The 72,089-nt window shown below is 36.2% G+C and overlaps 2 protein-coding genes across 2 annotated transcripts; both read right to left on the bottom strand.

Annotated features, from left to right (window-relative positions):
- Positions 1-19,095: 19,095 nt before the first annotated feature.
- On the bottom strand, positions 19,096-22,056 carry LOC133287748 (pre-mRNA cleavage factor Im 25 kDa subunit 2-like). Its single transcript, XM_061485416.1, has 7 exons — positions 21,873-22,056; positions 21,224-21,269; positions 20,674-20,767; positions 20,293-20,366; positions 19,714-19,800; positions 19,517-19,627; positions 19,096-19,221 (listed from the first exon to the last, which is right to left on the bottom strand). The coding sequence occupies exons 1-7, from the start codon at positions 21,995-21,997 to the stop codon at positions 19,144-19,146; spliced, it is 615 nt and encodes a 204-aa protein (XP_061341400.1). The 5' UTR covers positions 21,998-22,056; the 3' UTR covers positions 19,096-19,143.
- Positions 22,057-24,829: 2,773 nt separating this feature from the next.
- Positions 24,830-45,959, bottom strand: LOC133287750 (putative pentatricopeptide repeat-containing protein At1g12700, mitochondrial). Its single transcript, XM_061485418.1, has 4 exons — positions 44,292-45,959; positions 41,861-41,956; positions 40,654-40,768; positions 24,830-24,863 (listed from the first exon to the last, which is right to left on the bottom strand). Exon 1 carries the CDS (start codon positions 45,957-45,959, stop codon positions 44,304-44,306), a length of 1,656 nt encoding a protein of 551 aa, XP_061341402.1. The 3' UTR covers positions 24,830-24,863; positions 40,654-40,768; positions 41,861-41,956; positions 44,292-44,303.
- Positions 45,960-72,089: the final 26,130 nt, after the last annotated feature.

Genomic DNA, 72,089 nt, shown 5'->3' with positions numbered 1-72,089 from the left:
TTATTGGCCTAATCAATCCAAAGGCCTCGAATGGGCACCGTTTCATCCTGGTAGCAATAGATTATTTTACCAAGTGGATAGAAGCCTCATCATATGCCAACATTTCACAAAAGGTGTTTGTCAAGTTTCTCAAAAGGGATATTATTTGCAGATATGGAGTTCCAGAAAGAATAATCACAGATAATGCTCCTAATCTTAACGGCACAGAAGTACAAAAGTTATGTGGACATTTCAAGATCAAGCATCACAACTCAGCTCCTTATAGACCTCAGATGAATGGTGCAGTTGAAGCAGCCAATAAGAATATCAAAAAGATCATTGCCAAGATGGTTGTGAGTTATAAAGATTGGCATGAGATGTTACCCTATGCTTTACATGCGTATCGTACTAACATACGTACGAGCACTGGAGAAACACCTTTCTCCTTGGTATATGGAATGGAGGCCGTCTCTCCGATAGAAGTTGAAATTCCTTCATTGAGGGTTTTGATGGAGGCAGAATTGGAAGAGTCTGAGTGGGTGAAAGCACGATATGAACAACTGAACATGATTGAAGAGAAAAGATTGACAGCTCTTTGTCACGGGCAGCTATATCAGAGCAGAATGGCTAAAGCCTTTAAAAAGAAAGTCCGGCCAAGGGAATTTCGATCAGGTGATCTGGTCTTAAAGAAAATCTTTCCTAATCAAGAGGATGCTAGAGGAAAATGGGCTCCAAATTATGATGGCCCTTATGTGGTCAAACATGCTTTTTCTGGGGGAGCGTTAATTCTACAAGATATGGAAGGGCAGGAGTTACGAAGACCAATAAATACTGACGCAGTCAAAAGATTCTATGCCTAACAACAACAAAAAGGAAAAAAGAAAAAAAGAAAAATAGAGAAGCATGTTAGATTGAAAACCCGAAAGGGCGATCTAAGCAAAAATCGAGGCAGATAAAAAGAAATCTGTTAAGCTGATGGCTCAACAAGGTCACCTAAGCAAAAGTTATGGCAAACAAAAAACAGTTAGGTTGAAAACCTGCAGGGGCAACTTGGACATTAAGGACCCAAACTTAAACCGCCCAAGATTTTTGGAGAAAGTAACACACACTGGGGCAAGATTCAGAGAGGCAACAAAGGATCGTACTGTGGAAGGGACCGTGACTTCATTGGTGAGACTGCTAGAAAGCTGAAGGGAATCAATTCAATGAATGACAAGGGACTGATACTGGGGCAATTTTTCCATGAGATCTCAAAATTCCTTTCATCCTTTTCCATCTTCTTTTCGTGCCTAATATCTCCTCTCACAAAGGTTTCATGTACAATCAACTTTCATATCAATGGATTGGCTTTACTTATCTCATCATTTTTATTTCTCTTTCCTTCTTCCACTCATGAATGCATATTTATTTATCAAGTTTATGTCTCGAGTAACGTAATTTAAGTTTAACAATGTGACTAAAAATCGCTTATAGCAATTCTTCAATTATTGGTTTTGATCGTGGAACTCAATAATTTTGAACACAAGTCATAATGGAGTGGTATAATCATGTTGTTGGAAAAGGCAAGAAGATCAAAGAGGCGAAAGGGGTGGGACAAATGAGTTCACAAGAAGTTACAAGATACGGTGACAATCTCATGAATGAAGGTTTGATTGGTTTCAACTTTTCTGGGTTGCTGTCAGTTTGGATCTTTTTTTTTTAAAAAATAAAAAAAATAAAAAAAATAAAAAAAATATATATATATATATATATAAATATAAAAAAAGGAAAGGTCTCTAAATTTTTCTTCTCATAATTTCTTGATCATTGTGATTTTTTTTGCTGCAACTTTTTCTGCATATTAAAAATTCCTGGGCTACATTGCAGTTTAACTTTCGAGCTCAGAAACCTTGCATTTTAAACTTCAGAACTCAAAGGCTCATCAAAATTTAGTTTTTCAGCCGAAAAACACAATTTACATTTTTTGTCCATTTGTGAAGCCATATCCAGTCGTTTCCAAATGTTATTTTGTCTTTAAATCCATATCCAGTCGGTTAAGATTTCTCTTTCTATTTGTATACCCATATCCAGTTGGTTGCGAATGTTTATCTTTAAACCCATATCCAGTCGGTTAAGATTTCTCTTTCTGTTTGTATACCCATATCCAGTTGGTTATAAAAGTCTCTTTATTTTCTTCTTGTCAACCCATATCCAGTTGGTTGCAGAAGTCTCTTTATTTTATCTTTGTGAACCCATATCCAGTTGGTTGCAAACATTTAATTTTTGTTCGTTTGTGAACTCATATTCAGTTGGTTCTAGACCTTTACTTTTCTTTCCTTTTGTCAACCCATATCCAGTTGGTTATAAAAGTCTCTCTATTTTCCTTTTGTCAATCCATATCCAGTTGATTGCAGAAGTTTCTTTACTTTATCTTTGTGAACCCATATCCAGTTGGTTGCAAACATTTAATTTTTGTCCGTTTGTGAACTCATATTCAGTTGGTTCTAGACCTTTACTTTTCTTTCCTTTTGTCAACCCATATCCAGTTGGTTATAAAAGTCTCTCTATTTTCCTTTTGTCAATCCATATCCAGTTGATTGCAGAAGTTTCTTTATTTTATCTTTGTGAACCCATATCCAGTTTGTTGCAAACATTTAATTTTCTGTCCGTTTGTGAACTCATATCCAGATGGTTATAGACCTTTACTTTTCTTTCCTTTTGTCAACCCTTATCCAGTTGGTTGTAAAAGTCTCTCTATTTTCCTTTTGTCAATCCATACCCAGTTTATTGCAGAAGTTTTTTTTTATTTTCTTGTTGTCGACCTATATCCAGTTGGTTGCAGATTTTTTGCTCTGTCCGTTTGTGAACCCAAATCCAGTTGGTTACAAACATTCTCTTTTCCATTTGAGATCCTATATCCAGTTGGTTTCAAATATTTCTTTTCCACTCAATTTGTCAACCCATATCAAGTTGGTTACAAAGCTTTTCTTTTCTAGTTGTGAGTCCTTACCTAGTTGGTTCCATATTTCCTTTTTCATATCGGGATGAATACAAGCATTTAATCTTCCGGCTTCATGTCTTCTATTTTCGAGCTCAGAGGCTCGCTGTATTTAATTTTTAGATTGCACCTCACCCGTATATGTTTTCTGTTGTTCTTGGACAAAATTAGGATTCATGTCTTTATTGTTTCTTACAACAATAATATGCCAACTGTGATTTGTCATATTATTTAGTAAGAAACAAATAAAGAGGGGCAACTGTGAACACCCAATTTTGTCCCAAATATTTAAAAATGACAAAAAAAAATCTAAACTTTAAACATTTATTTTCTTAAAAAAAAAGATTTAAAAAAAAGGGAAATTAAAATAGAAAATATTTCTTTTTATAATTTGTAATTAGCTGTTATTAAAAAAAAAGAAAAAAAAAGAAAAAAAAAGCAAATTCTGCACAGGACGCATGCAAAGTAGAAGTAGACAAAGGGTAAAAAAAAAAACAAAAGGACGGTTGAGGAAGAGTGTAGCATGCTGAAAATGACTTTGTCCCCCACTGTTGAAGAAAAAAACAAAGGAGTTTAATGCTACCAAACAAAGGTATACCAAAGAGAGACAAACATTTGAAACCTACAGAAAGCACCTTGAAGAACAAATACCAAAGAGGATGGGTCAATGCTATCTCTCTGCACAAAGGAATAGCAGCATGCCTGACCAATGGGATGGAGTAGAGGAGAATCAAACGTTAGGCAAACACAAAAAAACCATGTTGATGAGGGACTATATAAACAAAGGGGAGCTTCAGCGAAAAAGAAGAGGGGTAAATAGAAAAGAACAAGGAGGACTTCACTGCACGGTGGTCACCAACAGTGAACCATTCACCATTGTTGTAAAACCTCCACACCATAGCCTCCATCGCACCTCTGCTGCCAAGAGTTGCATAAGTCTTGCCATCACCGTAACCGAGAAGAGTCACTGCAAGTGGTCGTCAGCCATCACAAAAGACCTTATAGCCTTTACCACCGCCAAACTTCACTTTGTCTTTGTTAACAATCGACTGCATACCACCAAGGCTCAACCTTTCTGTCAGACTCCTCCATATCACAAACTAGAGACATCCCTCCATTCGCAGTGGTCTCAAACTCAGGTTCTTCAATCCGTTTGTCTTTCTTTTTTTTATCCTCGCACCCATATGAATATCATCTTCCTGTATCCTTTTACTGTTTGATCTGTTTACCAGTGCCCAAAAAAAAAACAAAAACAAATCATTCTTTTATTCGAAATATGTATGCATTTGTCGGTTGGTTTTTACGTTTCTACTTTCAATGTTTGGTAACCGACAGCCCTTCTTTCATTAGTTTGTAATAGCACGAATGGGGTATTGTGGTTTTGCTTAGTTTAGTTATTTTTATTATTATTTTTTATTTTAGCAATACATGTTAGTACCGTTTTTTTATTCAATGCTATAGTTTCTGTAGGTGACCTGCTCTTTCAGTGACTTAGGCTCACCGGTCATGATTTTTCAAGTTTACTTTATAGATATGGCTAAGGCATAGATATAATAGTGATAATATAAAAAGTAAACCTACTATGCCATTTAAAAAGTAAAAAAAATAAATAAAATAAAATTAGATTCAGTTTTCAAAAGTTAGGCGTCGTTTCTTTGTCATATACAATAAAAGACGAAAAACTAGAAAACCGAAGAAACGTAATAAAGAATAACACATTTATTATCTCTAGTTTCTTATCTCATTATCAATTGCAAATGTTGCATATGACGTGAACATAAGAAAATCCTCCTTGAAATAAAATCGCAATGATGAATTGAAACTTAAACGTTTTTACATTATCATGACAAAAAAATAAAAAAGATAGAAATGTGATGTTTATGGATTTTCTTTTAAACAGAAAAATAATATTAATCAGTTCAGATTACTTGGGGTATATGGGTTTCACAATTAATCAAATATCAAATAAAATGGAATTAGCTGAGCCGTGACGGTTTGTTAACTCCACATATTTTATTTTGACTCATTTTAGCCGTGACGGCTTGGTGATTCGAAATTCATTAAAATTATCATATATTGTTTTTTATATTAATTTAACCTTAAGATCATTAAAAGGGGGTAATTTAGCCGCGATGGCTTGTCGATCCTATGCGTTCGTTCATGATCATTTTAACCGTGACGGTTTGGTGATTCAGAGTTTATTCAAATTCATCACAAAATTCGTTTTAATGAAAATAATCGCATAAAATTTATTTTTTTAGAAAAAAAGGGGTAATTTAGCCGTGACGGCTTGTCAACCCTGAGTGTGATCGGAATTATTTTAGCTGTGACAGCTTGGTAATCCGAAATTTCTAAATTTAAAATCAAAAATAATCAACGTGCAAACATGTTTTTTTAAGAACGACGTAGCTTTGAATTCCTCACTGCACCTGAGGATACGTCGGAGCGGAACTCTTTCCGTCAAGCTAAAATAAAATTATATATTTTAGTCTTCATTCTTTTTAAATATTCGTATAAGGGATAAAATAAATATTTTTAAAAGCTATTAATAATTCGCACAATTGATTTAAGGTAACCGTTTTTAAACGGATGTGTCAGGGGTGTAGTGGAATTAAGTTTCCACCCTTCCCTGCGCATAATTAGACTCCCGAACCTTTGATCTATAATTTTAAAGACCAGTTTGCAATAAAAGGTTTTCCAATTTTTCCAAAGTAAATAAAATTGGTGGCGACTCCATTTATTTTAATTCTTTAAATTTCGGGTCGTTACAATTATCCAACATTAATTGTGTCATTATTAGTTATATTAATTGTGCTATGTATATTAATGTTGTTGTTATTTAATATTTAATATTTAATATATAAATATTTATGGATTATAGAATAATTAAATAATGTTTGATATTTATTTATTTCTCAGTAATTAGTATTTATTTTTTATATATTATATAATGTTGTAACTGTAATATTTGACTTTTTTTGTAAATAAATCCATGGAACAACACGACCCGCACCAGAGTTTCATCGACCCGGGTCCATCCGACTGTTCTCTCCTGACTTTGCGGGAGAAACACATTTTCACCCATGTGTGGAACACATCCGATGACCCATCGGTACGTGATCGTGTCCTTAATGTCAGACACGCTGCGACACACGATCACCTGGATATACCAGAGGATATCCAGCCGTACCTTAGGCAGGCTGGGTTTTATCACGTTTCCCATCTGCGCAACCATGAGGTTAGTGTATTATTATTGTATAACATTCACATTACATGTTGGATGTTTTATAAATTTTGATAAAATATAACTTTTTTGGAAACAGATTGATCACTCACTCATATCGGCCCTTGTTGAGAGATGGCGGCCGGAGACGCGCACATTTCATATGCCGATGGGTGAGGTGACGATCACGTTGGAGGATGTACACCATCTGTTGGGGTTGCCCACGGATGGAGAGGTTATATGTGGCCGCGCTGGAGGCCATCCCTTCTCGCAACTTATTACAGATTTGTTAGGAGTTCAGCCCGGGTGGCAGCGAGACTTTTATAAGAACCAGCTTTTGCTTACATTTCTCCGCGAATGATTTCTACATTACGCAGACCATGCTGGCACTAAAGCTGGCCGCATGAGATACCCCCGTGCTTTGATCATGCGCATATTGGGGGAGGGATATTATTCGTTGAGACTGAATCCAGCTTCGTGTCGGCCCGATATCTATTATTTCTTGATGATTTCCAGCGAACGGGGACGTTTTCTTGGGGTTCCGCCGCACCGGCTACCTTGTACGGGGAGTTGTGCAAGGTCACATAGCTGAGACGATCAGATATGGGGGATGTGCTATGTTATTACAGTTGTGGGCATGGACGCGTTTCCTTACGATCTCACCTGGGCTCCTCGAGATCACTAACGCCGACGCTATATACGGAGCTAGGCCTCTGCCTTTTTCCATTGATATTTTTCTTGCAATCTGTATATTGTGTTAGTTTTAAAACTGCATATTGTGGCTGTTATTTTAATCAGTAATAATATTTGCCTAATTATTTTGCAGATTTAATATCTATATGTCGAGACGGTTCGTTTAGTCCCACATCAGACGCTATCGTCACCACGTTGACTTTATGCCCAGCCACAGGATACAGTGGAGGTCTAACCATGGATTCACTGCACATCGATGTTCGGCCGAGGAGTCGTGCAGATGGTTAGCTGTATGTCCACTCAAACACTACCAGATTGTCGTGTACCAGCAGCCAGATAGAGTGTTGCGGCAGTTTGGATTTAGGCAGCCGATCCTAAGTGATCCATTACCATATTCGGAGCTGCTGACTGTCACCCTCACTAGTAAGGGTGACGTAGACTAGAATGACCAACATGGTCTATATATAGCGCAGTGCCATTCGAGGGATGCCCTCGTTTTTTAGGGTGTACAGCCGGACGCATCGGATGGACATCTGTCTGTCAACAGCACTTACATCCAGTGGTATTTTCTGCATACTCGTAGATGGATGACGCAAAGATCAACGATTCATCCCCATGTGGTATGTATCTGGGTAGCTCATCATTATCGTTTTGAAATCTAATTTGTTGACATATTGAAATAACAAATTTTACTGTTTTTCTGCAACACAGAGTGATCGTATGGAGACTGTTGTCTATATGTCATCCGGCGAGGCGAGGGGATCATTCACTTACCGTCAGATATACGACGAGGCGCTTCAGGCTCTGTCTTCCTTCGCTGAGTTCGGTGGACTGACAAACCCAGGAGAGCCTGCACCTCCGCCGGCAGTCGTGTAGACAGTACAACCGCCCCGTCCTGAGCGTCGTAACCAGCGTGCACACCACGAGAGGTTGCCTCTACATCATCAGACTCCTCCTATTGCTGATCGGCCTATTCTTAAGCAGTCTCTTTCGCCGTACTAGTGGCCTCCATAGTATGTCCCTCGCACAGGCGGTACTGGTTAGCCAGGTGGCCCATCTTCGCAGTATGGGTACCCTTGGTATTCAGCACCCTCGCAGCTGTTTCCTGGATATCAACCACATTTTAGTCAACCGTTCCCAGGGCAGAGCAGTGGATCTTCTTTTCGCAGGCAAATCCTCCAGCGCATAAGCATAGCCAGTATCCAGGCCAGTCTAGTTCGCAGCCTGATCACGGTCTGGATGAGTTTACAGAGGATTACAGACCACAGTTTGATTCACCTACCGTCATGGCCACACCGCAGGAATATTCGACGGACTTCCTTTAGTCACCCATATCTGTTCCTACAGGAGTTATATCACATAAGGATATTGCGGAGGTAATGGACAGTGTTGACGATGGCAACGATGACCTAGTGGTTGAGGCAGGAGACAGAGGAGACAGCATCATATGTAACCCTGATAGAGAGGCTAGGGAGCGGTGTTTCTTGTCACCGTATGAGCATGACCAGGCACGTTGTGCCAAGTATCATGGGAGGAGGAGACAACAGTGATTTATTATTTGGTCGTAGGACTTTTTGTTAGACCAGTGGTATTTTCACTGTATATATATTGACAGTTATGTTTGGGCTACTCGGTGTATGTTTATGCATGTCACTATTTTCCCATTTATTATTGTTGCGAGTATTTGATGTTGTTTACGAACGAGATATGGCGGTAGTTTAAGGAGATGAATACGAAATATCGAGACAGTAATAACACGAACATTTCACCAGTTTACAAACAAGTTACAACCCGCATAGGCAAAAGAGTTATTCAAACACTGCTTCAAATAAGGTTTTCACACGATAACGAAATCAAATAAAAACACGCATAATTAAATACATTATGAAAAACAAGTAACAACACGCATATTATTGACATAAGGTTCCAAACAACAAGTTATATCACACGATAACAAAAGCGCTTATGAGCCTTGCTATCGAGATGGACAATGACGTCTGTCATGGCCAACAACTCTAACCACATCTTGTTCTAGTAGTCGAGCCTTCACGCTGATCCATCTCGTTACGGATGTAGGTACTTCGTGGCCTGCCTTTTTTACGTCTCAGTGACACCTCCGAGAGTATGATTCGCCCTTGGCTGGGTGGTATAAAATCTTCATCACTAATTGGGTACCATTGTCTAGAATATACCTGACATTGATATGATGTAGTATATGCTGGATCAATGTACTGTAAGGGGTCATAGTTAACTGATTTGCATGTTGCAATCACATGACTACATGGGTACCTAAAAGCAGTAAACTCACCACACTGGCATGCCCGATTAGCTAAAGAAACCCACCATTTCTTTCCCCCTCAGTGAGTTCTTTGATTATAAGACTCTTAAACTTCAAACTGTGTTTTCTGTCTGACGTACGAGGTAACCCAGTGTGTTGCAGCCTTTTGTTGGCAATCAACATGTTTTACCCAGAAAACTTTGGCGAAACGATTACCTCTGTCCATCTCTTCCCGAGCCTCCTGGCCATGCGTTAAAAAGTATTGATTTATCCTAGCATAACGCAAACCAAAGACGTGATAGGTAGGTTTCTGGCACCTTTAAGGACCTTGTTCACACACTCTGACAACTTTGTAGTCATGTGGCCAAATCGTCTTCCTCCAGCATCATACGCAATACTCCACTTCTCCTTCGAAATACGATCAATCCATGCTACAATTTTTGGGCTTGTTTCTTTAAAATTTTCCAAACCAGCATCAAAATCTAATCGCGAAGTTGTATAGCCTTATCATTAAAAAAATATAAATGACATTAGTAACATGTTAAAATTGAGACGAACAAGAAACATATATTGCACAAAAACCATTCCTAACGTCTTTAACTGCTTCTTCAACATGACATTCTTAAACTTATGATTGAAATTACTCGAGAGATGTCGAAGGTAAAACACATGGTAAGCTTTCGGTGGTTACCACCTTAGCTCATCGTTATTGACAGCAGTCAAGATGCCAATATGTCGATATGAAACAAGACATATTCCGTCTTTCTGAGTGACATGGATTCGCAACATAGCCAAAAACCAAGACCAGTTATCAATATTTTCTCTAGAAACAACAGCGAATGCAATAGGCAAAACATAATTGTTACCATCAACGGCTGTAGCAATCAATAGTGTTCCGTGATATTTCCCATATAAATGTGACCCATCGACTTGGAGCATAGGCTTGCAAAAATTAAAAGCAACACAACACTACTTGAATGTCCAAAATACCCTTTTAAACACCTTGTGCTAACCATCGAGACGATCGCCAATCCTATGATCATTCACGTCGAGCTTATAAGCAGACCCTGGAGAAAACAACAATATATAATCTAACCATCTCGGAAGAAATGCGTACGACTCATCCTAATCCCCAAAAACCCTGACAATAGCCTTTTGCTTTGTTTTCCATGCCTTTCTGTATGAGATATGAAATCCTAGACTTGATGCAATCCTTTCCTGGATTAGACCAATTTTAACACTTGGCTCTTCCCGTATCATTTCTGCGTATTGTGAAAGAAGAACACATTAGCCATTACACAGTATTTATCTTATAAACACAAAGGCTAGTTGACTTACCGATGATCAATGAACAAATGAAATTTGAGTCAAGTTGTTTGTGATCTTAAGAAAGTGAATGACTAACACATGTGTGGGTGTTGTTCCATATGCCTATAAACCATTCAGTACCGCCTTTTTTTAGATATGCCCTCATCCTCCATGGACAACCGTCATGTTGTTGACAAACAATTATCAGCCTTTTCGTATCACTTTTTTCTACGATAGTTGTGTGATGTTCAGCCATATGTTTTATTGCCATCTGTACATCTTGCTTGCTTTCAAACACCTGGTCCTTATACAGCTCTTGACCCATCTGTCAGTTTGATATTTGTGCCCTTTGCATTTCGTCACACTCTTGATCTAGGTGTGCCCAATTAATATTCGTGTAATGGCTTATTTGTGACCAAAACAGTATAGTATCCTCCCCTGTATAAGCCCAACACATGTCATTACTAATACCATTTTAATTAAATTAAAAACCACCATACAAACCACTAACCTGCCACTGGTGGTGGGTCATACGTTCCAACAATGCCCGGTGATGGAATCGGTTGACACAATGCATTGGACGACTCCCTTTTGAAATCACCGTCAATGTCTGTATCCGATGAGTCACTGTAAGGAACAAGACCTTCATCAACCTCTTCCTCGAAACTATCAATACGCCACGAGGGATTATACATGTCATGGGCAGGAATCACATTTGAAGGCATTGTTAGTGGGGGTGATGGTGGTGAGGGTGGTGACACATGCATATCTTCCGCACTATCTAGCGGCTCTCGGTTAATGTCTATGTTGTAACTGGTAGGGACGGAGTTTTGAGTGCTTGCCTCTCCACCAGTGTTTAGTTCAGCATACAACTCGATGTATGACGACTGTCCATGCTGTCGAAATGCGTCAACTACTAACGAGATATCTTCATCCTCCACAACCTCCACAGCAACCCACTGCACCGGGTTACCAGAGGCGCATCTAGCAATCAGTTGAGAGAGGGACTGACCACGTTGTAATCTCAACTTCTTGTATATTATTTTCTTCAGGTCATTATATTTGCAATGGGCGCTGATGCGGAACATCTTCGTATCTCCTTCAAACACTAGACCGTTCGGTCCAAAATATCTCCTCCCATTGTAATATAAAATGACAATTATATCATTTGTACTCTCACTCATTTCATCGTGAAATTAGACAGAATTAGGAAAAAAAAATTGGTTTCTTTGAAAAACAATCGCACCCGGAGAACACATTACAAGTGGGAAGAGGGGGTGGGCTTAAATAGCACAAAGTTCGCTATAAAGGCCAACAAACTGTAACTGTCGGCAGATAGTTCGCTGTCCCATGCAGTGAACTAGCAGGGAGCTGTCACGTGTCATCAAGTTCGCTGCATGGTACAACGAACTTGGTCAGATGTTGCCACTTGTCACCAAGTTCGCTAATCCTCTTAGCACCCTCTGGGGGTGGTGCCACATGACACATAGTTCGCCATGCCCCTCAGCGAACTATGTGCATGTGAGACACCTGTCACACCTAGTTCGCTGCCTGTGGCAACGGACTTGTCGAGCGTGTCAGCATTAATTGCTACAAAGTTTGCTACTGACACCAGCGATCTTGGTGTCCACTAGGAATGTGACATATGATCAACACACCGAGTTTGCTATAGTGTCCAAGGAACTTGCTCATATGGCAGATTGGGAAATAACATTATTGACGTGATATTTAAATAAATAAGATGGAAAATAATGACACTTTAATCATTGTTCCTAAGTTATAACCCTCTATTACTGAAAAGATTTTCAATGTCCAGCTGAGAGAACAAACGGTGGGGCCACTGTGGAGGAGGACGATCTTCCCAGTGACAACTGCAGTTGTAATGAAATCAGTGACAACTGCTTTGAAATGTGGAGGTTAGGTAACCGACGAGGTAAGAAAACACAATAGCAATGATGATGACGGTGATATTTTTTTATCCAAAAAAAAATGATGATGGCGGTGACAGTTAAATAATGATTTGGAAAGGGTGGAGACAGTAAGAAAAAAATATGTTAAAGTGTAAAAAAGGTAGAAATAATGTTAAAAAAAAATACAACAAACTGACAAAAAATGCGAACTCTAGTTCATTTTTATTGGAAGTTTGCTAACAGCCAAAATAAATAAATAAATATTTTTATTGAATAAAAATATTATAACAACTTTGTCCTATCCATGACAATGATACGATGCTATATTCCTTAAATCCTATGGTTTTGCATATCAAAGTCGGTGTTAAATATAAAAGTATAGCTTTATTACAAATATTTATGCTACCCCAACACACAGGACGTGTCTTTCATGATAATGTTAATTTGGACTCGTTATTGGGGAAAATGACATATCAAACAATATGCAAGATTGATAGTGACAATATACCAAAAAAAAGGGTACCCAATCGAACAGTGATATATGTATTGCAAAATTGATTATTAATTAGGAAATATTATTCATAATTCAAGTCGTTGCTTGTTTACCAATAAAACTCATTAAAACATATGGTTTGGTATAGTACAAGAATCTACAAACATTATTAATTAGTACATATATCTCTTAATGAACTTAGGTTATTGGAGTTTGAAACTTAGACCAAAATAGTTGTTTCTCTTTTCTACCACAATCATTGTCTTCTCGTACAATAATGGTTAATTTTCTGAGTTCTTCTTTTGTTGGGTACGTCATGCTTCTCTGACTATATTGATATCGGTGGATTAAAAATTTCCACACTAAAAGTTTCTTTTTTAGAATTTTTTTAAATAAAAAGTTGTATTAACAAGCTATTAAAAAAACTTTTTCCGTATTCATAAAATATAATCCAAATATTCACTAATTAAATATATATTAACATGTGTGATAGCATATTAGTTTTATAAAATTGAATTTATGTTCAATTTTAACTCTCTGGTAAATAGTGATATTAATGGTGAATAATATTATATAACTTTAATTTTGCTTAAACTTTTTATATATGATATATTATCATCCACATAAAATTAGATGATCCATGAAATTAATTGCTAAAACTGAAATCATATCAGATTATCTGTAACAAATTAAAAGTATTGGTGAGTTAGTTTTAAAATTAAAATTACATTAGGACTATTTGTGAGTGGATTAATTGTCAAAATTAAATTAATTATTTCTCCAAATAAATGCATCAGGTAGATGAATCTTTAAGAAATGTGTATTAGAAACCTAAACCAAACATATTTTTATTGCATAAACCCAAATAAAAAATTGTACTTAAATTTGCAATCAAATGAATGGACATTTTCGATACATTTCTTTTTTATTAGTTTGTTTGAGAATACAACTTTTTTCAAATTAAAGCAAAGCACACAAAAGGAAGAACCCTAACGTGGCAGTTCCTGTTGAAAAAAATCTTCTTGTTATGGTATTCCCTTCAATTATTAATTTGTTTCTTTTTCAGATGAATGACATTGCACCATCAAACAACTAACAGTTGAATCAAACCTTTTTGCTTAGGTATGGCTTTTAAGTTATGGACATTATACTATTTAATTAAAGGGAAATCATTTTTTCATGTGACAGGAGATAACTTTTTTATGTTGTGAGATATCGAAATTTGTGTAATCTTTTTTGTTTTTTTGTTTTTTTGTTTTTTTTTTAACAAGTGGTGGACCCCACCACTTGTTGTGTCTATGGCACGAGAGATGGAACCTCATGTGACATTAGAAAAGAGAAACCTTTAATTAAATCAGTATCCTTACTTTAACACTCACATAAATCTCGTGCACGGAAGCTTCGAATTAAGTCAACAGTCAACTCCTCTATTATGAATATATAATCATTATCAAGAGATTGACACAAAGACTTTGTGTGGTTTTTATTTTGCTATGTCAGTTTCATATGCCAAACTCGTACACTAATTTCTATATTCAAATCACGGAATTTTTTTTTTGGAAGGTATATTCTTTGGTTCTTGTATTTAACTATAGATAATAATTATGAGTTTATTGTTTCTCCATTAACATGAAATAAGATTATCTCTATCAATTTCAAAACTAAATGTAGGTTGGAGGAATTAATGAATGATGTTTTAGGAATTTCATTTATTTCTTTTTATACGAATTTTACTATGAACACGCTTCATTAATTTCCCTTAACACAAAACAACGTAGTTTTAGGATTGATGAAGATAATTTTATCTCATATTAATGGAGAAACCATAAACCCAATAATTATATGCTTAACTACCGACCAAAATGATAAACATTGTTTAAGTTGGTTGCATTTGAACTTAATTCCAGGCTGGAAGAGATTGCACATTTCAGCTTAACCTTGAGGGTTGCTCCAATGTCAATAGCCAATTCAAACCTTTCACCCAAAACAAAAAATAAAATAAAAAATCAGACAAATTATCATCAAATTAATAAGTTGTTTGTTTTTTCAAGATTCATTTAATTAGATATGTTAAAATGGATCAATTAATCGCATTAGCCTTTTGCTTATATGGGCCAGGGCCCAGGGCTAAAAATTTCATGGGCCAAAACTCCCTAAATATGAAAAATCCCAATGAACAAAAAGTTCTTAGAGTTAAGGCTAACCCATGGGCCGTCCAAATTTGTAGTATTTTTTTTTCTTTTTTTTCTTTAAATGTTATTATACATTGTCTTTACACAAATTGATATAGAAAAGAGAGTTATGGATTATTTTATGGAACTCAATATATTGTATTTTGATCTATCTACTTTCATCTTAAAACAATAATGTGAAATCATACAATAAAAATGGTTCATAAAATAAAATTATCACTCACATAATTTTTAAAAAATACATGTTTCAAATAAATAAAATAATTAAATTAATGAATTTTAAATATGAATTTCTCTATCATATTTTATGTTTAACATTTTTAACTAAATATTATTTATAAAATATTTTGGATAATTTTTCAAACAAAATAAATTAATTAATTTATACATACACTAAATATTTATTAATTAAATGAAAAACCCATACTCATAACATTTTATTTAATCAACTCATTCAGTGTAAGATAACTAGTTATACTTTAAAGTACATCTCATATAAAACTTTATCTACATATAATAATGTTTGTCAATTGAATTATGTGAATTTTTTAATTATTATTATTTTAAATAAACCTCAGAGTAAATTAATACTAAATTGCTTTTTTAAAATATACATATATTGATCAATTAATAGAGGAGATTTTAGTTTTAAATTTGCTGTCATTTGATTTTCTTTAACAACTTGTGTTGTTTTATTAAAATTCAATTGACATATTTACCACAAAAAAAAAAAAATTAATTGACGTCGTGGAGATTAAAATTAGGTGAAATTAATTAAACTTGAATATATATTTTTCCATTATAGTGAAATTATTTCAAATTATTATTCAAGAAAAAAAAAATGAAGATTTAAATTTGTGCAATATTCTAGACATAAACTCTGTGATCCATATAGCTCCTGACATATATACATTTCCTTTTATAGGTGACTTATAATTTATGTGGGTGCGTTATTTTTTTCAATTCTATAATAATATAATCAGACTAAGTATGCATGCTTATTTCAAGAGTAATTACATTTTTAGTCTTTAATGTATATATCTCATAATTTTTCGTATACTATATTAAAAAATCAGCTTGTTTTGTTAGTGAAACACTATTAATCCAATTTTTATACAATTAATCAAGTGTGTGTTTGAAATAATTTATTTTAATAAATTAATTTTTATCAATTATATATATATTTTTATATATTGTGTAGAATTATATATATTTATCATTATTTTTATTTGTGATTTATTTTATATCCATAAATATTTATAAGTTATATATTATTTTTTATAAACTTTTTATTTATTTTATTTTATTTTTTCACCGTATGTGCTCTACCTCTTAATTTTCATTTTTTGGTATTACGACCATACACTAAGATGTTAACAACATTCCTTAAAGTTGAAGATGCAATAAAAATTTTGTATACGCAGTGCTTTTTTAATCTATTTTACAAGCTTTTTAAAGGTGTTTTATACAAGTTTGTATATACATAAACTATATAGCTTCATTTTTAAGAATATGAAGCCTTAAGACTCTTTCGTAGCCAAAAAAAATTAATTTATTGTTTTTTCAATAAAAAATTATGAAAATATAATCGTTTTGAAATTATTTACACAAATATAACATTTAAATACGTCACACATGGGTGTGACCGGTTGGAGAGAGACACTCTCCATTTGGGCGTGTTTCACTAGGTGCTGCCACGTGGCACAAAAATCAACAGTTTGATCGTAGAACTTTGGAAGTCCATAACTTTTGATGCGGGTGTCCGAATTAGGTAATTTTTTTTTGATTCCACATAACTTTTCGAGATCTATGTAATGACACCTCATTTGGCATATTTTGTTTGTCACAAAAAATTTGAATTTACAACAATGATAACATAAGAACGTTTAATCCCAAATTAATAAAGAGAAAACCACTTTTTAATTAGGAGAAAGGAGAAGGTTATAGTTACTACCTCTTTATTAATTTGAGTTTTAACCTTCTCCTTTCTCCTAATTAAAAAGTGGTTTTCTTTTTATTAATTTGTGTTTAAACGTTCTTACGGTATTATTATTGTAAATTCAAATTTTTTTTTGTGACAGACAAAATATGCCAAATGAGGTGTCATTACATAGATCTCAAAAAGTTATGTGGAATCAAAAAAAAATTACCTAATTCAGACACCCGAGTCAAAAGTTATGAACTTTCAAAGTTTTACGGTCAAACTGTCGACTCTTGTGACACGTAACAGCACCTGGTGAAACACGATCAAATAAGGAGTGTCTCTTTCCTGGATCACGCCCAAATGGAATAAATCTTTGGTGCTACTGTTACACCAAAGATTCAGTACATCCTACCAATAAAATTATTTCATGTCAGCTAAAGTTTTTTTTTATCTGCCAAATTTTTTTTCTCTCCTATGATGTGTAATACTTTCATTGATGAAATGCACTGAATCTTGATACAGCAGTAGCACCAAAGATTTATTTGCCCAAATGAAGAGTGTCTTTCTCCAAATTACTAATCACGCCCTGTGTGGGCATACAAGTTCGAACTAATACGAATGAAAAAATAGTACAAAAGAAAAGGATAATCTTTATTCTGAAATACATTTTGTATTCAAATATGATATACATACTGATTGGGTATACTCTGAAAGGCAACAAAGACAAAATCTACACGAATCTAGTAATAAAGTCAGTTATTTTCTGAAATTATTATTTTTACTATGGAACTTCTCAAGATTAAAGAATTGCCTTAAGCAAATGGGATGTACGAATAAATTGTGTTGGAGTATCATTATTATGTATAGTGGGTAATTTAACATTGGATAAAAAGATGACAATGTTATATGTTTATTTTTGTAATTCTTTAAAAACTCTGTTTTATTAATACTAACTACCAGGTGAAAAAATTTGCAACTTCTGCACACAAAAATTGTGACTACACTTTTTAATATAGAGAAATCATTTTCTCATGGAATAAGAAATAGTTTTATCATGTTATGAGGTATCAAAATCTGTACTATTTTTTTATATTTTTTCTTTCTTTTTTAACAAGTGATGAAACCCATCACTTATCATGTCTGACCTCATGTGACATGAAAAAAAAAAAAAGCCATTAAATATATACGCAAGAGTTACATATTTCTTTCATAAATGTCAAAAAAGATTGTTATAGTAACAGTATACCATGCAGAATTTCAACCCCCTCTTGCCACTCTGCTGTATGAAATTTAATCCTGCATCGATTTGGTTAAAGTATCGAGTTAATAGGTTATTGGTTCAACCAATATATCACTGGTTGAATTGGTTAATTGAATTTATATAAAAATATATAATAAATATATAAATAAAATTAATATGACAACCAAAAGTGATATGACTTGGTGATTAACATTTTACTTCCTTTCCATTAGGTGCTAAGTTTGAATCCCAAAAAACTGGTACTGGATTAGCACTGGTTCAACTAAATTTATGACCCATTCACCGATTTTTGACCGATTTATATGCATGGTTAGTCAATTGACTAAACTGGACCGCTTAGTATAATTGCAATAGGTGTGCACAGTTCGTGCAAACCGAACCAGTTTTATAAAATGGTTCGGTTCTTAAATCAGTTCGAAAAAAAATGATTGATTCTTAAATTGATTCGGAAAAAATAATTGGTTCTTAAACTGGCTCGAAAAAATGTGATGCAATTCAATTTGATTCACGATTTGATTCATTCACTTTTTTCACATTTCTAAGAGTGGGTATGGTTAAGTTCGATTCGACTTTTAGCCCAAATTAAACTAAACTGATAAAGTGGTTCAGTTCGGTTTTGAAAAAAATAATACGATTACTCGATTTTTGAACCAATTTAAAAAAAAAATGATTTGTTTAGTGTGGTTGAGATCCGTTCACACACCCCTATGCAATACAACATCAACCCATAGTTCAACAAATCAACACAAATAAATTGTGTCACAAAAGCTAAAGCTATAGTTTCCAAAACTCAGTTCTCTAGTCAATTTATGTAGTTGTGATAAAGAATAAAGAATGCATTAACTCGGTCCTAGTTCTTGAAATACCAAAGGAAGCAGTACTTTATCAGCAAGGAAGCTCCCAATTTACGTAGAATTAGGAATCAAGTTAAATTGGAATCTAGAAAGCTGCAGAGGGATTGCGGAAATAACTGCATCATATCTCTGAAACCAAGTGATACACAAATGTCTTATAAAGACGAAATATAACATTATATGCATATCTTGATTGAAAAACATAGTTGGGAAAATAAGATACAAAATTGATGTTATGATACATCATTAGATGAGCCCAAAAAAAACATAACCATTTTTAATGAGCCCAACAATGTCCTACATCAAATGTACATGATTCACTTGAAAAAGTTCCAGACAATGGACATGTTTATGCATTAAGGATTTCAATGATGATAAACCAACCATTTAAATTGTCCATGTGAATTATATATAATTACCATACCTGAGAATTATCATAGAGTTCAAACAATGGAATGGCAACAAGTTTCATGTTTTTGGGCACTTCAAAGTACTCCCACTCAGGTAAATGAACAATGAAAAGTTTTTTGCACTCCTGCATAAATAATTAACATATTTGTAATCATGGACCAAGAAAAGAAGGACTACAAGATATTCAATGACATAGTGTTGGCAAACTACCTTTGGTTTTGGTATGTGGGCAGGGATGTATGGATACATAGGGGTTTCAAAGTTTGGCCTCCACCAGGTTCCCACACACTCACCTATCTGCAACAACAAGATTCCAAGGATAAGTGTACATGAACAGGAGACAACAGGTAAAAAATTTATTCTAAGACCACATAAGTTGGAGATAAGATGCACCAGTGAATATAGAATACAAAAAATTTGGTTTGTTATTTGTTTTCATTCATCTTCAGTTGATATGTTTCTGTTTATAATTACAAAAATGCCACATTGTTTTCACAATTTCCTGTTTTCAAGTAGTGAAGGCAATGATGAAACAAGATTTTGGTGTTTTTCATGGTTTCCTTTGCAAATTCTTTAAAACAAGAAAAAAACGAAAACAATGTGGCATTTTCGTAATTATTAGTGAAAACATATTAACTCAAAATGAAAATAAAAAATAAATCATACACCACCTTAGTTTCCTTGTATGATTGTTCCATAAGACAGAAATCTTTGTCCAAAATAACTTTTTTAATTTCTATAAATTTAACTTGTCTCTTCCAAGTCATTGCTTCTAAAAACTACTAATACCTGCCAATCAGGCACAAGATCTGGAGAATTAGCAGCAAGCTTGCTAGACAACTTTCTTTTCAAGCCTTCAATTTCTATCATACAAAGTAGAATTACAGTAACATAAACAGTACATTAGGAATTTAGAATAACCAAGAACTCCTATTTTGGGTCATATATCAAAAGGGAAAATCCTAGGTGCACAAGGCTCCTCGACTTGCGAGGGTAGAAGTGAGGGTCGATCGTATACAGCCTTACTCTTGAATTTCTTGCAAAGAAGTTATTTTACAAACTCGAATATGTAACCTTCTAATCGCAAGGAGCAACCTTACCAATACTCTAAGACTCGACCTCTTTACAGATCATATATCATATGAAGAAAAAGGAAAAGTAAGATCTTACCATTCTCTCCTGGCTTGAGACGCCCACCTGGAAGTCTGCGGAATGTGCCTCCAATTTGCAGAACAAGTACATGAGGATGATTGTCTTCATATACCTGCAAAAGCAAATCATATGCTGAGATACCAGAACAAACAAAGCACTACCATTCCAATGTTCAGAGAGTCTAGATTCAAGCTTAACATAAGCTCATTCGTTAAAAAATATTCAAGCACTTTTTCAAAAATAATTCTAACAAATTATAAGGGGCATTAGGGGATTAATTGCTATACTTAAACTAAAAGTAAGCAAGACGTATGTAATTAACTGCGTAAAATGACATAGAAAAAGCAACTAAAGTACCAAAGACATATCTTTAAGAGAGTAGAAACTGATTTTTTTTTTTAAATAACAAATATTCAACAATGACTACTATACTACTACTACTTAAATATAAAATAACAACTGTGTGTCAATGTTTATTGATAACCATGCGGAATTCTCAAAATTGCTAAATGCAAAGATTCAAAGACGCTTAAAACTAATTAAGAAATAAATAAATCGCTCAACACACCATTAAGATGCCTTCCACGCTGGTCCTCATTCCTTCTTTCATATAACTGAAGTTTAAAATAGAAACAAAGGCAGTAATTATATTTCAGAACCATTTGGCCATATATGAACTTGAGCAGCACACAAGACAAGAATCTTATCTCCTAAAAAATGTATCTTTTTAAAATATCAAACAAGCACTGAAATAAATAATGGAACATTAAATAGGGTGAAAAATCTTAATACCCAAAAATAAAAAACTTAACAGTTAAAACCCAAAAAAAGAAAAAAGGAAAATGAAAAATATGTTGGTGGCAATTCAAGTATTCAAATTACTTCAGAGAAATAAAGACTTTCATTCAAGAAGATTGTGATCTTTATCAAATGTTATCTTTTTTATATATCAGAGAAAAAACTGAAGCAAATACAATGGAACATCAAATAAAGCAGAGAATCTTAATACCCAAATATCATCACACCTCCCACATTAATCTTATAAACCAATTCTTCATGACCAATATCATCCATTCAATGGAAGTAAAAAAAAATAGTGCAAAAATTTGAACTTTCTTGAGAAACTATATTGGGCTTGGAAAAATCTAAGGAAAGAACTCAACTTTCTGAAAGAAAACTGAAATGGGGTGTTGACAAAGATAAAAAAAGATTCTGACTTGAGTTTCATACGAGCTAAACGATCAGCAATGGAAGTGTCCTTCGCCACCTTGCGTTCCTTGTTGCCGGAGGTATAGTTACTGAGGGGGTACGTGTTCACTACCGGAGATGACGTAGACTCCATCTCGCTTCAACTTCTTCTATGCAACTCTTGAAGCTTTTTCTCACGCTTTATAGTGGTTACTTGAAATCAACTTGTTCTATGCAACTCTTGAAGCTTTGTCTCAATCTTTATGATGGTTGCTTGAATTTTTGTTTGTTTTCTTTACTTTTGAATTCCTTTATATATATGTAACTCTCTTCATGCTTGAGGTCTGTAAACAAAAAAAATTAAAATGAAAGAAAAAAGAAAAATAAAAAGAACTATAAATTTTGAGTCTAATATTTCTCGTGTTGCAATAGATAAATTTATCTCATACATACACATAAAAATATGAAACCTACGCGAAGAGAAAGAAAAAATATAGACTGTACGGAGATAAAAAATTATCTTTTACAAATGAAGAAATATTAAACTCATAAAGTTATTCATCTAATTATGTGTGAAATCACTAATGAAAATATTTATTACATAGCACTATTTTGTCTCTAAAACCCTTACGTCAATAAGGTGGCGTACCATTACCAATCCCCTCTCACGTATAATTTTATATTTAATAAAAAGTTCTTAATTGTTGATAAATAAATTAACTATTATAAGAGATAAAAATTTTTATTAAAATACAGAATGATAAAAAAATAATTATTGATTTGTCTATTAAAAAAAACTTTCATACAGCTTGATCAAGTGAAATCATCACACATATTCATTCCCAAAAAATGGGAGAACGATAAAAATTTTGGTGGGATCAATTACAATCAAATGATGAAACAGATATGAAGGAATTGTTTACATGCAGGTGTATAACATTACTCAATCACTAAATATTTTAAGTATCTGCCTTCTATTTTTTTGGCCATTTTATTTTATTTTTCTCATGATGAACAAATGGTTCAATCCTATTTAAACATCTTTCATTTCTTATAGGGCACATGAGGCTTTTTTTTTTTTTCCTTAAAAGTTTAATAATTTACAAATTAGACAATGAAAATAAGTTTTTTTCCCTTCAAATTCAAGAAGAGCTTTACCTAACTATTATCTACCACCCAAAGTTACATGAGTGATTTAATTAAACAAAATATTATTAATTGAACTATTTTTCTCTAATCATATTTGTTTCACATGCATGTTAACCCAATTTTCTAACTATAGTTTGTCTCACAAAACTTGATGGCTTAGGTTAAAGTTTCTAACAATATTTCAGCTAAAAAGTCCAGTAAAAATAAAAGAAAAAAATCATAAATTTATTCGATTTTAAAATTTTAATCACCAACACTTTTTTTTGTGCATTTTGTTTTACCATAAATCTAGGTTTGTACATTTTCTAATGAAGAATTAACAAGAAGGACAACTACCAATACAAAATTAATATGGTTATACAAAAAAAAAAAATTTAATATGAAGAAAAAGTTAACCATTTTAATTGATCAATTAACTACTTTGAATTGTCATTATTAATCTTTCACCTTTAATTTTGTATAGGTAGCAATCCTTTCGTTAGTTTTTCTTTTCGTATTTACAATCATGTTAGTAAAATAAGTCAACATAGCTTAATATAAGCATTCTGACCGAAGTTTGACTTGTGTAAAAACATTTTATAAAAATAAGTATATTTACATTTTACTATAACACAAATTATGGATCCTTGATCACAAGAGCCAGGTCAAATTGTGGATAGAAAAAACTCTGATATGATCAGAATGCAAATGATTCACGGTAAGTTTATTCATTATTTCACAGCCATTCAATTCCCACGCTCTAGCAATGAAGAATATGGTCCAATTAATACTCTTAAAATGCCCATTAACCAAATGAGACAACCCAGAGATAACAAGGAAATTTTGAATAGAGTGAAGAAACCTGTGTCAAAGCGTTTTTCTTATCTTTTTTCTTTTCTTTCTGTCCTCAAATATTTGGTGTAAAAATAAGGGTCCTGTTGGTGCTTTAAAAAAATTAAAAAGGAAATTCCAGTAAAATAGAGGCATCAATCTAATGTATGAAAATAGAGTAAGAATACACAATTATCAGCCATATCAACATTTCCCTTATATCTTGAAACTCTTAGGTAGTGTTTGATTGAGGAGAAATTTTTTAATATTAGGGAAATGTAAATACTAGGGATCTGGAGGAAAAGTGAGTTAGATAAGAAAGTTGTAAAAAAGTTGTTTGGTTGGACAAAATTTTACCAGGAAAATTGAATTAAATTTCTGAATGTGTGTTTGGTTGAAGATAAAATATTGATGGGAAAATTTAATGAAATTTACAAAAATATCCTCGAAAAAACACCTACGTGTTATACTGTTAAATTTGCCTGTTAACGGAAAGATCAAGTGATGTTATACTGTTAAATTTCACAAGTTGGGGAGGAACACGACCATGAACATAGAAGTCAAAATGGTGGACTGGAACAGTGGATATCAAAACTTCAATGTTCTCACTCTGTTTTGCTCTCTTCATATTGGGTTCTTCGTTCTTATTCTCTACCACTCCCATTTCACTCCCACAAACCAGCATTCAAGATTAACAAATCTACACGGAAAGTGAAAAACCTACAAGAATTGAAACTCAGTATTTTCTCAAATCAAAATGAAAGTAGAAATAAAATACCTTGAGTAGCATCTACACGGAAAGTGAAAAACCTACAAGAATTGAAACTCAGTATTTTCTCAAATCAAAATGAAAGTAGAAATAAAATACCTTGAGTAGCTCCAAACGCAGTAAATGCCCTCCGGAACCTATTTTTTTTCTTACGCAGTAAACTGAAGCAGGGGTAAACTTGACCAACATTTCATCACCTTTTTCATTTATCCGATTTTGAACAACAATTCCACATCTTCAAACGGTTTCTGAACAGTGCGTTTCTCCAGTTTTTGGTCCTCTTTCTCGTTTCCTAGCCAAGTGAGTTAGATGAGAAAATCTACTGAAAATCCCCAACCAAACGTGGTGAAGACAGATACCCACATACACTTACCCATCAAAATTTTTACTTCTCACCAACCAAACACCACCTTAAGCATTTCACCTTAATGGAGTTCCAATATGTGCAAGTGCAGAATATCCACACACAAAAAATATCGACAAACTGCTATAAAATATAGCTATGCATGCATATTCACCCAAACACTGAACCGTACACATGCAATAAAACATTACCAAACTAGAAAGTAAGAAAGTTTACATCCTGAGTACAAAATTACAAACATGCAGAACATGAGATATATTGAAGTAAATAATAAAAACTAAAAGTTATATACATTAGTGTCTTTTTACATTATTCAATCTAAATGTCCATAATACTGAGTTACTGATATATCATTTTTCATTTAGACAGTATTATTGAAATTAGCCTTCATTTAAGGAAACACAAAAAAAACAACCAAGAAAGAAACTAACAATCTTCCCTTGCTAGTTTCTTATTTCCTAAGTTAAGACAGTCAATCTTCTTATTCGTATTAACACTTAAATAAGTGCAATACAACCAGATGACTTTATATATCATTTCTCTGTACTCTATCTATTCCAGCTAATTCAATCTGTTACAACCCAAACACAATGGACAAAGGGATCAGAGAAAACAGAACAAAAGTTGTATTGATTGAAGTTGAACTAACAATAATCCAGCCAGTAACAGTATAGAGAAAGAAGTTGAAATAACAAAGGAAAATGAAAAGATAGTTTTTGAGTATTTGAGAGACTCAGAACTCTCCCAGCCCAATTTCCAGCCTAAATTCCAACATGATCCGAATCCATTCCTATTCTCCAACTTAACTAGTACTCTTTTCCGCCACTTCCAAACCTCTAACAGAATTCAGTTTACTAGCTTCAGGAACATTTTTGTTACAACTTGGATTTGATATAGGGATTTGGAATATTCCCGAAGGACTATACCCAGGCAACAATTACAAGGTCAGAAAAGTTTGTAATTGTTGTATAAGGTCAGTCAGATGGGTTAGTTAGATCGTTAGTTGGTTAGGGGCCTATGTGAGAAGCTTACAGAGCTGTATATAAGAGGTACAGCTGGTTAAGTGATTTGGCTAAGTGATTTATATTCCTATAAGTTGTTGATTTCTGTGTAATAAGAAAAACACAAAAAAAAACCTTTGAAGAGAAATTTAATTTGTTTCTTGAAAGTAATACGATTCGACCAAGCAAGATGTATAAAAGGAGGGGAAGTAGGAAAATGTGGCAAGTGTTGAGTCCGCAAGAAGTTTGTTAACAAAGAATGTTCCTGAAGCTAGTAAACTGAATTCTGTTAAGAGGTTTGGAAGTGGGAGGAAAGAGTACTAGTTAAGTTGGGGAATAGGAATGGATTCGGATCATCTTGGAATTTAGGCTGGAAGTGAAGTGAATGTATTATACATCTCAATCAAGTTCTGTGCTCAGTTTACATATTTTATAGATTCAGATAAGAAAATCACAACAGAATCCTAGGGTAGTTATGAGTCTGTTACTGGAGATATGACAGTCTAACTGACTACAAGATTACTATACGTGTGACATTGATCATAACAGTGCACACCTGGACATCTAAATGATAGTCTTTAATCAAAGATCCTGAAAAACATCTGGTGCATTCTTAAGTCTGCAACCTTTGCATAGTCCATCAATAAGTATATTGTATATTGACACATGAAGCTAAATACCTTAGTCTTTAATATATGTAAATAGTGCAATCTCCTTGTCAAGATGGTGGTTTTTGCATAAAGCATATAAGGAGGAAAAACTGATTATATTGGCTGGTTGGCCTCTATCATTCATCTCATCAACAAGATCCCAAACATAAGATATTCTCCCTAATTTGTACAAACCATCATTAAGAGAACATGCACTTCTTTAAAGACACTTGAATATAAAATAATGTGTTGTGTATTAAGCTAATACAAAGAGTTACAATATATAAAGACCCTAATGGACTTAAGTGAGAAGCCCAGATCTAATCCAAAAATAATATTTACAGATAGGAAGTAATCTATTCAAATCTAATCAAATCTAATCATATCTAATATTTCATGTTCTAACACTCTCCCTCAAGCTGATGCGTATATATTGTGAGCACCAAGCTTGCTACAAATGTATTCAACCCGAGGACCTCTAAGAGCTTTAGTGAAGACATCCGCTAGTTGATCATTAGAGTTGACAAAAGCTGTTTTGATTTCTCCTGACTGAATCCTTTCTCGAATGAAGTGACAATCAATCTCTATATGTTTGGTTCTCTCATGAAATACAGGATTAGAGGATATATGTAGCGCAGCTTGATTATCACAAATGAGTGTCATGAGTTGTTTCTGTTCACAAAGATGAAGCTCCTGAATCAACTGCTTTAACCAGATTAACTCACAGGTAGTAATTGCCATTGCACGATACTCAGCTTCTGCACTCGATCGGGCAACAACAGGTTGTTTCTTTCTCTTCCAAGAAATTAAGTTTCCTCCAAAGAAGACACAATAGCCAGAATTAGAGCGCCTGTCTGAGGGTGATCCTGCCCAATCAGCATCTGAATAACTACAAATTTATGTATTTCCCTAATCCGAATATAACAAACCTTTTCCTGGTGCTCCTTTGATGTATCGGAGGATCCTCACAGCAGCATCCCAATGAGAATCACAAGGGGAATCAAGGAACTGACTAGCCGTACTAACAGCAAAAGAAATGTCTGGCCTAGTCATGGTAAGATAATTGAGCTTCCCAATTAGCCTCCGATAACGACCAGGATAAGATAACGGCTCCCCCTGTCCGGGCAATAACTTGACATTGGGATCCATGGGTGTATCAATTGGTTTACACCCCAACATACCAGTCTCTTCTAGGATATCCAAGGCATATTTCCTTTGACAGATAGAAATGCCCTGTCTAGATTGTGCCAACTCAATTCTCAAGAAGTAACGCAGCTTCCCAAGGTCCTTTGTTTGAAATTGACTGAATAAATGTTGTTTTAACTGACGAATTCCAGCTTGATCACTTCTGGTGAGAATGATGTCATCAACATAGACTAGCAAATAGATGCACTTATCAGGAGATGTAATCCTATAAAATACAGAATGGTCAACTTTACTGCGGATTAAGCCAAACGCCTGAACAACAGAACTGAAGCGACTGAACCATGCCCGAGGAGACTACTTGAGACCATATAAGGATCTGCGAAGACGACACACCTTCCCAGACACCCCTTGAGCAACAAAACCAAGTGGTTGCTCCATGTAAACTTCTTGTAAATCACCATGAAGAAAGGCATTTTTGATGTCAGGTTGAAGGAGTGGCCAGTGACGAACAACAGCAAGAGCAAGAAACAAGCGAACCGATGCTATCTTAGCGACCGGAGAAAATGTGTCGCTATAATCAAGGTCGAAGATTTGAGTAAAACCCTTTGCAACTAAGCGTTCCTTGAGACGATTAATATGGCAATCAGGTCCAACTTTCACAGTAAAAACCCAGCGACAACCAACTATAGACTTTTCTGAAGGAGCAGAAACAAGGTACCAAGTGCCATTGGAATGAAGTGCAGTCATCTCATCAAGCATCGCTTGGCACCACCCTGGATGGGAAAGTGCTTCACCTGTGGTCTTAGGAATAGAAACAAAAGAAAGACTAGAAACAAAGGTGAAATGAGGAGGAGCAAGACAGTCATAGCTCAAAAAGGTATAAAGAGGATAAGGGTTACAAGTAGTACGTGTACCTTTTCTTTGAGCAATGGGAAGAGTCTCTGGTGAAGGAGCCGGAGGAGAAGAATCAACAGCAGGGGGCGATGAGTCAGCAAGAGTCGAGTCAACGGGAGGCACAGTTTTACAACGCTGATAGGTAAAAATTGGACGGTCCTCAAGTATGGAAGCAATAGGTTGCTCATCTGGAATAGAAGTATCTGCAGCTGGCAAAGGCAAGTCAAGAAAAGGAACAGGAAGAACATGATCAACCTGTGACAATTGAGATGAGATAGAATTAAAGGGTTGTTGATCAAGAAAAGTGACATCAGCGGAAACAAAGTAACGCTTAAGATTAGGAGAATAACAACGATAACCCTTTTGAAGACGAGAATAACCAAGAAAAATACACTTAAAGGCTTTGGATGTTAACTTGTCCTTACCAGGGGTGAGATCATGAACAAAGCAGGTACAACCAAAGACATGTGGGGATAGAGGATAGAGAGGAACATTTGGAAGCAACAAGTTATAAGGGATGTCATTATTAAGCACAGATGAAGACATACGGTTGATGAGAAAACAAGAGGCAAGGACTGCATCGGCCCAGAAGTGAAGAGGAACATGCATGTGAATAAGAAGAGTTCGTGCAGTCTCAATGAGATGCCTATTTTTACGTTCAGCTACTCCATTTTGTTGTGGAGTGTGAGGACAAGTGGTTTGGTGTAAACTACCCTGTGTGGCTAAGAAATTAGAAAAGTCAACAGAAACATATTCCTTAGCATTATCACTACGTAAAATACGAATAGAAGCACCAAATTGAGTTTGAATTTCAGCAGAGAATTTTTGATAAATAGAAAATAACTCAGAACGGTTTTTTATTAAATAAATCCAAATACAATGTGAAAAATCATCAATAAAGGTAACAAAGTATCGAAACCCTAAAACAGACACAGTACGACTTGGATCCCAAATATCTGAATGAATAATTGAAAAAGGAGCATCAGCTCGTTTATTGACTCGATTGGCAAAGGAGGAGCGTATGAGTCTGAAGACTAGATAAAAGAGGAACCATCTTCTGCAGTTTTGAAAGACTAGGATGACCGAGGCGACTGTGGATGAGTTGTGGAGATTCTGTGAGAGAACAAGCAACTGACGGACTCGGCACAACCAGGTAGAACAGACCCCGTGACTCACGGCCCACTCCAATCGTCTTCCCCGTACTCAGATCCTGCACAGAAACATAATGGTTTGAGAAGGTAACAATACAATTAAGAGAGTGGATCAATTTACTAACAGAGATTAAGTTATAAGGGATGTCAGGAATGTAATAGACTGATGTCAAGGTCAATGAGGAGGTTGGACAAATTTGTCCAATCCCATGAACAAGGGCATTAGTGCCATCAGCAAGAGTAAAAGAGGGTAAATTATCAAAATATGTAAGAGATGAAAAGAGTTCCTTATTACCACAAAGGTGATCAGTAGCACCTGAGTCAAATATCCAAGGACCAAGTGATGCAGAATGAGAAACACAAGCAACGGGATTATCAGTTTCTGAAGCAGAGGCCTGAGACTGAGGAGAGGCCTTCCTGAGAAGGGTCTGGAGTGCTGCATATTCTTCAGAAGAGAGAGAGATTGTACCAGTTGAAGCAGTATCCGATTGAGCTATATTGGCAGCATGAGAAGGTCGCAGGTGAGGATACTTTGTGTAGCAACGTTCCTCATAATGACCGAGTTGCTAACAATAATGACAACGAGGTCGTTGACCACGTCCTCCCTGGCCTCTACCACGACCACGACCACCTCCACCTCCAATGTTCCCGCCTAGAGCAGTAGAATCAACAACAACAGACGATGCAGGAGCAGATTTCTTATTACGATTCAGAAGACGCTGATACGTCATTGATAGATCAGGATCCCCACTAGTCAAGATAGTATCCCGGACATTATCATATTCTTCGGGGAGACCAGAAAGTGTGGCAACCATAAAGAGACGTTCCACCTGTTTCCGATATGCAGATGCATCAGTAGGGTAGGGCAACATATCCAACTATGCTTGCATCAGAGATCGACTTTTGCCAACATATGTCTCCATCTGAGTGTCGGATGATTTGCGCAGATCCATAAACTGAGACATGATGGAATAAAACTGCTGAACATCATTAGTGTAGAGGTGTTTTGCTTCCTCCCACACGTCATTGCAGGTTTGAAAAGAATAGAAAATATCCAAGACGATTGGATCAATAGACTGCCAAAGGATACTTAGAAGCTGGTTGTCAATCCTTTCCCAATCAGATTTTTCTTCTTTAGGAACATCAGTAGATTTAGTTGTGAGATGGTTCCCATGTCCCTGTCCAAAGAACCAAACACGAACAGAGGTGACCCAATTCTTGTAATTAACAGAACCCTTAAGCTTTGAAGAGGTAATGGGCCCAACATTGGTGGAGATGACATTAGGGGAACTTTTGGTAGGACGAGAGGGAGAACTGGTTTCCGAGTGAGCAGGAGAAGATGCTTCCATTATAATAAATCACAAGGATAAACAACCAAGTGAATAGAAACGAACCTGATCGCAAATCAAGAAGAGGTACGCACAAAAAGTGAGACCCACAAAGAACCAACCACAGATCTGGAAAGAGGAGGAGGAGGCGAGCTTCTCTGTCCAAGAACGACCAAAAAGAGCTGCCGGAACAGTGCACACGCGCCGGTAGAAAGTGGCACGTGAGCACCACGCGCAGAGGAGACGGGCGGCGCGTGGAGGCACGTGACTGACGCGACGGTGGTCGGACCTCCACAGACTTGGTCGCCGGGAGGAGAGGGTCCTGATCGCAAGTGGTCTAGGCTGAAAACTCGCCGGAAAAGTTCTCCGGCGGCTGGAACAGTGACGGACGGTGGTTCCGGTGGCGATCGGAGGTGCTGACGTGTTCAGAAATCACTCAGAAGGGGCTTACAGCCCTAGATGGCTTGCCGGAAGGACGCACGGCAAAGAAAAAAAAGGATTCCTAAGCAGTGGGCTTAGGTTTTAAAGCGAAAACAAGGTTTTAAGCAAAAGCAAGGGTCTCCAGAACAAAAGAGCTCTGGTACCAACTTGAATATAAAATAATGTGTTGTGTATTAAGCTAATACAAAGAGTTACAATATATAGAGACCCTAATGAGCTTAAGTGAGAAGCCCAGATCTAATCCAAAAAGAATATTTACAGATAGGAAGTAATCTATTCAAATCTAATCAAATCTAATCATATCTAATATTTCCTATTCTATCAAAGACATCCATGGTTCCATCCTATGAAGCACCGATACCGATACGGCATTTTCGATACATTCCCGATACGTGTCCGATACGTTACTTCAAAAATACTAATATTTCGATACGTTCCGATACGTCTTAGTATTAAATAATATTTTTAATATAGTGTACTTCACATTAACAAAATATAAACAAAAGAAAAATAATTATATACAAATATAATAATATAAAAAACAGAATATACAAATATACAAATATAAAAAACACAATATACAAATATACAAATATAAAAAACAGAATATACAAATAATAATATAAACTTTATGTAAATAGAAATTTATATACAAAAAATAATTATTAACTACTCTTTCAAAAATATTAACATTGATCTCCTAATCCTAATATAGAAATTACATAATAAAAAATAAAAAATATATATACAATAAAAATAAAAGGAGGATCCTTCACTTACCTACCGTGACTCCGTCTCCGTGCGTGAGGATCCTTTTTGAGCAGCGACTGACAAAAAGGAGCAGAACGAAAGCCAAGGAGGAAGAACGACGATGGAGGTCGGAGGACGAACAGTTACCACCGACAGCCAAGGAGGAAGAAAGATCGATTGCGAAGTGCGAACGAAACCGTGGAGGAGCCGAGGAGGAACAGCGACAGCCGACGGCGAACAACGGCGGAGGAGGAACAGCGACGGCGAACCAACGACGGATGAGGAACAAGAATGACGTTGTCTATGGAGGTCAGGTCCAGGTGAGTAGATGTAGAACTTTAAGGGCGTCTGAGATTATGAGATTCAATCGATTTGGGTGCTTTTGGCCAAAAATAAAACACGCTTTATTTTAAAAAAAAATACTGAAATGCCATTGACCGTATTTGACCCATTTGATACGCAAAGAAAGAGTATCCCAACGTATCCGTATCGGACGTGTGTCCGATACATAGAATGTTTTGTTTTTGCGTATCCGTGCTTCATAGGTTCCATCCACCATTTTAATCTTACATAATCCATTAATCATAATATTATAGCCATTAACATTGGGAGTCAGTCCCCTTTGAACCTTGTAGTGTTGAATTAAAATTTTTAAAATACATATTCAGATGCAACTTAGAGGTGAAACTAAAATATGCATTTGTTTTTAGAATTTTTCCTCACAGTAAAAAGAATACACGAAACATACAGAGTAAAAAGGAAAAAAAAAACATTAGTAGACAAAACATAGAAATTCAATCTACTTGGTGGTGAGCAGTAAGTTTTCACTAATTAGTAATTACTTTAAAAAGTAAATAAGTTGTTGGCCAGTGGCACCAACAAAGTTAACCTATTCCATTAGACCGGACAAATACCTGATCACAAGAACCAAGTACCTAATTAATAAAATACCCCAGATAGAGAAACAAGATGAAAACTTAAAAACCATCTCTTTATAAGCATGCTCAGCTTTCAGGTACTATCAAAGTAAGACATTTACATGGAATTTGGTTACCTTCTCCCTGCTATTGTATTCCCCTAAACTTCCTGCCATGTAAATTACATCATTTCCCTTGTCTTTTGTTTTCTTTTCTTTTTTCGGAGTTAACCCAACTCTAATTACCTCTTTGACTCTTTGAGTTGGCTCTCCCCAGTATCTCCACAAGCTTCAACTCTTTGAGCCGGCTATAAGACTAATCTGAAGTGCCGGACAGATTAGGATGAAGATATTTAAACCCCTTCCAAAGGTGGCATGTGAAAATCGAACCGAGGTTCTTTCCTTTTCACTTACTCAACTCCTCTACTACCATTTGGTTTGTCTTTTGTTTTATCAGATGGTGTACTCACAGTTGCAAACCTAAAGTATGTCAACAGAAACCGGTGTTAGCTAAGTCAATTTATGGATAGAAAGCTCTGATATGATCATAATTCAAATGATTTACATTAAGTTTACATTTTGTGCAAATGCAGGCATATCCAAAAAGAAATAAAAATTATCGGTAAACTACTATAAATTATAGCTATGCATGCATATTCACCCAAATACTGAAACGTACACATGCAAAAAAACTCATTACCAAACTAGAAAGCAAGAAATTTTACATCCTGACTATAAATTTCCAAACATGAAGAACGGGAGATATATTGAAGTAAAAATAAAAATTAAAAGTCATATATATCTAAACGTCCATAATACTTGTTGAGATATATAGTCCCACATTGGTTGTATGTGCAACTAATGTGGAGTTTATAAGGCTTTGGGCACTCCCACCCTTTGAGCTAGCTTTTGGGGTGGTGTATCCCAAGGTTCTTTACATGGTATCAGAGCCTCGCCACCCCCCACTTTCTCTTGTGGACTTTCTTAACACAGGTAGGCTGGGCCTATTGCATCTTCCACTCTTCAAGCCCAATGGGCTCTCGTGTGAGGGGGCGTGTTGAGATATATAGTCTCACATTGGTTGTACATGTAACTAATGTGGAGTTTATAAGGCTTTGGGCACTCCCACCCTTTGAGCTAGCTTTTGGGATGGTGTATTCCAAGGTTCTTTACAATACTGAATTACCGATAAATCATTTTTCAACTCGAAATATTATTGAAATTAACCTTCATTAAAGGAAACAGAGAAAAAACACCAAGAAATAAATAAACCATCTTCACTTTGTAGTTTCTTAGTTCCTAAGCTAACACTGTCAACCTTTCGCTTATTCGTATTGCCTGGATTAACAGTTGGGCGCTCCAAATAAGATGAAAATAATTGATAGCTCGTTATTTATGTAAGTGCAACACAACCAGATAATTTATATCCACTACAATATTTCTCTCTGTACTCTATCTATTCCAGCTAATCCTCATCATAGAATCAAGCATAGGATACATTTAATTCTCTGAGTTGGGTTACATATAAGCTAAATTTTATGAAGTAGAAGCAGAAACTACGAGAATTTCTAATATCCATTACACTGTAAGGTTTATACTTAATTATATAATGGCTTTGTTTACTATGTAGGCTAACTAATGATCATTTCTATAACTCGGAAGTTCTAATTTAATAAAATATTCAACTCTACTTCAATATTTTATGCTTTTGAATTTCTTTTATGCATAACTCTCTCCACAAAAAAATGCTACCTTCAATCATATTTCCCTTCTCTTGATCAATCACTTCACCTCCAACTCTTCAATCATAATAAATAAACCTGTTAGAAAAAATAGCATCTGAATAATTTTCCAAACACCCGTAAACATATCTACATTAGAATACCTTGGAACGGGAGAGAAAAAGGTTATGGAATCAAGAGGAGGGTGATAGGATTCAACCAAGTACAGAATAATCAACCTAGAAATAAGGGAAATCAGATGGTAACAGAAGACTTGTATTACTGATAATTTGGACAATGAAACAAGTAAATTGGGATATTCTGCTACAGAGCAAATCTACATTAGAATTCTGTGAATATAGTAAGCTAATTTGCACAAAAAAAGTAATTAAATTTGACACTTTGCCATGTAGCTGGCTAGCTGGAGTAGACTCAACAGGAAGGAAAATCTTCAGGAGGAGGAGGCAGCAAGTACCAAGATACTGCAGGACCATCTTTCGCAATAAAAGCCATGGAAAGACCATATGATGTGTGCTCGTCAAGATGGAAATGCATAAACCACACTTCTGGATTCTTAAACTTTAAACCGACTTGCTGCCAGTCCTCCCTTTAGAACAACCAATGCATTCTTATCTGAAGGATTAAAGGGTCATACCCTCCCTTTCAGGAAGATGGAGAATAGCAAGATTAGAAGGAATGTACAGGGGCTTGTTCCTCTCAGTCCTTATGTTTTGTAAATCACAAATCCAATTGCAGTGGAGTTATCAAAAGGGAAACATACGTGCTTAAAGGCCTAGCTGCAAAAACAAACATGGCTGAAGAATCAAGAAAGCTGATAAGAAGTAAGAACATTCAATTCTGGCCAGAAGCAACCATGATTGCCCTGGTTGGAGGGTATTGCATACGTTGCATCAATCTCAACATCAAGCAAGGTGTGATTAGCAACAGTAAAGTAGAGCTCGACACTGAGAATTAGTTCCACTGATGATTCGAAGCAATTAAGTTTTACCACACTCAACAACGCAGATAGAGGTAAACTCAAGATATCGATAATGGAGTTTGTGACTCTCTCTCACTGTTCCCTAATATTTATTAAATAAAGATAGAGCTTGTTTGGCAAGCTCTGACAGCTATACAGAATAATATAAAAGAATACTAACACATAAAGTTATTGATACAGAAGTAAAAACTAACAAACAAATGCAAACATCTGTATATATCTAATATAGATGAAAGTATCTGCACACAAATGAAAAGGAAGCAAAATGTCCGCCTATGTCATAGTTGGACATTCCCAGAGTCCATTGAAAATACAGGGTACCAGGTTTATGATTTTGAAATGTTTAGGCTTTTTTTTTTTTTCCTATAACTCTGCCCATGTGTGCTTGCATGCATGGCCTGTCCCAAGCCAGGATAAAGGAGGAGGGTTGGCGTCAGGTGTTGCGAACCGGCCGTAAAAAACAGCTATATTTTTATGTGATGAACCTATATGATTTTTCGTTGGGGCGTACCCTTCATAGCGACGCGTTGCACCGGGCCCCGGGTGTAGCGAAAAATGGGCTAGGGTCCTTGCCACAAGGCAAGGCGCTGCATCGGGCCCGAGGTGTAGTGAAAAGTGGGCTAGGGTCCTTGCCCCAAGGCAAGGCGCCAGGTCTTCACCCGGATTTGGTGAGAAGTATGCCAGGGTCCCAACACGCAGATGGGCGAGCGTGGCGGGCAAGCACAGCCCAGGGGTTAAGGATGAGATTGGGAAGCTGGAACATAGGAACCTTAACGGGTAAATTGAGGGAGTTGGCAGATGTTTTTGCTAGAAGGAAAGTAAATATTGTTTGTTTGCAAGAAACTAAGTGGGCTGGAGAAAAGGCCAAGGAAGTGGATGGAACTTGTTTCAAGTTATGGTACACAGGTACGAACAAGAGTCAAAATGGTGTTGGAATTATGATCGACAAAAGTTTTAGAGATAAAGTTGTGGACGTCAAAAGGAAAGGCGACAGGATTATTCTGGTTAAGCTTGTTGTGGGTGACTTAATCCTGAATATCCTCAGTGTGTATGCACCCCAAATTGGATTGCAACCAACTGATAAAAGCCAATTTTGGGAAGACTTGGAGGAGGTTTTGAGGGGAATACCTCGAGAGGAGAAGATTTTCGTAGGAGGAGATCTAAATGGTCATGTTGGTAAAAGCAATGGAGGTTTTGATAGAATCCATGGAGGTTTTGGCTATGGGACGAGAAACGAGACTGGAGAAGATATCCTGAATGTTGCACTAGCCTACGATTTGATGTTAGTGAACACCTTTTTTCAAAAAAGGGAGTCACACCTTATCACTTATCAAAGTGGCCATAATCGTAGTCAGATTGATTTCTTTCTGGCTAGAAGAGAAGATAGAACTTCTTGTGTCGAATGTAAGGTCTACCCTGGAGAGTGTGTTGCTACGCAACATAAGCTGGTAGTCTTGGATGTTCGGTTCAACAAAGTACGTACAATGAAGAAGAGGGCTCAGAATCCAAGGATAAGGTGGTGGAAGCTTAAGGAGGGAAAAGAGAGAGAGTTCAATGATAGAATGTTGCACGAAGGACCTTGGGAGTTTGATGGAGGAGTAAATGCAATATGGAATGAGATGGCTAAGTGTATTCAAAATTTGGGAAGGAGGGTGTTGGGAGAAAGCAAAGGAAATGGATTTCATACAAAGGAAACATGGTGGTGGAATGGAGAGGTGCAAGAGGCAATTAAACATAAGAAGGAGTGCTTTAGATCTTTGCATAAAAGTCCCAATGAAGAGAACCTGCAAAAGTTTAGATTGGCGAGAAAAAATGCAAAGAAAGCAGTGCGAGACGCGAGAGGCAAGGTTTTCGACGAGTTGTATAAAAGTCTTGGGAGCAAGGATGGTGAAAGAGGTATTTATAAACTTGCAAGGATAAGGGATAAGAAAAGTAAAGACCTCACTCAAGTTAGATGCATTAAGGATGAAAATCAAAAACTTCTGGTGAGAGATGAAGATGTAAGTGAAAGATGGTTGAAATACTTCAACAAGCTGTTTAATGGGGATGGAAATACAAGCGAGGTGGACTTAGAGGACGCGTATGATGATATGAATAGAAGATTTGTACGCAGAATTAATACACATGAAGTTAAGGAGGCTTTAAAGAGGATGAAGACTAATAAAGCCTTGGGGCCTGATGGTGTCCCTATTGAAGTGTGGAGAGGCCTGGGGGATGTGGCAATAAAATGGTTGACCAATCTTTTTAATAAGATTCTCCAGACGAATAAGATGCCTGATGTATGGAGGAAAAGTATGATTGTGCCTATCTACAAAAACAAGGGAGATATACAGAATTGTTCAAACTATAGAGGCATTAAGCTAATGAGTCATACTATGAAGCTGTGGGAGAGGGTTATTGAACATCGCTTGAGGAGAGATACCAAGGTTTCTGTAAATCAATTTGGATTTATGCCAGGAAGATGTACCATGGAAGCCATTTTCTTGATGCGACAACTAATGGAAAGATACCGAGAAAAGAAGAAGGACTTGCATATGGTGTTCATAGACCTTGAGAAAGCATACGATAGGATTCCAAGGAAAGTTTTATGGTGGGTCCTGGAGAAGAAAAATGTTCCATTAAAGTATGTAAAGGCAATCAAGGATATGTATGATGGGTCTACTACATGTGTAAAAGCTTGTAACGGATCATCAAGTTATTTTCCTATCACGGTAGGTGTACACCAAGGGTCGGCTCTAAGTCCTTACCTATTTGCCTTAGTTATGGATGAACTAACAAAAGATATTCAAGAGCAAGTGCCATGGTGTATGCTTTTTGCAGACGATATTGTGCTTATTGATGAGAGCAAGGAGGGTGTTAATAGAAAACTTGAATTGTGGAGAAGCACATTGGAATCCAGAGGATTCACATTAAGTCGAAGCAAGACTGAGTATCTGAAGTGTGAGTTTTCTCTGGTACAAGATGAGGACCAAGAACCTGTGCGTCTAAATGGTCAAGAGGTACCCAAAAAAAATGCTTTTAAATACTTGGGCTCCATTTTACAAAATGGTGGAGAGATTGATGAGGATGTAAATCACAGAATCAGAGCAGGGTGGATGAAATGGCGTAGTGCATCTGCATTTTTGTGTGACCGCAAAATTCCCCTGAAGTTAAAAGGAAAATTCTATAAAACGGCAGTACGACCGACAATGCTATATGGAGCGGAATGCTGGCCAGCACATAGGCAACATGAGCATAAGATGGGAGTAGCAGAGATGAGGATGTTAAGGTGGATGTGTGGGTACACAAGGATGGATAAGATAAGAAATGAAGATATTCGACGAAAGGTCGGAGTAGTACCGGTAGCCGAGAAGATGAGAGAACATAGATTGAGGTGGTTTGGGCACGTGATGAGAAGACCCATGGATGCTCCTGTAAGAACAAAAGTTTGTTACCAAGAGCTAAACACAAAAAGAGGCAGAGGTAGGCCGAAGCTTAGTTGGGGAAAAGTAGTAAAACAAGATTTAATGGAGTGGGATATAGATTGGCGGACAGTATGTCTTAGAAAGGAATGGAGAAAAGCTATAAGTATGGTGGAGGGTTAGACTCGCTGTTATTCCTATGTTCCAGATGGTCCTTTTTTAGTCCTTTTCCCCTTCATTTCCCCCACTTCTTCTTGTCCCTTTCTTTTTTACTTTTATTTATTTATATATACATATATTTTTATTTCATTTTATTTTATTTTATTATTTTATTTGTGTATTTTTATTTATTTATTAATTTATTAATTTATTTATTTTTTATTTTTTATTTTTTTTGTTACTTTTTTTCAACTGTTTTGTATCTTTCATGTGGGTTCATCTACCACCGACCCCAATTAATTTGGGATAAAGGTGTTGTTGATGTTGATGTTGTTTTAATCACCAATGTATGTAATCCAAGAGAAATTATTGAGAGTTGCCAAATTAACTAAATGCTTTTATTTGAAGAAGGGTACAGAGGTCCTGGCAGACCAAGTATGAAGTAAGCATTCAAACTATTGGGTTTACTTCCATTCTTTATCATGCTGTTTAGCCCACTCATCATATATTCATCTACTTTTGTGTTCATTTTGCATCTGAAAACTGTGTGTTTCTACTATATATGGGAGGCATTGCCAGGAGTAACTGCACAAATAATGTTCTTGGTGTTCATTTTAAGTTTAGTTTGTTCAGGAACAGAAAGTGAACAAACTCTTTTTGATCCTCGAGACATCGAAGGAGAAAAACTGTCAGCAGAAAGTGAAATTGTGACAACGGAATTAAGTTGACAAATAAATTCAAACCCCCCAAAAAAAAAGTTGACGGCTAGTTTTTACATGCCTTTGGACAACAGATTTGAAAACCTCAAGTGACAAGTAACTCCACCCCAAGCTAATGATATCAAAGATAAAGTACCCAACAATATGGAAAGAAAATAGGTACATCTATAAGAAGATAGAAGATCAAATTAAAGTCCGAGCAAACTAGCTGACAAAGAATTGATATCCACATCATATTAAGAATCTATATGTAATGAGCGAATGGGTTAGGTATTAACCCAATAAAATGTTCATAAGTAAACTAGAAATAAAGGAAAAGTCCAGAAAGTCCAGAAAGCAAACTCCCACACAAGTCAACCACTAAATACCTGATCACAAGAGCCAAGTACCAAATTAATAAGAATGCTCAGCTTTCAGATACTATCAAAGTACGACATTTACATGGAATTTGGTTAGCATCTCCCTGCTATTGTCTTTCACAAAACCTGCTGGCATGTAACTTACATCATTTCCCTTGTCTTTTGTTACGTCAGATGGAGAACTCACAGTTGCAACCCTAAAGTATGTCAACAGAAACCGGTGTTAGCAAAGTCAATTTGTGGATAGAAAGCCCTGATATTATCAGAATGCAAATGATTTACATTAAGTTTTACATTTTGTGCAAATGCAGGCATATCCCAAAAACTAAAATAAAATAAAAAATTTGTCGGCAAACTACTATAAATTATAGCTATGCATGCATATTCACCCAAATACTGAACAGTACACATAAAAAAAAAATACCAAACTAGAAAGCAAAAAATTTACATCCTGACTATAAATTTCCAAACATGCAGAACATGAGATATATTGAAGTAAATAATAAAAACTAAAAGTCATATACATCTAACCATCTATAATACTGAATTACTGATATATCATTTTTCAACTCGAAAGTATTATTGAAATTAGACTTCATTTGAGGAAACAGAGAAAAACAACCAAGAAAGAAATTAACTATCTTCACTTTGTAGTTTCTTATTTCCTAAGTTAAACCTGTCAAATTCGAATTGCCTGGTTTAACAGTTGGGGCAAATAAGACGAAAATAATTGATAGCTCATTACTTATGTAAGTGCAACACAACCAGATAATTTATAACTACTACAATATTTCTCTCTGTACTCTATCTAATCCAGCTAATCCTCATCATAGAATCTAGCACAAGATACGTGATTCTTTGAGTTGTGTTACATATAAGCTATTTTTAATGAAGAAGTAGAAGCAGAAACATTGAGAATTTCCAATATCCATTAAACTGTAAGGTATATGCTTAATTATATAATGGCTGTGTTTACTATGTCGGTTAACTAATAACCATTTTTATAACTCGGAAGTTCTAATTTAATAAAATATTCAACTTGCCTTCAATATTTTATTATGCTTCTGAATTTCTTTTACGCATAATTTACTCCACACAAAAATGCTACCTTCTAAACTGCAGAAAGTTGATTAATGATTAATTTTTGTTGGCTATTTAAACCAACGGCTGAAGTGGCCATATTACTGGCCATATCAGCTATGTTTTCTATTTTTATACAAAGAGTTATAAGGGAGAAACTAATATCACGGGAAAAAAAATAGTCAAGATTCAAGAGAGCATCAATGTACCAGAAATCTCATAGCAGTGAGTTCTTGCTTCTCATCATATTTCCCTTTTCTTGATCAATCACTTCACCTCCAACTCTTCAATCATAATAAATAAACCTGTTTGAAAAAATAGCATCTAAATAATTTTCCAAACACTCGGTAAAAATATCACAAGCTATTCTTGTTAGAAGATAGCACAAGTCAACTCCAAAAGAGATGTTGAGAATACCTAGGAATGGGGATTAGAGAAAAAGGGTAAGGAATCAAGAGGAGGGTGATAGGACTCCACCAAGTACAGAATAATCAAATTAGAAATAAGGGAAATCAGATTGGAAAAGAAAACTTGTGTTACTGATAATTTGGACAATATAACAAGTAAATTGGGATATTCTGCTACAGAGCAAATCAATACATTGAAATGAAGGAAATTACAGCAAGAAGCTTGTGGAAAATGAAGGGAAATGCAGCAAAGCAGAAAGGAAAATTACAGAGCACCTAGAGACGCTCTGAGTATGTCACAAGCCAAGTCTCAAGTTCCAGAAAATGCCCAAGTGCCTTTCCCACTCCCTTCACACTTCCTTTAACTACCATCAGGTGCCATGCTGTTATTCTGTTGCAGAATTGCTGACTCAGCAAGTGCCTATTTTCTTTGGATACTGGACCGTATCAGAGGGTAAATTGGTTCTTTCTAATTTAAGAATAATGCTAAATCAATCTGATGAGTCAAACTAACACAAGATGAGAACCTTCATCTACATCTATAAAAAATAAAGTAACATCAGCTTAATCTACATAAGCATCCTGTAACTCTAGTAAGCTAATTTGCACCAAAAAAAGTAGTTAAATTTGACACTTTGCCAAGTAGCTGGCTAGCTGGAGTAGACTCAACAGGAAGGAAAATCTTCAGGAGGAGGAGGCAGCAAGTACCAAGATACTGCAGGACCATCTTTCGCAATAAAAGCCATGGAAAGACCCTAAGATGTGTGCTCGTCAAGATGGACATGTATAAACCACACTTCTGGATTCATAAACTTTAAACCGAATTGCTGCCAGTCCTCCCTTTAGAGGGTCATACCTTCCCTTTCAGGAAGATGGAGAATAGCAAGATTAGAAGATAAAGTACTAGTTTTTACATGCCTTAGGACAACAGATTTGAAAACCTCAAGTGACAAGTTAACTCCACCCCAAGATACTGATATCAAAAGATAAAGTACCCAACAATCAACATCAACATCAACATCAACATCAACAACACCTTTATCCCAAATTAATTGGGGTCGGTGGTAGATGAACCCACATGAAAGATACAAAACGGTTGAAAAAAAGTAAAACAGCAAAAAATAAATAAATAAATAAATAAATAAAAATAAACAAATAAAATAATAAAATAAAATAAAAATAAAATAAAATAAAATAAAAATATATGTATATATAAATAAATAAAAGTAAAAAAGAAAGGGACAAGAAGAAGTGGGGGAAATGAAGGGGAAAAGGACTAAAAAGGGACCATCTGGAACATAGGAATAACAGCGGGTCTAACCCTCCACCATACTTATAGCTTATTAAAGTACATAGGAATATAGGAATAACATCAATAAAGTACCCAACAATATCGAAAGAAAATAGGTACATCTATAAGAAGATAGAAGATCATATTAAAGTCAGAGCAAACTAGCTGACAAAGAATTGATATCCACATCATATTAAGAATCTAAATGTAATGAGGGAATGGGTTAGGTATTAACCCAATAAAATGTTCATAAGTAAACTAGAAAATAAAATCCAAATCCAAGCCTTCTAAACTAAACTATTCCCTTTCCCTTTATCTCTTTTGTTCATTCGTTTATAAAAGTAAATTTTAGATTCTTACTAAAACACACATTCCTGCAATAATTTCTACCAAAATAAACCATAGCCTTTGAAAAAGCTTGAATTAATTATGCAGCAACGGCCTGAGGAAAACAACAGCAACTTTTATCAACTAAGACAACTAAAATGATGCAACCGAAATATGCTTGCATCTTTCACTTTTCCCTTTCTGTAAGAATACCACATGAAACATAAAACCCAAAAAAAAAAAAAAATCCATAGTTTGGGGTAAATAGAGTCAACTATAAGAGAAAAAGCATTCCAAATAATCATGTCAATTTAAGCTTTGTTTTTTATCTGAAACACTAAAAATGAGCAGTGACCGAAATTATCCTTAGTAGTTGATTAAGCAGAGCGAAAGTACATTGACAAGAAAAAAGATAGTCATGTCAAGACTCAAAATTTTTATCATTACTATATCGAAATGAACCTAATAACATGACTTTAAATCAAAACTAAAGTGATAATGAGCCTATTGCATAATCCATCTTCTTTTGGATGTGTAACTATCAAAATAAATACATATTGGTTGATTGTCATCAAAATTCAAAATAACTTAATGTGCAAATAGAAAGCATCTCACCTAGTTTTACTGTTACAGTAGGCCTCTAGCAATCATTTCACGTAGAAGTTTCTCCGCCTTATCATTCTCATCTCTTTCAAAGAGAGCACGAACAATTACTTCAAAAGTTATAGCATTAGGAATGACACCATTGTCTTCCATTTTTGACAGCAAGGCCAATGCTTCATCAAGCAAGCCCTCATTACACATGCCATTGATCATAACAGTATATGTACGGACATTTAAAAGATAGCCTTTAATCAAAAGATTCTGAAAAATCTCTCGTGCATTCTTAAGTCTCCCACCTTTGCATAGTCCATCAATAAGTATTGTGTACGTGCAAACATCTGGTAGAATTCCCATGTCTTTAATTTTCGTGAATAATGCCATTGCCTTGTCAAGATGACGATTTTTGCATAACGAGTGTAGTAAGGAATTAAAAGTGATTACATTGGGAGGTTGACCTTTATCATACATCTCATCAATAAGATCCCAAACATATGAGATTCTCCCAGACTTGCATAAACCATCAATAAGAGAGTTGTATGTTATTGTATCAGGAATCATATTTTTGCAATTCATTTTGTTAAAGAGATTCATGGCTTCATCCACCATTCTAACCTTACATAATCCATTAATCATGATACTATAGCTCCGAACATTAGGAGTGGCTCCCCATTGAGCCATAGTATCGAATACATATTTTGCATTATTCACTTCCTCAAGTAAGCAATACCCATCCATTAATGTATTATAAGTAACAACATCAGGTTCGATACCTTCTTTTATCATTAGAGCTAACACATTTTTAGCTTCTCTGACATTTCCTTCCTTGCATAATGCATCAAGCAATATACTAAAGAAATAAACATTTGGCTTAATGTCTTTCAATACCATTTCATTTAACAAACCAATTGCTTCTTTCAATTGACCCAGAATGCTAAAGCCATAGATTAAAGCATTGAAAGTGAAAACATCAGGAGGAATTCTCTTGACAATCATTTCAGAATACAAATCACATGCATCACTTACAAGCTGATCTTTGCATAGGCTATCAATAATTGTGTTGTACATTACCGCATTAGGCTTAATCAATCGCCCTTCAATGTTTCTCAGCAACTCAATCGCTGCTTGTGTTTCTCCTATTTTACACAACCCATTGATCAAGATACCATAACTAAAGTGGTCCAACTGAAATCCTTGTGCCACCACGTTGTCATGAAAGTCCAGTGCTTTTTTAACCTGACCATTAAGACACAGACCTTTCATAAGTGTTGTCAAGGTTACGGTATCAGGATGATAACCCCTCTTGAAAATCTTGGCTAATACTGAAAAAGCCAAAGGCATTTGACATAGTTGGCAGAAACAATTGATCAAGATGTTCAGAGAAACAATGCTTGGAGTTATTCCCCTGAATTCTATTTGTTTAGAAAGTGATATAGAAGTGGGGTAGTGCTTCATCTTCACAAGGGAGCTCAAAATCTTGTTGAATTCGATGATGGATGGGGTAGAACGCATACGGAGCATTCGATTGAATAAGGAAACAGCATCATCGGCATTGTGAATGAATGAGGGTTGAGACTGAGAATGAGAGTACAGCCTTGAGGTCCACGGAAAGCAAAGAAAGAAAATGGGGTTTGAATGAAACCTTAGGGTGGAAACAGCGTGCCTTAAACTTGACATTGACATTGTTTTGCACTTGATTGCAGCTACCAATTGTGTTAGGGTTTGTTTAAGCAAAATGAAGATAGCTTGAGCAAATAAATAACTGCTGAAAACAACTGGTGTCATACAATAATAATAAATTGGGGATGTTATAATTACTGCTTTTTTTTCTTACTTCTTGATTTCTGTCAATATGTTGTAATTTATTGGGTCATATTTATTAATTAATTATTAATTTCTAATAAATTATAATTGTTAGATTGGTGAAAATCAATAGTTAAGATTTGTTAGTAAGAGGCAGTAAGAAAAAGTAGTAAATATGACCTCTCCCTAAATTTATATACGAAAAAACATTTAAGAATATAATTTTGTGTCATTTTAAAGTTTAATAGATGATTTTTGTCAATCAACGATTATGATTTATTGTATTTTATTGTGAATTAATAATTAATTAATAAGTTTGACCTAATAAATCCTAACCGTTTATTATTGAAAATCAACGATTAGAATTTAAAATCTCACAAAGTTATATCCTTTAAAATAAAAAATATTTTTCCCTTTATACATTATGCCTTTGCTTTTTTTTTTTTTTTACTTTTTTTTTTCTCAGGCTATTACCACTAAGGTAGTGTTTGGTTGAAGGTTTATTTTGGGATTGATGGGAAAGTGTAAGTGGATATTGAAAAATACCACGTTTGGTTCAGGTTTTTTCAAGAAATACCAGACAAATAGGATAGATGGGAAAATGAATTTTGTGTTGATTTTTGGATGAAATTCACTGTTACAGAATACCACTTGAGATATGGTATTTTGAGATAAGTGGAAAAGTGAAAAAACAGGTGCAAAGTTTCTCCCGAACATAGATTTTGCATATTTAAATAAATTTCCCTGGTAATATTGGGTCAACCAAACAACTTTTTTTACATTTTCCTACCAAACTCATTTTCCAACCATTTCCCTATCAATTACATTTCCCTAGTAAAAAAAAATTTCTCCGGAACCAAACACTACCTAAGGTTTGGCTGAAATTTCCACTACGAGCGATCACCCTCTAATTGAGCACAGCAAAGTAAATAGTATTCTTTTTTTTTTCTTTCTGAAGTTTGCGTCTTTAGTTTTAAAAAATAATTTATTTTCTTTACATATGTGTTTAATAAATTTTCAAAAATAATATATGAATGATATAATAAAGTATTTTACTATAATAAATTTAGGGAGAGACATAGTGCTTGCCGCACACTCTATACGTCCCGGATTTAAAATTAAACAAAGGAAATTAATTTTCTCACGTGACAAAATTTTCTCATAATACACACACAATACATGAGTGGAATCCATAAAAAAATTGTATGACAAAAAAATCAAGATGGAACCCAGTCATATATTGTGAGTGTAGCATAAGAAAATTTTCTTATGTAAAATAAGAAAACTATTTCGCTTAAGCAAGTAGTTACTTGTATAAATTTTAGGGTTTGTTTTTTTGCGGTCAATGTAAATAAGTTATCTACATTGAGCTCAAAACGATGTCATTTTAATGTAGAAATCAAGATATTTTTGTGATTATAATTTATTTCAGGGTTATAATAGCATTTTTTATTATATTTTTTTAACTCAAAATAACGTCATTTTGGAAGTGAATGTAAATAATTTGTCTACATTCACTGTAGAAACATTAAATTTTAAGTAATAAATGCATAGATAAATTTTAAAATTCATCCTGTGTTACCCACTTGAAATACAATACAAAGTCTAATTAAAGTTTGACTCTTGTTCTATACCTCAATTACTTATATCCTCAAATATTAAATCATGTATTAAAAAAATTAAACTGCTATTCAAAATAAAAAACATTTACTTAAATTAAAGGAGAAGTGTAAAGAGTGAATGACAACAGGGTTATAAAAATTGTCCATCTGTTTTTCTACCCAGGAACTCTTCCTAAACATAAAAAAAAAAAAAAAAAAAAAAAAAAAAAAACCATTTCTCTATAAAAACAAGGCCTAAGAACAAAATGATCATAATGTACACCCAAAATATTTGTCTTTTACCTCATTTCTTTCTTTTTTGTTTTTGGCCATTTTTTTTCTCTCATGATAAACAAATGGAAATGGTTCACTCCTATTTAACATCTTTTATTTCTTAAGGACACATAGGCAATTTTTTTTTTTTAAAAAAGTTGACAATAAAAATAAGTTATTTTCCTCCAATCTAAAAGGAGCCTTGCATAACTAGTATCCACCATCCATAGTCACATGAGTAATTTAATAAAACAAAATATTATTAATTGAATTGTTTTTCTCTCTGTACTCTATCTATTCCAGCTAATCCTCATCATAGAATCTAGCATAAGATACATATAATTCTTAAGAGTTGTGTTATATATAAGCTGTTTTTAATGAACAGGTAGAAGTAGAAACTTTGAGAATTTCCAATATCCATTAAACTGTAAGGTCTCTACTTAATTATATAATGGCTTTGTTTACTATGTAGGTTAACTAATAACCATTTCTATAACTCGGAAGTTCTAATTTAATAAAATATTCAACTCGCCTTCAATATTTTATGCTTCTGAATTTCTTTTATGCAAATTTACTCCACAAAAAAATGTTACCTTCTAAACTGCAGAAAGTTGATTAGTGATTAGCTTTGGTTGGCTACATAAACTAACGGCTGAAATGGTCTGATTAGTGATTAGTAACCATATCAGCTATATTTTCTATTTTTATAACAGTAGTTATAAGGGAGAAACTAATATAACAGGAAAAAAGAGAGTCTAAGACTCAAGAGAGCATCAATGTACCAGAAACCTCATAGCAGTGAGTTCTTGCTTCTCATCATATTTCCCTTCTCTTGATATATCACTTCACCTCCAACTCTTCAATCATAATAAATAAACCTGTTTTGAAAAAATGCGAATAAACTTATGAAGTAAATAAACCTATGATTTCCCCTTAGTGGCATTCCAACTCTGCAGTAACTCATAAATATCTTCGTTAAAGCAGAATTATTCTAGTTAAACTATTGACTCAAGAGTACACCTTAACCGGCTGGGCTTTAGATGACTGGACCACATCAGAGAGTGAATTGATTCTTTCTAATTTAAGAATAATGCTAAATCAATCTAATGACTCAAACTAACACAAGATAAGAACCTTCATCTACATCTATAAAAAATAAAGTAACACCAGCTTAATCTGCATACGAGTTCTGTAACTTTAGTAACTTTTTTTTTTTTTTAGTTTCCCAACTGGTTCATACTTCGGATTACATCCGGTTCGAGCACTTCTCGGACCCTATTAAAGAGGGCAGCTCTCTCAAATTCTTTTTTCCATTCCCAAGACTTGAATTCAAGACCTTTGGTTAAGGGATCCATACTTCTTTACTATCTATGCCAAGGGTGTTTGGTTGACTTTAATAAGTTAACTCGCACCAAAAAAGTAATTTAATTTGACACTGCCACGTAGCTTGCTAGCTGGAGTAAAATCTTCTGGAGGAGGAGGCAGCAAGTACTAAGATATTGCGCGAACATCTTTCACAATAAAAGCCACGGCAAGACTCTTAAGATGTGTACTCGTCAAGATTGAAATGCATAAACCACACTTCTAGATTGTCTACTTTAAAACGAATTGCTGCATGTCCTCCCTGTAGAACAAGTGAACAACCACTGCATTCCTATCTGAAGGATTAAAGGGTCATACCTTCCCTTTCAGGAAGATGGAGAATAGCAAGATTAGAAGGAATATACAGGGGCTTGTTACTCTCAGTCCTTGTGTTTTGTAAATCACAAATCCAATTGCAGTGGAGTTATCAAAAGGGAAATATATGTGCTTAAAGGCCTACCTGCCAGAACAAACATGGCTGAAGAATCAAGAAAGCTGATAAGAAGTAAGAACATTCGATTTTGGCCAGACGCAACCATGATTGCCCTGTTTAGAGGGTATTGCCTACATTGAATCAATCTCAACATCAAGCAAGGTGTGATTAGCAACAGTGAAGTAAAGCTCGACACTGAGAGTTAGTTCCATTGATGACTCGAAGCAATTAAGCTTTACCACACTCAACGACGCAGATAGAGGTAAACCCAAGATATCGATAATGGAGTTTGTGACTCTCTCTCTCTCACGGTTCCCTAATTAAGTAAAGAGTTTGCAAGCTCTAATAGCTATACAGAATAATATAAAAAAATACTAACACATAAAGTTATTGATACATAACTAAAAACTAACAAACAAATGCACAAACTTGTGTATATATCTGAAATAGATGAAAGTATCAGCACACAAATGAAAAGGAACAAAATGTCAGCCTATGTCATAGTTGGACATTCCCAGAGTCCATTGAAAATACAGAGCACTGTAACACCCCGTTCTAGAACCAGTTTCTTAACATTACGTATGATATTAGGCGCAGTTACAATCACAACAATTGAATTAAAGTACGGATAAACTTTTTCCTTTTTATTTATAATTTAAAATCCAATCCATAATTAAAACAATTCCAATAGCTGTAATCATAACTTAAACTATGTGTGGAACACCTAATGTAATTTTATTTAGACCATACGTTACTACCATAGTGTGCCAAGTAGTCCCCTTAGACCAACAAGGCTTTAAAATCTCACTTTTATCGTTATTCAACACTAAACACCTCTACTTTTTAGTTTACTTAAGAAATTTTATACTATTTTAATGGTCTTCATTTTCTAATATGGTATAGATTTCTTCGCTAGCTACGCGTAGGTTCAAACTGCACTCAAATCGGAGCACCGTAACTCAAGTTATGAATTTTTAAAGAAAAAGTGCTGAATTTCACAAGGGGTCCAGCGCTGGTAGTGAGAAAACCGCGCTCGTAGCGCGGTAACACTGCCCTCCTCACGTCGTCCCGCGCTGACAGCACGAACTTTGGCACTCGTAACGCGACAGTTTGGAGATTTCACCCTACATTGGTATTTTACCTGTAACTTGAGTTATAATTATTTGATTGACGCAATCTTGGTCTCGTTGGAAAGCTAAGAAAAAGATCTATAACTTCCATTTAGACACAAAGGTCCAAATATATCATATAGGATATGAAAAATGGACAACAAGCCATAATATCCTTATATTTACATTAATTCTCAACCCCAAAGGTTTTCTTTCACCTAATAGACATTATACAACAATTTCAATACATGATTCTTTCCATTCCAAGGCTCACATGATATCCAAAGAGGCACAATTACATCAATGTGCTTCAAAATGATTACATACCAAAGACTTAGAAATAACAAGTGATCAAAGTCCTACCAGGGCAATAGAACATCAATGATCAACTTCTAAGTTCTATTTGCATTCATATATCACTAATGCATCAAAATATCTTAAATATCATCTATCATATGCAAGCTACTCGAGCCCTTTGCCTCGCCCAATATCATCTCTGCTAACACCTAAAATAGCAGTCTCCAAACGGGGTGAGATAAAACTCAATAAACCCAGGGTTCTTGGAGAATTACTCCAACCCCAGAGTTCACTTCCTGCATGAAGGTTTAGTATACACATGGCATGAACTACATCATATATCTAGAGGCAATAACAGTAATGATTGAACTGCAGCATACTCATGCATTCTGTAATTGACTCTAATAATTATGAGAAGGCTTAAATAATTATAGTAAGAGAGTATTAATGTTGAAAGTCGCTTATCTGACGAAAAGAGCAGATACCGGTTCTGCCTCACGGTATAAATGCATACTGATGAAGTATCCCGGAAAATTATGAAAAGTGTGTATATATTACTAGAATAATATATAGGACTAGTATAACACGTTTGGAGTCAAGATAATGAGAACTGGCGTGAGAACTGATACTGGCTACATAAAAGCGTGTACCGGCAAAGTGCTGCGAAAAATAAAATAAAAATATGACAAATCTTAAAAAAATGACTAGGTTCAGAATCCTAAGTTTGGGATTAAAATGCTAAGCGTAGCTATTAGTATTAATACAGTGTGATTAAACTTAATAGAGCTATATATAGTTAATGACACATGATCCTAGGTCATTTTAGTGCCTTCTACGTGAGAATTTCTGAAGCTTGGAGTCAGCCACCTTGCCACCCTTCCTCCCTCTCCATTGAAGCTCCAAAGGAGCACCTTTTCTCTTACTTTCTTCACCAAAGTCCCTTGTGTGTGTGTGCTCTAGCCTTGGGAGGTTGAAAGTCCAGCCATTTCTGAGTTGTGGGTTTTGTTTTGAGTGAAGGAGTTGCTGACATTGAGGTTGTATGGTGTGGGAGCCATCTCCATGCCATTTGATCTTTGCAAATTCCTTGTGAGACGATTCAGGTTGCTCACTTTATTACAAATCTTTATTTTTATAAACCTGATTAATTTGAGTGAGTTCGACAGCTCAATTCAAATTTGGCGCCGTTGCCAGGGAATATGCATCGTTCTTTATCGTTCTTTAATCTTTCTTTAATCTCTCTTCTTCGTTCTTTAATCTTTCTTCTTTGTTTTTTAATCTTTCTTCTTCTTTCTTTAATCTTTCTTCTTCATTCTTTTCTGTTTTACTTATTTGTTTCTTTGCGATTTTGGGTGTTTTTGTGATTGGGAAGATGACTGTCTTACCAAATTCGATCTTAGGAGTTCAATTCTCAAAGGAATTTGACCTTCTGAGGAAAAGTCACTCCTTACGAGTGAGGGCGCCCTTAACTTCGTGAAATTCTGTCGTTTACTAACCTTTTTGCTTTTTCTTAGTCAATTCAAGACGTATCGGGTATTTCTGCAGTTGTTCGACTTGCTCTGATCGCTCTGAAAATTGATGAGCTGAAGGAGACGATCATCCCTGTCAAAAGTCGTGAGGCTACGGCTCACGAGTCAGGCTTTGGTTTAGCTAAATTCCTTCATTTACTATTTTATTTTATTTTTTGAGAAATTTTTATTTGATTTTGGAGTTCCTAGATAGGATTAGAATTTTTGTGTGGTGGTCCCATAATTTTTAAAAACCGTTTGATATTTTTTCTGTATTTTTTGGTCAGTGTTTGTCAAGATTTTCCTGTGTTTCGTATGCTTATAGCGATTTTACCAGCTGTAGCACCTTATGATGCATGACTAGGAGTAGTGGTAGTCCTCTGTTTGAACTTTTCCCTGAGATAGAGAGACAATTGCATGCTGCTAGGAGAGATTGTAGGTTTAAGTTATAGTAGCGCTATTGAACTTGACTCTGTTTCTGAGCATTATGAATGTAACAGCCCGTTACGTACCGGTATTGTTAACATTAATTATGATATTAAGCGCAGTTACAATCACAGCAATTCATTTATAAAAATACGAATAAACTTTTTCCGATTATTACGTGAGCATTTAAAACAATAAAACGCGTAATAATTAAAAGCTGTGACTATAACTCTTAACTCTTGCGGAATATTTATTTTATCTCATTTTACATCACAATATACTTATTATAAGTTACTAAGGGGTTCTCATAAACCCACTTAGCCAATTACCAAACTTTACGATTTTACCTATTCGAACATGGTTCTCTCCTAAATTTTCTGTGAACACACCGCTCACAACCAGACCTTCTTCCCAGATTATATCTTTGTCTTACTTAATTCCCTTTTCAACAAGCTATCACACGCTCAATTCGGAGTTCATTTGCTCCGGTTATCGCCGTTTGAAGTTGGATAAGCAAAATAGCCAACCAACCCCAAAACAGCTCTAAACCTCTCACACTTCTCGAATTACTGCACCCAATCCACTCATCAAATTACTCTCAAATTTTTATCCTACAAACTAGACATCTCAAACTTCATTTTGGTGTATCACACGCTCCATTTGACTGAGAGACGAAGCGGGAATCAAATTTCCAAAAACTGGCCAGAACAGCCCCTGCATCAGAGGTCCCTGGACAGTCCGAACTCAATAAATTCCACAGGGATTCATACAACCCATAACTGGCTCATATTTTAACACCATATAGGAGACATCTCAAGCTTCAAAATGGCCTATGGCACGTCCCTATCGGACATCTGTAGAGGGAGATATGCTATCTCGAAGTTCACCTAAAATATGCCAATTCTACAGAAAATTCGCCAGAGTTTCCTTTGTTTTTCCAATAATCCCCAAATTTGTACAAGCTCATTAATGCCTCAAAGTACCTAATAATCCAACAATAATACAGTAATAATCCAATGGGTGGCACACACAAGGACCAACAACGCCTTGGGGCACTTACAACCCAATCCAGTTTATGTTTATTACACAGTTTATACTATAGAGCTCACATTATATTCCTTACTTGTTTCAATCACAAAGGTCCCATTTACATGTAGTTTCACAATATAAGCATATAACTATAACTCTAACATAGGCCTAAAATCCTTCCATCTTAGTACATCATGCATCTCTTTTACATTTACAACATATACTTAAATATTACAACTTATGACTTCAACTTCAAATTACCCTTTACAATATTACAACTTCAATTACAAATTTAAACATAAATTCAAATGATACAAACTACTAGACTTAGGCATGCCAACATGAACAATATGCCAAATACTGAAAATGTTCCTCTATCACTCTGCGGGCCTCTTGCCCGCTGCTCCAACGCCACTGGTACATCCTGAAATAAATGCCCCGAGACGGGGTGAGATATACGAATATATCTCAGTAACCCAGAGGTTCTGGAGAAAACTCCGCCCAATGGTTCACTTCGATGCATATAAGCAGAATAAAACAACCACTTTGAAAATGGGATATAGCAAGGGATTTAGAGAAACTGGGAAAATATCGGAATACAAAATACGACGCTGCGGGATGGTAGCTACCAATACCACGCACGCCCTGGGCATATATAAGCCTATGGGTCCACCCAAGGTGTGATCAAATCACTACCACCAAGGTACCCATTCCATCGGGTCCACCCAAGGTGTGATCAAATCACTACCACCAAGGTACCCATTCCATCCATAACACCTGAGACATTCCTAGTGTGCTCCTATCCGGATCACACACTATGACCCTCAGTCAACTGGAACTCCCTCTCGGAGACCTATCCAGTGGAAGTCCGCACTGCCCGCAGGCTAAAACTAGTCTACTGGCCAGAGACTCGGTACATAAGTACCCACTGTACTAATGCATGCATGCTCATGTGTCCTACACTACTCATATACACTTCCTACCGTTGCCATCAACTGGCAAGGTGGAACAGAAAAGGGGAACAAGCCCCAGTACCAAGAGGTTACCTTAAATAGTTTTCTCACAAGCTCCGCAGCAGCTTATCCCTCAACTTGGTACACAACAGAATGCCTACACAGAGGACATTCCCAATCACTCATAATTCAAACAATACATGCTAATTTACAATTATACATGCAGTGAACCAATTACTTACCTCAATCCACTTGGTCCAGGACCAAGGGCAACTCACTGATTCAAGGTTCGGGATTCAAGTCGACGTACGACAACCTATACAATCACGTATAACCATCAATACGCGTCAAATAACGTCAAAACGCAAAATTCACAAAATCCTCCCCATCCTCCCTTGATGGTTTGGCCATTCAAGTGTTATTTGAAGATTTATTTTTCTAAATTTTCTTTCTCATTTTATTACCCATCCTTAGGTTTCCATAAGACCAATTCAAGTGTCGTTTTTACGTCTTTTACTCATCGTTTTGCGTAATAATTCACTCTATGTTCATTTAGGTCCCTAACACAAGTTATTATTTTTCCATTGATTCTGACGCTTTCCAACCACCACACAACCCATCTAAGTACCATATTACTACACAAATCATCATCCAAATCATTTTTCAACATCAATTCACTCATTTTTCCTCAAAGGGTCGAATTGTGTCCTATGACACTCCAAGGGGTTTCCAATCAATTTCAACCATTCCACACCTCAACCAATCACACTATATCATCATATAATCATACCACAACTCACCAATCAAAGCCCAACAAAATTTCAAAACTCAAAGTCATGACATTCCTCAAAATTTCTAAGTTAAATTTTCATAATTTTCATCAATAATTTTCATGGCACTTCTAGCTCTAACACATCATTCTAAGACATTATCATCTAATACACATTTTCCGATTGAGCTCCCTAACATCACCAATCATGAAATTAACGTGTAGGGTTCATGAAAATAAACTACAATCAAACCATGTAAATGGGATGGAAATACACTCACAATCAAGGCTCCTCTACTTCCCTAACGTAAAGCTGAAAAATTCTGACGAAAATAAATTAAACCCAATCAAAAATTAAAAATGTAAATTAACTCAAAACATCATTATTTTATTCAAATAAATCCTAAAAATACTAATCAAGAGTAACAAATAAGTGCAATAAAATATGAGTTATCAGTCCTTTCCAGTAAGCATACAACCTTGCCCCTAGTGCTTGTCCATTAGCCCTTTCTCCAATGACACAACAATACTATAAGAATGCAAACATACCATAATACTAAAATTACCACTCAATCATCCATTCATTAACCATTACTTCCATAAAAGCAATGGTGGAACAATAAGAGGGATTAACCTCCAAGATCCAAAGGTTTACCTCTTGATGCTTCCCCTCCTTTTGCAAGCTTTCTTCTAGCTCACTTATCCACACCAACCTTTCATGGTATGTCCACTTGGCAATTTCTTCCAATCACCAATACATCCTATTTAAGAGTGTGAAATCAATCAACATACATCCATGAATACCTCTATATTCATCAACAACATATAAAATCCATGCTCTATCAACAAGCTTATGAACTTACCAAACAACTAGCTCCTTGGATTCCACCAATGCTTGATCACTCAATGTGGTTCACTTGCCTCAATCCTAACAATCAAGGCTGAACAATGCAAGAAAATCCACACTTTCAAGCATAATTTTCCAAGATTATTGAAACTAACTCAAATCACAAATTAACTTCACTTATACCGTTTATTACCATTCCTAACAACTTTTACAAAGGAATTTAGTCTCAATCCCTCTCCAACATACCCCAATATTCATGCATCTTCATAAACCAAAACCCTAAACATGCACATCATTCAAATTAACCAAAATAGATGGAAAACTTACCACAATGGTCCAAGGTAAGGGTTCTAAACCACAAGAACGGAGGACTCCACCTCAAGCTCCTCCAATGTCAAATTTTCGCCCCTTCCATAAGCAATATCTCACTCCACAATGGTTCCCACTCAAAAATAAGTTAGGAATAATAAAGAGGAGGAGATTTGAAGTGGTTTTGGCTTTGGAATGAGTTGATTTGGGTGAGAAATGAGAAAGTTGGGGTTTGAAGCTCTTCTCCAATGGTTTCCCTCACTCCCTCACTTGCTCCATGACGAAGAAGAAGAAATGGGTGTGTCTTTGCCTTTGTTTGGTCACTTAACATATGTTAAGTTATCTTAACCGGGTATAAACTCATCTAACTATTCAACTCCATTCACCACCAAACGTTACCTAAAGGTCTGAAATATTTTTCTAGGAATATTTTCACTTTTACTTATATATTTTGGGTACTTTTGCCTAAACCCATTTTTATCCCATAATTTTCACTAACTGCATTTTTTACCTCAAAAGTGATCCAAATTAATAAGAAAACTTCTCCTACTACATGAGAACTATATTTCCCTAAAACAAATTATAGAAAGAAAAAGAAAAATATAGCTCTCATGTAGTAGGAGAAGTTTTCTTCTCCTGCAACGAATTAACACTATGTATTATGGGTAGTACATAGTTATAATTTTAAATATTGTTTTTTTATCTCCTCAGAGGCTGTTGGCTGACGTGGTGGAGAAAGAAAAATCAACTTTAATATTACAACTATGTACTACCCGTAGTACATAATATTAATTCGTTTCAGGAGAAGTTTCTTCTCCCACAACATGAGAAAGTTGATGACCTTTTGTTTTAATCACCAAATGTATATGTTATGGACTCATATAAGAGGCCTATTTATTATATGGCTCAGTAAGCAGCAATCCAAATAAAATATGATATAATCAAAGGAGGATATCCATCAAAGATATCAATCCTAATGCGACAGCATTAAACATGGGCTTAGGCTGATAGAAGAGGCACAGAAGGTCAAGAATCCTAATACCCACAGGTAAACCCTATAAATAAGAAGTAAAGCCTACATGTATGATTATTCTTTCTCTATTATTTTTATGTGTCACTGTGCATACACATCACCTCTTTGGCAAAAGTCGTTCTTCTTATTACTTGTGCACAGTGACTGTCATACTCAAAGATATCTAATACATAGATAACTTAGAGAGCACTTAGATCCAAAAGAAAATCACTAGTCCATTGGGCTATACATCTCTGTCTTCAGGATAGAACATTGACATCATTTGTGGGAAATCGTTTAAATTGTTATTCCCACAATCAAGAATGATGGTTCATACAAGGAGTAGCGGCCAATTGTCGACACATCTGAATCTACCGTTGAATCCTGTTTTGGAAGAGGTAGATAATGAAGGTCGCGACTTAGACTATGATAATCACAATGCAAATGTGATAGCTCGTAACTTGAATGTTGTAATAAGTATGAATGTGGAGCCTAACCGGTATGAAGCTGATCATGACTGAGATCTGCAAGTTCAGCAAAATCGCCATGAAGCTGGCCACAACCGTGATATCCAAGTTCTAGGGCGTGCTGAAGTCGGATGTGTAGAAGGAAATATCGTAGGGGCGATACAATAACAATCATTTTACTGATGAGATTCTTAGTGCTCCATTCCTAGAGGAGTTTGACTCGACACACTTGCTGAAATATGATGGAAGTCAGGATCCACAGGTCCATATTGACACATTTGATACTGATATGCACATCAGAGGAATTGATGAGCCTATTATTTTTCGGATATTTGCAATAACTCTGATTAGAGCTGCGCAAACATGGTTTTCAACTCTGCTTGCAAATTCGATAGGATCCTTTTAGGATTTTGGAAAGAAGTTTTTATTGAATTTTGCAATAAGCAAGAAGCATCCGAAGTCTGAGTTTGCACTTGGAAAAATTCGGTAGCAATCTGGAGAGACTCTCTAGAAATATCTGGATCGTTTCAAAGATGCAGCATTACAAGTTTCGGGTTTACAAGAGAAAGTGCATGTGCATTTGACTGTAGCATGCTTGGATAGTTAATCTCGGCTAGAAAAGTCAATATATAAAGATCCAGTGAAAATGCAGGAAGAATTCAAAGATCGGTTAAAGAAGTACTTGGAGCTTGAACAAATGGAAATAGCAAATGCTTCATGCAAGGAAAATAAAAACCGGAGTCCGAAAAGAAAAAGTCCAGCTCTAAAGAAAAAAATCAGCCAGGAAATAAGAAACAAGATTTCCGATGAAGAAACCCGGATTATAGATTTCGGGTAGGGCGGTATGAGAGATATACTCCCCTAAATGTACCCTGGTCTCAAATATGGAGAGAAGTGGCCATGACCGAGATGAAGAAAGTAGAGCGACCTCGACCAATATTCAACAAAGGAGGTTTGGATCAATCCAGATTCTATGCATTTCACAATGGACCTGGGCACACTACAAATCAGTGCTGGGACCTTAGAGATGTTGTGGAGAAGTTTATCAAAGATGGAAAGTTGCGTCAATATGTAATCAAGACTCAAGGTTGGAAGAATAATAATAAGCAAAAATTCTGAGGTTGAAGCAAAAGCAAGAGCTCGGTTTCTGAGAAGAAAAAGAAAGAGGATAAAGGAAAGAGGGAAGACTCCAATGACGATGAATTTTCAGAAGCCACGTTTGATTGTAATATTATCAGTGGAGCTCTAGGTGGAGGAGGAGATACAGTAAGTGCAATGAGGAGATATCTTAAAGAAGTGCTTTCAATTAGGGATCGACCAAAGTTTAAAGAAGATCCTAATAAACCGGATGCTCTTTTGTTATATTTCACTAAAGAAGATTTGAAAGATGTAGTACCAGGACATGAAGATGGCTTGGTCATTACAGAAACTTTGGTAAATTGCTGAGTTAAGAAGATCTTTATTGACGCTGGTAGCTGTGCTGATATTATCTTATAGGATGCTTTTAAGAGGATAAATCTTGATAAGGAAGACCTCAAACCATGTAAGACTACATTGATAGCCTTTAATGAAGAGAATATATCCCCTAAAGGATACATAGATCTCAGATTAAATTTGGGAACGAAAGAGCCATTTAAGTCGGAACGAGTAAGGTTCATCGTAGCCAACTTCCCCTCTCCATATAATGTAAATTTGTGAAGACCAACTCTTCATAAATGGGAAATCCTAGTTTTCAATAAGCATAAGAAGTTGAAGATGGTGAGCAATAAAAATAAAGTTATCATTATCCAAGAATATCAAAAGAAGTCACGACAATGTTACTTTGAAGCTGTCAAAGATAATGAAGGAGGACATTTGTCGCCACCCCGGATTCGTCCAGGAGATAAAGTCGGGAAGTAGGAGATCACTCGTCATCCAAATAAGCCAGTCAACATGGTTGAATTGGATATGAGAGAATAGGCTGTCATTCCAAAACTGAAGAGGAGTCTTTGAATGACAGCCTAACCCAAGTCTTGGAATGACAGCTTTACGTTACTCGTTATCAAAGACTTTTCCAAGATAGCAAAGCCGCTATGCAAACTGTTGGTCAAAGATGAGGAATTCAACTTCACAGACGAATGTCTGGTTGCTTTTAATAATTTAAAAGATCATTTGACCACTGCACCTATTATCACTGCACCTGATTTCACACTCCCTTTTGAATTAATGTGTGATGCTAGTGATTATGCTATAGGAGCTGTTTTAGGACAAAGAAAGAATAAATTGTTGCATGTGATTTATTATGCTAGTAAAATTCTGAATGATGCACAAAAGAATTATGCAACCACTGAAAAGAGTTACTAGCAGTTGTCTATGCATTTGACAAATTTAGACCGTATTTGCTGGAGTCTAAAGTAATTGTTTACACTGATCATGCTGCTTTAAAGTATTTGTTGAATAAGCAGGATGCAAAGCCACAATTACAGAGGTGGATGCTGCTCCTTCAAGAATTTGAAGTGGAAATCAGAGACAAGAAAGGTGTCGAAAACCTGGTAGCTGATCACCTATCTAGAATTCAAGAAAAAGATCTTCAAGAAGAACCTGAGCTGAAGATCAAAGAGGAGTTTCCGGATGAGCAAATTATGGCTATCAATGTCATCCCGGATCCACAATCGAAGGAAGCGAGAACCACAAGTACACCTCCTTGGTTTGCAGACTTTGCAAACTTCAAAGCAGCAGGAGAAATTCCAAAAGACTTCACATGGCAACAAAGAAAGAAGTTCTTACATGACGTCAAGAAATACTTATGGGATGAGCCCTTCTTTTCTACAGATGTGCTGACGGCGTAATAAGGCGCTGTATTCCAGAAGAAGATATGAAGGACGTCCTGTGGCACTGTCATGGTTCCAACTACGGTGGACACTTCGCAGGAGAAAGAACAGCTGCAAAGGTGCTGATGAGTGGCTTTTATTGGCCAACACTTTACAAAGATGCAAGGAAGTTTGTCGAATCTTGTGATAGATGTCAGCGAATGGGGAACATCTCTAGAAGACATGAAATGCCCCTCAACAACATATTGGAAGTTGAGATCTTTAATGTGTGGGGAATGGACTTCATGGGACCCTTCCCTCCTTCCTACGACAACAAATACATTCTGGTTGTCGTTGATTACGTCTCTAAGTGGGTTGAGGCAATTGCCCTTCCTACTGATGATGCTCGGGTGGTCATTGCGTTCTTAAAAAGAAACATATTCGTTCGATATGGAGTACCACGAGCAATCATAAGTGATAGAGGAACTCACTTTGACAACAGACAAGTAGAATACGTACTGGCTAAATGCGGAGTGAAGCACAAGATTGCAACACCATACCATCCGCAAACAAGTGGTGAAGTGGAGATTTCCAACCGAGAGCTCAAACGTATCTTGGAGAAAATAGTGGGAAGCTCCAGAAAAGATTGGTCCAAGAAGCTTGATGATGCACTGTGGGCATACCGGACTGCATTCAAGACACCAATTGGTATGTCCCCATTACAATTAATGTTCGGGAAAGCTTGTCATTTACAAGTGGAATTGGAACATAAAGCATTGTGGGCAATCAAGTACCTTAACTTTGATTCCAAGACTGCAGCTGAGAAAAGGCTTCTGCAACTGGATGAACTCGATGAGTTCAGACTCTCTGCTTACGAGAGTGCAAGCTTGTACAAAGAGAAGACGAAGAAATGGCACGACAAGAAGATCCTACCTCGAGACTTCAAAGCGGGGAATCAGGTTTTACTTTTTAACTCTCGTCTTCGTCTCTTCCCTGGAAAACTTAAGTCTCAATGGTCGGGACCGTTCCTCGTAAGGAGCATGAAATCATATGGAGCAGTGGAGATCAGTCCACTGGATTCAGATAGGAGCTTCACAGTGAATGGTCAACGACTGAAACTATACATGGGCGGAGAAATAGACAGGGGAACAACCATTGTTGCCCTTGTCGACATAACTTGAACGAGGTACGTCAGGCTCGTGACGTTAAACAAGCGCTGACGGGTAGGCAAACCCATGGTTTACTGCTTTATTTGAATTTTTAGTTTAGTTTACTTCAAATTATCAAGAAAAATACCAAAAAAATTAGATAGTTGGTTAAAATTGCAAAGTTGAGTCACGAACAGCACGCTCGAGCGCGCATATGGCCGCTCGAGCGCGTGCATACAGAGAGGAAGGAATTTCTGGTACGCATAACATGCTTGAGCGCTCATATTACCGCTCAAGCTCGCTAGAGGGAACTCACAGGGGTTGCTCTCTGACTCAACGCGCTCAGTCGCCCTTATGTGCGCTCAGGCGCGCTTCAAATGAACAAATTACAAAACGAAGAGCACGTTCGAGCGCCCTTATAGCCGCTCGAGCGCGCTACAGCGGTTCCAGAATTTCAAAATTTTAAATACCCCCCCCATTATCACCTTCACTCTTATTCTTCCCCATTTTGCTCTCCCTCATATTTCGGTTGAAAAATCTCAAGTGCATTCTCCTTACTTCTCATTCACAAGAAAGCAAGGTATGATTCTTCCTCTCCACCATGGTTCTAATATGCAATTATTTTCCTACTCTCTTAAGTGGTATGCTAGGGTTCTAAGTCAAATTTTGATTTTGGGATTCTAGGGTTCATAAATTGGGGATTGTTAATTGATGAAGGATCATTCTGATTAGTTGCACTCATGAAATAAAATTGATTGAATAAAGAAATGCACAATATGTTAGTTGGTTGGTGGGTTACACATGATGAACCAATTCTTGTTTGTTATGATGAAATATACTATGCACATGAAGTGTTTGTACAAATGCCTATATGAACAAATTAGCAAAATATCAAACATGGTGTTTAGGATTGGTAGCATATTAGCATTGCAAGATTATACAAATGCTCACATAATTCTTACACACTCATGGCATATTCACAACACCATATACTAAAGATTATTGATGCATGGTAGAGTATGAAACCCCGTTTATAAAATGCTACAAAGAGAGTACAATGGTGCAGTTACATGAAGCATGTATAAATATAGTCTGAATTTGAACAAATGCACACTTGATTGATACATGTTGAAACCCCATTGATAAAAGCACATTGAGAAGATGTATGAACCATACTTCAACACTAAATTTGGGAATGAAAATGCCTTGAAGATTTTGGGTGAAAAGGATTGAATCAATTACATGAGAAGCATGTTATATTATAAATTTGATGCTTTGAAATAAATCTGGGAATTGCATTGCTTTCTTGATTGAGATTTATTTCTGAAATATTTTTCTGAGTGCAGGATGTCAGGAAGAGTAAGAGGAAAGAAAGGTACAAAGAAAATCGGTGCAGGCTCAAGCTCTCAACCTCCGGTAGTGGAGGTACAAAACTTCAAGTCACCGGTTCATGAGCAAAGATACCACACTCACATCCTAGGCAAGGGAATTTGCAAGGAGAGGATGCTCGACCTCACTATGGGCCAGCATCCGGACTTTTACAACAACATCACTAGGCGGAGATGGAGAAATTTTTGCACTCTCCCGGTAAAAACAAGGGAGGACATCTGCCGAGAATTTTTTGCAAATGCCTACACAGGGCATGAAGAGGGAGAAGAGAAACAATATGTGAGCTTTGTGAGGGGAAAGGAAATTAAATATGACCCTCACTCCATTCAAGCCTTGTTGAAGACTGGTCACCATGACAAAGATAATGTCACCACTTGTGCATACCAAAACAAGTGGACTACAATAGAGCATGCCGAGGATGAGTTGGAGGCTGCAAAGCCTATTTTAGAGAGCATCAGCAACCCTGGAGTGAAGTGGGATATGACAAAGGACGAGTGTTGGACGTTTAGCAAGTGCACTAGTCGTACAAGTAATAAAATGATGAGTAAAGATCGTTCCCACGAGGAATTGTGTTCAAACACCAATATACCATAGAAAACTAATTTGAATCAAATAAGAGTTTGTAAAAATCATGAATAATTTGTCACCAGAAAATTGATTTTAAGTAAATTGACACAAAGTAAATATGGATTAGGAATTAATAAAAACAACAAGTAGTCAGAAAACAACTTTCCTCCATGATAACCCATATAAAAATTGATCATATGATGAATTCCTTTCCATGTGATGTTAATCAACCTTTTACTTATCATCAAGATGTAATCCCTTACTACCCTGATAGATACATTAATCAGAAACCCCAATCCCTTGGTGATCTCTTTCTTAATACATGCATGAAATACTAAGGTTTTAAGATTACATCAGAATTCTAGCATCAATCCCTTGAGTATTAGAATTCTGATGTTGAGATTATCAAATACAGAAGTCATATAAACATCTTTGTTCTATACTACTTCTTTGATAGAAATAATTAACTCAGAAAATCTCAAATCAACACATGAAAAATACTTCATCATATTAATCAAATCAACATAATATTATCATGGAGTTCCATTGCATTCAGACTACAAAGACTCTACTCAGACATGACTAAGGAATAAATAAGAGAAGAAGAAACAAACTTCATTTCCATGTTGAAAGTCTTCAATCTCCAAACTATTACAAGGAAATCCTAATATAAAAACTAAGAGAATTTAGAGAGAAGTCAGACTAAATTTAAGAGAGAGAGAGAGTTCAGATCCCCCAAGATTCTGATCTAAGTGTCAAGGCTTTGCCTTATATAGTGTTACAATTAAAAATAGAAAACTGATGTGGGCGCTAAAACGTCCATAAGTGGCCGTTTTAGCGTCCATGCTTTACGTATGCTCAACTGCTATTAACTGATTTCAACGCTAAAACGTTAAGGAATGACCGTTTTAGCGTCCAAACTTGGTGAATGCTCGCTCAACTAACTTTAACTGACTCCAACGCTAAAACGTTTGATTTGGACGTTTTAGCGGTGAAGACCAGAATCTTTTTCCACTTTAGGGCGCTAAAACGCATGTTGCAGGCCGTTTTAGCGCCCAAGACCAGCAATTTTCCATCTTCTTAGTGTAGCAGCGCGCTAAAACGCTCTATGTGGACGTTTTAGCGCTCATCACCAGCAAGTTTTGGCCTCTTCCTGTAACAGGGCGCTAAAACGCTCAGTGTGGACGTTTTAGCGCTCAACACTTAGGCAATTTTTCTCCTCTTGAGCTCCAGAATCTTCTTCCTTCTCCAGTTGTCTTTCAAGCTTGCTTTTCCTACAAGAATCATACAAATTTCCAATAAAGCTCTTGAACTTGTAATTGAGGACATCTTAGGACATTAACCTTGTTTTTCATCATTTAATCACACAATTTGATCCTAATTCCTGCTAAAAACCATGATGAACTAAGGATTCATCACAATTCCCATATTTGAATATTGCTGTCCTCAGCAATAACTTTAAAGACAGAGAAAGATTTGAGATTCTTTACACATGAAATTTATGAGGTTGGATTGAAATATGACAGATCAACTTTCCAAGATACAATCTAACAACCCAACAATCTATCTTTTACTATGACTTGCTTAACCTCATTACAATGACTTTCAACAGATCAGTAAGATGAAATGCAGAGACCTTCAACACAAAACACCCCCTCACTTGGAACTTCTCAAAAATTGTGAGAATAAACTCTCTTGCACTCTAGTGTCTAAGGGTGTACTCATCACTCAATCTCCACTGCACTCAAACTACTATAAGCTTGCCCATCTTCTCACTTTCCATAGTTACAGTGATTCATAAGCAGAACAAAATAGGCTTTGGTGGTATGACTTGACTAAGAATAGGATTCTGTATAGAAGAAGGAAAAATGGCTTGACATGTAGTTGGCTAAAGGTAGGATTTGATGTTGCAGAAGGTTAGATAAATGGATCAGATTCAGATAAGAGGAGGATCACTATTGAATTTATCTATATACTCCTTAATCCTTCTCATTCTCTTCTTCCTTTTCATTTGCTCTTTTCACCACCTTTTCTACACTTTTCTTTTTCTTGAACTTCTTTCCTCCTTTTCTTCCAACTTTCAACACTTTGTGTTGTTTTGATTTCCCTTTTTCCTCATTTCCTTTTTCTTTTTATTTTTTTATTTTTTATTGCATTCTTCTTTTTCTCCAAATTTCCAACACTTAACACTTAATATTTTTGTTTATTGCAGAAACACCTTTCTCCTACAGAGCTTTCCTCTTTACCCCTTATCTGAACACATAATCTAAAAATTTAGGATCTGGAATAAGTGCAGGGCTCTTAGTTTTATCACAAAATTTTTGGCTTAAGGCTTCCATGCAATAAGAAAATTTGGTTCAAAAGAAAAATGCCTCAATGAGCTCTACTTTACAAACCATGAACTATTTCAAGTTAGAAACAAGGCAAGTTCTAGAGTTACTCATACAGTGAAGTGCTCTCTGAACAAAAATTTTTCTGTATAGGCTCAATGTCTCACAGTTCAGAGTGCATGCTTGAATTCCTCTATATACATCAACCTGATCTCTCTACTCCTCACATAACATGAGTCATGCAAACATATCATTTCAAATTGCATAAAAAATGTTTAATCCATCATGTAAAACTTTGATCATCCTATCCTCATAAAATTCACATCATCTCAACTCTAAATCCAACCTTTGTACATATAAAACACTTCCTAAACTACCTAAAACTATATTCACAAGAATTTAAAAGAAAGGATTGAGATGTTTCCCTGTTTGTGGCTCATCAACTGTGTGTCATCATCAACTGTGTGATACCACCATAATCATGTCATTCATTCACACCTCATTCCCAGATTTAAACGTTGTTGTCCCCAGCAACTAATTTAAATCTAAAAAGCAGTTGACAAATTCTGAAACACATTCACATATCAACAAATAACATCAGTACTATTTCAAAAGTGCATCATTCAAACAGAGAATCTCAATGTACTAACAAATATACAAAATGGAAATAATACCACAAGTAACTAAAAATATCCAAAATAAAACCATAAAAACAGAAAATGTATAAAAACAAAATGAGAAGTCTAGTCAGTAGACTCTTCATCATCACTAAACACCAAATATGAGCCTGGATCAGCAGTAGGCAAGGGGTTGTACTCAGGATCAATACCCCTGTCCTCATCCATAACACCAGTATCAGCAGCAGCAACAACAGTGGTCTCTGAGGTAGTAGCATCAACACCAGGCTGTCTCTCTGGAGTGGGTGCAGCATGGGAAGATGTAGCACCATCAGCAGGCGCAGCTCCATCCACATGATCAGCATAGTGAGTCCGGGCCATTGCCTCAAAGGCTTCCTCCTCATCAGAATGAGGGTATACAGCAGGCTGGTAATCAATAACATCTAAGCCCTGAGCCTCACATATAGATTTCAACATCGTCACCATATATGTCTGAAATGAGTGCTGGCTGGACTGCATAAACCGGAGACGCCTGCGCAAATGTCTCATTCGGAAGTCAGTGTTCACCGTCCATTGCTCCCCTGACCTTAGCCTCTCTTCGAATTCATCATCACTCTGAGTTGTAGATTTCCTACCAGGAGTCAATCCTGTGACCTCCCCTCCTCCTATCTTCAATTGCTTTGTTATCGTTGCGGCATCAATTGTAGGGTGCAATTTAGTTGGTGCCCCATTATCAGTAACATCTACACCAGCTTTCTGACAAAGCAACTGAATCAAGGAACAGTGACCCAAAGCAGCAGAGTCACTGTCAGAGTAAGCCATATCATAAATGCTGTCCTGAAGGAGAATAGGAAGTTCCATCTTCGCCCTTGTCATGATAGTGTGAATCAGGACAGCTCTCTTCAGGATAACCTCTGCCTGGTTGGAAGAGGGCATGACATTTGAGATTACAAAGTGAAACCAGACTCTAGCCTCACCATTCAAATGCCTCAACCAAATCAACTTAGGAGCAACCTTATCCTTGGTTAACTCCCAAGTTTCACCAGGTTTGGCTATAGTCTGCAAAATAGGCTCAGCTACTCCCATCTTGGTCCAAGTGTCAAAGTTCGGGTCACTCCTCCTTGGTGGAATTTCAATATTCTGCCAGTTTCTCCTGAACTCACAACTGGCAGTGTGGATAAAGTCACAGAACCTTATCTTCAGCAGCTTTTGGATGGTGTGAGCATCATACTTCACTTTCTTTCCCCTCACCCATCTAGTGAAGGTCCTCTGGCCTCCTTGATCTCCATTAAATGCATTAGCAAAGAATTCCCTTGCTATGTTAGGACTGCTATCACCCAATATTCTTCCAAAAGTTGCCCAATCTCTGGTCTTCAGCTGAGACTGAAACTGGGGATATTCATCCTGTTCTAGAACAAATTTTCTTTCTCTCACAAATGGACTCTTGGAAGTCTTGTCAGTATACCGTTTCTCATGTTCCTCACTTTTCCAAAAGTGAGCATCAAACTGTGGGGTAGGCTCAGCTTCAGTATCTCCTCCTTGATTCACTCGTGCTCGCTTCTTATATCTCTTTTTCCCTTTTGTAGCAGAAGCTGGTTGAGAAGGAGAAGACATTGTGCCTACACAACAAGAGAAAATCAGTCCAAATGTCAAACAATTACATATCATGAATCCAATTTCACAATTCCCAGATTTAGAACTCTTGTAGTGGGGAATTTTGATCAAAACACGTATGAATTACAACCCCACAATGCCATAATGTAGACCCTCAATTTTGTATGAAACAGGGCCTGGGCGCTAAAACGGTCACACTGAGCGTTTTAGCGTCCTGGCCTTAAACGTGTGTAAAAACTGGACGGGCGCTAAAACGGTCACACTGAGCGTTTTAGCGCTAGACCTTAAACGTGTGTAAAAACTGGACGGGCGCTAAAACGGTCACACTGAGCGTTTTAGCGCTAGGCCAATTTTTGGGTCAGGCATTTCCACGAACACCTTGTGTGTGTGTGTACGCTGGGTTGTTGTTTGAAGACAACTGAGAACCAACACGCGCTGGATTTGTTGTCTCATTCCCAAAATACCAGTCAAAAGCAATAGTTCAGGAGAATAATACAAATAAAACTAAATCAACATGCAATCCTACGAATGATACAGGCAATCAACATGTGAAATGCCCTAGAAAATGCCCAATAATTGCATGCTTCAGATATGATATGTGATGGAGGGAAATGAGATGAGTTACATACCTTGATGTTGATGAGAGGATGTGGAAGAAACTACGAAGATGGATGATACAAATGTGAGATAAGGAGTGCGTTGTGGAAAAGAGAAGCAAGTATACGAATGTAAGAGTAAAAGAGAAGAGGAACTCTGTTATATCGAATTAGTGACAGGGCGCTAAAACGTTGACTTACCAGCGCTTTAGCGTCCTTGTCCAGAGAAAAATGCACACTTTGTGCAGCACAGCGCTAAAACGGTCAGACTGAGCGTTTTAGCGCTGTTGGCCAGAGTGCATGGATTGGTGTTGTTAGTGAACGCTAAAACGCTCATAATGAACATCTTAGCGCGCACAACCAGAGAGTTTCATAATGATGGAACTCTTGGGACGCTAAAACGGTCAGGGTTGACGTTTTAGCGCCCAGCACATAGCAAAAAATTTCTCTTTGATTTTTCAAAAAATTTCCCCCTTTTCTTCTTCATCTTAAGGATATGGTATGAACATAGAATTACATACCTAGTACAGTGGGTTGCCTCCCACTCAGCGCTTGTTTAACGTCACGAGCCTGACGGGTATGATCTATTTTACCTCTAATAGAGCAACTGTCAGTAGTTGCCTATCCACAGCACTTCCAACATATAACTTCAATCGTTGACCATTGACTGTAAAACTTCTGTCCGAATCCAAAGAACTGATTTCTACAGCCCCATACGGTTTCATATCTTTTACCACAAACGGTCCAGACCATCTAGACTTTAACTTCCCTGGAAACAGCTTCAACCTGGAATTGAACAGAAGTACTTGATCCCCCACCTTGAAGTCTCTAGGTGTGATCTTCCTATCATGCCATAGCTTTGTCTTTTCCTTATACAAACTGGCACTTTCATAAGCAGACAAACGAAACTCATCCAATTCATCCAGTTGTAATAATCTTTTCTGTCCCGCTGCTTTGGAATCAAAATTCAGATATCTCACAGCCCACAAAGCCTTGTGCTCCAATCCAACTGGCAAATGGCATGCTTTTCCAAACAGCAACTGAAATGGAGACATCCCAATAGGAGTTTTGAAAGCGGTCCTATATGCCCATAAGGTGTCATCAAGTTTCTTGGACCACTGGGTCCTAGCATTCCCAACAGTCTTCTCCAATATTCTCTTCAATTCCCTGTTGGAAATCTCAACCTGACCACAAGTCTGTGGGTGATATGGAGTGCTTATTTTGTGCCTCACTCCATACTTAGCCAAGGCATACTCCACCATCCTATTATCAAAATGAGTGCCCCCATCACTAATGATAGCTCTAGGGACTCCAAATCTTGAAAATATATTCTTTCTCAGAAAAGCAATCACCACCCTGGAATCATTGGTTGGTGTAGCTATAGCCTCAACCCATTTGGAAACATAATCAACTGCCACCAATATATACTTGTTAGAGTAGGAAGAAGGGAAAGGTCCCATAAAATCCATACCCCAAACATCAAAGATCTCCACTTCCTGGATATTGTTCAACGGCATTTCATGTCGCCTAGAAATATTCCCAGTTCTCTGACAGTTGTCAATGCCACAACACATTCATCAAGCTGCCTTAACTAATAACTTGCATAAGGGCTTAGCAATTTTGGAAAAATCTTTTATGAACCGCCTATAAAATCCTGCATGACCAAGAAAACTCCTCACACCCTTAATATTTACAGGTGGAGGAAGTTTCTCTATCACAGAAATTTTTGCCCTGTCCACCTCAATTCCATTCCTAGACACCTTGTGTCCAAGAACTATACCTTCTGTCACCATAAAGTGACACTTCTCCCAGTTCAAAACCAAATTACAGTCTTGACATCTTTTCAAAACAGAATCTAAATTCCCTAGACATACATCAAAATCAGAACCAAATACAAAAAAATCATCCATAAAAATTTCAATGCATTCTTCTATCATATCAGAAAAAATGGAAAGCATGCACCTTTGAAATGTGGCAGGAGCATTGCATAAACCGAAGAGCATCCTCCGGTATGCGAATATTCCATATGGACATGTAAAAGCAGTCTTCTCCTGATACTCTTGTGCCACAGCTATCTGATTGTACCCTGAATAACCGTCCAAGAAGCAATAGAAAGTACTGCCCCCCTGCAACCTCTCTAGCATCTGATCCAAGAAAGGAAGTGGAAAATGATCCTTCCTGGTTGCCTTATTCAGCCTCCGGTAATCAATGCACATTCTCCAACCAGTGATTGTCCTTGTGGGAATCAACTCATTGTTCTCATTTTTCACCACAGTCATCCCCCCTTTCTTGGGCACGGTCTGCACAGGACTCACCCAAGCACTGTCTGAAATTGGGTAAATCATCCCAGCATCAACCAACTTCACCACCTCCTTCCTCACTACTTCCTTCATAGTGGGGTTGAGTCTCCTCTGTGGTTGCCTTACTGGTTTGACCTCTTCTTCCATCAATATTTTGTGAGTGCAAAAGGAAGGATTAATACCCTAAGATCTGAAAACTGCCATCCAATAGCCATTTTATTCTTCTTGAGTACCTTAATCAACTTCCCTTCTTCCTCATCAGACAACA

This window comes from Gastrolobium bilobum, unplaced genomic scaffold, assembly GCF_033153095.1.
Source record: "Gastrolobium bilobum isolate Gb01-03AN ecotype WA unplaced genomic scaffold, APGP_CSIRO_Gbil_v1 utg29198, whole genome shotgun sequence".
NCBI classification, from domain to species: domain Eukaryota; kingdom Viridiplantae; phylum Streptophyta; class Magnoliopsida; order Fabales; family Fabaceae; genus Gastrolobium; species Gastrolobium bilobum.
Note: the sequence above shows the minus strand (reverse complement) of the source record. Positions and strands in the feature narration are given on the sequence as shown.

Coding starts and splice junctions, on each gene's coding strand:
- LOC133287750 (XM_061485418.1), bottom strand. CDS start 45,959: ATGTCAATGTCAAGTTTAAGGCACGCTGTTTCCACCCTAAGGTTTCAT.
- LOC133287748 (XM_061485416.1), bottom strand. CDS start 21,997: ATGGAGTCTACGTCATCTCCGGTAGTGAACACGTACCCCCTCAGTAAC. Junction 20,768..21,223: donor GCGTGGAAGGCATCTTAATG/GTGTGTTGAGCG, acceptor TTGCTTTTGCAG/GTATATGAAGACAATCATCC. Junction 19,628..19,713: donor CCCACATACCAAAACCAAAG/GTAGTTTGCCAA, acceptor TTATTTATGCAG/GAGTGCAAAAAACTTTTCAT.